This window comes from Amphiprion ocellaris, chromosome 3 (assembly GCF_022539595.1).
Source record: "Amphiprion ocellaris isolate individual 3 ecotype Okinawa chromosome 3, ASM2253959v1, whole genome shotgun sequence".
Lineage (NCBI taxonomy): Eukaryota > Metazoa > Chordata > Actinopteri > Pomacentridae > Amphiprion > Amphiprion ocellaris.
The window spans coordinates 13,053,950-13,125,578 of record NC_072768.1 but is presented as its reverse complement, the minus strand read 5'-3'; the positions used below and the strand labels follow the sequence as shown (position 1 = coordinate 13,125,578).

The 71,629-nt window shown below is 41.5% G+C and overlaps 3 protein-coding genes across 6 annotated transcripts; all 3 read right to left on the bottom strand.

Moving 5' to 3' along the window:
* Positions 1-39,983: 39,983 nt before the first annotated feature.
* On the bottom strand, positions 39,984-46,211 carry morf4l1 (mortality factor 4 like 1). Its single transcript, XM_023277221.3, has 12 exons — positions 46,064-46,211; positions 45,213-45,259; positions 45,045-45,112; positions 44,868-44,954; positions 43,845-43,922; positions 43,730-43,755; positions 43,479-43,570; positions 43,186-43,287; positions 42,963-43,051; positions 42,664-42,836; positions 40,543-40,627; positions 39,984-40,463 (listed from the first exon to the last, which is right to left on the bottom strand). Exons 1-12 carry the CDS (start codon positions 46,101-46,103, stop codon positions 40,379-40,381), a joined length of 972 nt encoding a protein of 323 aa, XP_023132989.1. The 5' UTR covers positions 46,104-46,211; the 3' UTR covers positions 39,984-40,378.
* Positions 46,212-47,881: 1,670 nt separating this feature from the next.
* pias1b (protein inhibitor of activated STAT, 1b) lies at positions 47,882-58,463 on the bottom strand. 3 transcript variants are annotated; one of them, XM_023277220.3, is made up of 14 exons: positions 58,343-58,463; positions 55,991-56,423; positions 55,717-55,801; positions 55,472-55,519; positions 54,564-54,654; positions 54,341-54,475; positions 54,117-54,222; positions 53,516-53,589; positions 52,800-52,960; positions 52,281-52,414; positions 52,018-52,195; positions 51,750-51,889; positions 50,680-50,717; positions 47,882-49,900 (listed from the first exon to the last, which is right to left on the bottom strand). In XM_023277220.3, the coding sequence occupies exons 1-14, from the start codon at positions 58,385-58,387 to the stop codon at positions 49,571-49,573; spliced, it is 1,998 nt and encodes a 665-aa protein (XP_023132988.1). In that variant the 5' UTR covers positions 58,388-58,463; the 3' UTR covers positions 47,882-49,570. The 3 variants fall into 3 exon arrangements, with proteins under 3 accessions (XP_023132988.1, XP_035807314.1, XP_035807316.1); XM_035951421.2 differs by having other exon boundaries at positions 55,991-56,309; positions 58,343-58,378; XM_035951423.2 differs by lacking the exons at positions 47,882-49,900; positions 50,680-50,717 and adding an exon at positions 50,731-51,012.
* A 233-nt stretch (positions 58,464-58,696) lies between these two features.
* Positions 58,697-67,102, bottom strand: skor1b (SKI family transcriptional corepressor 1b). 2 transcript variants are annotated; one of them, XM_023277225.3, is made up of 8 exons: positions 66,033-67,102; positions 63,998-65,739; positions 63,580-63,673; positions 63,364-63,468; positions 63,187-63,246; positions 62,462-62,536; positions 60,524-60,598; positions 58,697-59,925 (listed from the first exon to the last, which is right to left on the bottom strand). In XM_023277225.3, the coding sequence occupies exons 2-8, from the start codon at positions 65,720-65,722 to the stop codon at positions 59,831-59,833; spliced, it is 2,229 nt and encodes a 742-aa protein (XP_023132993.1). In that variant the 5' UTR covers positions 65,723-65,739; positions 66,033-67,102; the 3' UTR covers positions 58,697-59,830. The 2 variants fall into 2 exon arrangements, with proteins under 2 accessions (XP_023132993.1, XP_023132992.1); XM_023277224.3 differs by having other exon boundaries at positions 58,697-59,928; positions 66,033-67,101.
* Positions 67,103-71,629: the final 4,527 nt, after the last annotated feature.

The following is a 71,629-nucleotide window of genomic DNA, read 5'->3' as shown; positions in this document are numbered from 1 at the left end:
ACCACTTTAACTAGCTCCATAATGACAATGTGAGCTCTCAGAAAATCTCCTTATGAGACCACAAGCTTCTGTCATCATAGACTGCATTTCACCACTTCTGCCTCACTGAGGAGCATTTCATATTCCCTGGCACACAGTAATATAGCTCTACTCCTCCATGCCAAATTGACTCCACAAGTGCTCCTATACCTGCTGACTGACACATGCTCGCTGAAAATGATTCCTTCACCAGCAGCTGGCATTGCTGCTTGCTCTGGAGGGGTGCTTGATTCCATTATTAAGTTGAAAAAGTAAGACAGAGTGAGGGGATAGGGATAGGGAGCGGGGGGGGGGGGGGGGGGGGGAAGAAGCTTGACTGGGTGTAAGAATAATAGAGAGCTGAGGAAGTTATCAGGGCAGGGGCGAGTAAGGCTGCTGTCTGACAGCAGATCAGAGCGCTCCTCCAGCTGGAACCTCTGCTCATGAGCCCGGCAGCGTAGCGCCCAGCAGTCGACTGGGATGATGAGCTCTGCTGTCTGTGCAGGACGGGTCAGAGCAGTAGCACCTATGCAGCATATATCATCTCCACACGGACACATTACACTGCCGTCCGTGCTGGAAGAACATTTGAAATCCTTTACTTAAGCAGAAGTGAAAATGATTTACTGTACTCTATATATTTTTTCATTAACAATTCACTGCTATTTTACATGTTTTCCCTGTTTTGTTAAATTACAGATAATAACTAGTAAATTCACAAAAAAAAGTATTAACTTATAAGCTAACCATAACAAAACAAACATAACAATTTATTTAGTATTTTTTCATGGCACCACTGCTTCCAAAATATAATTCAATTAAAACATTTTAATAGTATATTTAAATAAAGTTTTGAAGTACTTGCTGTAGGTGCATTGTGACTGTACACAAAAATAAGCTGGGGTGCCTCTAACACTGCAGGAGTCTCCCTTGTTCCTCTGTATTCTGGTGCTATCATATTTTAAAAACACTGTATGAATATACTTTACCAGTATATTTAGTGAAGACTAGTATCATATAAGACTAGTGGTACAAGCAGTCCTGATTATATTTGATTCTTTTTCATAGAATCATGTCATAATCATTGAGGTGATTTTTTTTATCATTTATTTATTTCTTGTAATTCATTATTAAAAAAAAAAAAAAACAAACTTTAGTTCTGTAGTTTTTGACTCTGAATACACTGCTATGAAACAACTAGTAATATTTTGCATATTCTGGGATTTTTACTCCCCAACAGAGGGGAGTGAATAAAATAATATTTGCTGTTAAAATGCAGTAGCAAACTCTAGAAGTATTCCAATTCAAATGCGTACTGCACTATACTGTCCACCACTGTTTATCATTCCGCAGTCTTCATATCAGTAAGTAGTCAGTAGTAGCAGAATCCTTGATTATATGTTCTGTTCCCAGAATATTGCTGTCACTCTATTTGTTCCTGACTTGTCCCCTAAACAAGGACACAAATGGGTTAAAGAATTATGGAGAGAGAAGCCCGGAGAGAGAAAGCGAGACCAAATCAACAAATTAATGCCTGTCCTATGAGAGGCTAAGCCTCTTATTTTTATTTCAAATGAGGATAGAAATTGACTTCCTTATTAAATCTAATTATTAGCCGGTGCCCTCCAAAAGTCTTCTGAAATCGCCTGGAGCAGCCAGGCTATTAGCATAAACACCACCACTGGCAAGCTTAAAACAAATGGTATATTTAGTCAGTGTTAATGGGATTAAAGTGTGCTGGATTCAGGAGCAGTTCTACTAACAGTGAGCATCACATCTTCATTATGGATGCCCTGACTTCTCCATTTCCACTCTCTTTGTTTGCATTTCATTTCAGTCTGCTGCCTCCTGCTCCTCACAGTCATTCAATAGATTGTGTTCAATCTTGATCCAAAAATCCCAGACAATCATAAATAATAAAGGATTACACCAATCTGAAAAGCTGGTGGCTCGCCAGCGGCTATGCGCACACAGAGAAATAATTGTTGGCCATCTGTGCACCAGATTGGTAAGAGAAAGGGTAAACAAAGAGCACAGTGTACCTGCTAAAGCTCTCTCCTCTACCTTCTCCCTCCCTTTAGCCAGACAACATGAAAGGCTTTGATGACACTCACCCCTGCAGAATCCACTGGCTCACTCCAAGAGATTTTTTGATTAGGGAGGTTTCAGAACCACAGACTGACAAGCTGCGCCTGTCAGGAATCTAACAAGGCTTGGGGTTATCTCTCTATCAGCCTCCAAACAGTGCTGAAATGCTGCGCAGTGCCAGCCAAACAGAGCAAGGATGGAGGATAATTGGCCAGGCAAATGATCACATTTACATGTCGTACACACAGCTCTCCAGAAAAGAAAGTGAAGTCATGAAAGCTTACCCTCTGAAGTCTCATAAATCATTCCTCTGTGGGCTGAGACTGGATTTACTGGCACAGTGTTACATGTACACTGCCAGAACCACTGTTAGGGATGCATAAACCTCCACGGAGCACCACAGATCTTTATTTGAGAAAATTGATCTCGTTGCTAAAGATTGCACAGGGGTCAATCAATGCATTTTCAGGTGGGAAAGGGTAACAGTGATATGCTTTAGATTTATGGTTCAGAGAATAAATCAATATGAGATGGATTTCACATGGATTCCACTATACATGCGATGACCTGATTGACTTCAATTAGCTGTCTCATGATTAAGAGTCACTCGGTATTAACTATTGCATACTGTTTGGGTAATTACTGCCAAATATTTTCTACATGAAACACACATCACATCACAGCTGTTTCTAGCTTGTAATGGGGAGCTTACACAAAAGCCTGGCTTTGTCTCATGGCCTCCGTCTGAACAGGGAGTGAAAAATGAGGGTTAGGGTTACGACTTCTCATCCATTCCGACTGGAGCACCCTCATTATGGTGTGAGATTTATATATGCATATATAGCGAGAGATACATCGAGATAAATACTATGAGATTCTGGAGCAGGGAGGAGACAAAAGATAGAGCAGAGTCATAATGAGCTGTGTTTATGTGCAGTGTCGCTTGGCCTGTTGACAACTGGTAATGAAGTTACACTTAGTGGGGGGATCTGCTGGCCCTAATTAAACTTGATGTCATTAGCAGTGTTGGAAAAAGGAGGCGCTGCAGCAGAAGTGGGTGGAGCAAACACTGGTAGATCCATCACAGCAGCAGCAGCATAAACACAACACACAAACACAAAGAGGAGCTATAGGTGATGCAGGAGACTGGATAGAACTTTGCTGCACACAGGGAACTCCTGACTTGGCATTTAAGTTTTATATGATGACACAAATCCTTTTTAAAGTTTCTTTATTTGAAAGCCAAATATTAGCATATATCTGCTCCTACAGGAAAAGACTGTGAAATGAGGATATGTGGTATAGAATAAAAACATAATATACAGCAGTCTATCAAGTGTCTGTAGAAATAAAGTCAGCACAGTTTATATGAAACAGCAGATGCAGGAAATATTTTACACCTAAGTGAACCTCTCGTGTGGATTGGCTGATGTAGAAGCCACAGCTCTGACATCTGGAAATGTTGCAGTCACCACTGAGCTGTTAGAAAGTGGGAGAGAGCTCGATTGACTGTCACAGAGTCGGAGCGGAGCTCAGTGTGTGCCATCTTAACCACAGCTCCATCGTAGCCTGTAATCCAGCTCACCACCAAAGCCACCGCTGCTGGCTGCCTGTGCAGACCAAGCCTCACTGTTTGTTTATGCAGCACGTAGACCCGGCCATTAAAAGTGGGAAGCCTGTCAAAAATAAAAAGAGACTTTTCATGTTTGAGGGCTGCAATTGTGGCTCTTGTGTGATGTTTTTCCTCCACACTGACCCCTTGCTTTGAGGTCGGGAAGCCGCTTAACCCTGGCCTGTGGAGCCAGCCGATTGGCTGGGCCAAACACAGTATTTTTGAATGTGGTGGTGTAGTGGGTGCCTCCGGCGGAGGGACTATGGTTGCGTGCAGTGACTATGGCTGTGTAACCAAGACAGGCAACACATCATTATAATAGCTCCTCAGGCAAAGAAGCCAAAGATTCTTCATAAATGTGCACATCATTTCCCTCATTATGTCCTAGTTACCTTTGCTCATGTTCCCCAGACCTCACTACCACTACAAGGCAAAGCTGACTACACAACACGCTGAGTAAAGGTTATGAATCACACTGATTGAGAAATGAAGGTGCAGCAACATTGTTACACTGGAACGCTTAAACAACTTTAAATACCTCTCCACAACCCCTCTATATACAGAAGCAGCTTACAAATGGTACAAGCTGTTTAAGACAGCTATTCCCAGCTCGCAGCCATTCAAATAATAAAGCAGCACAGGGAGAATGTGGAAATTTGCTATGTAGTTAACTTGCGACAGCCACCAATTAGGTTTATGATTCGGGCGCCTTTGGGCCACTGTCGCCAGGCCTCAGTCTCCCTCTGATGTCATTACACAAATCTGCTGCAGTCTGACAGAGCAGCAGGGCTGCAGGACACAGGGAGAGAAGGAGAAGGAAAGTTGGCTCGGCTCCTCTCCTCTGATAGCAGCAGATAAGCCGGCCTTGGGGCCTCTTATCTCATCTGTGCATCCTGTGTAAATGTAAGTTTTAGTCTTTCAGATTACATCAGCACAGCCTGCTGGGGACAGAGGCCGGCCGCCGGGGGACCATGATGACTCCCCTCATGCGACAAATGCATCCCCTCCACCCTTCATGGACTAACAAAGCAGGACCAGGGTGTACTGTGGGAGACGGCTCCTCTCAGCCAGTTAAAGTAAGTCCCCAGAGGAATCGGAATTAAAACTGTCAACTTCTATTTAGTCCAAGAGTTCACCCCATAGCATTTGTTTTCACTGTCAGCTGCACACTGTGCGCAGTGATAGTGATATTAGTGGACAGCACGCCTCACTTTTGATAAACGTCTGCACTACAGCTGTGTGGAGGTGTGTGTCCTGACGGCGGAGGAGCAGACCAGCTGACGTAGGACAAGCTCTCTGTGGTCCAGAGGCCACAAAGGTGCCATGTGACTATGAGAGGTTCATTTTAGGATACATAAACACACCCTCCCTGTTTGTCCAAAAACCACTCTATCTGTATACTGTATGTACAGCACATTCCAGACAGACAGACAGACAGACAGGCCACATCTGGGCAGCGGCCAATCGAAGGCCATCCCCCTTCCTTCTTCTCTCCCTGCTCCCTGCGACTGTCATCCCACCCAGAGAGGGGAAGTGGTGAGGTTGGAGTGGTTGGCCAGACGGGGCCAGCTGTGTGACCACAGACCTCTGAGGGAGGGAGGGAGGGAGGGAGGGATCCACAGGCCTTATTACAGACCCAGCTACACACTGGGCCTCACAAACAACTGCTTCACAGCCAGTGGCAGCCGCCGAGAAGCAACAGCAACACTGCAGGATTTGTACTGTGGAATGAGTGCTTGTGTGGTGCGATTGCTTACAAATGAGCATATCTGCTATCTGATGTTTAAAAGCACACTTAGCTGTATGCCTGGTTCAGAAAAATAAACTGAACTGTGCTGGTTTATAGACAAATTAAACAGATTAAGTCACTGAAATGACAAACTTACAACAGCGATACAGATGCTGAGTATCCCTGGCAGTTTTGGGTGGAGTGTGTTGTACCACAGTCTGCTGCCAACTCATATCAGCTGAGAGCGACTGTTGCTGGACTGCACCGTCAGCAAGATCACAGGACAGAAGTCTCAGAGTGATGAAGTCACTGTTTTGCCATGGTCCCCAGGGCAGCGATTTGTGAGCTAATCTGGGTCTGTCTCCCCAGATTCCAGGTCTTTCTCTCCCCGAGGAGCCGCTAATGGGACACTGGGATGGAGCCACCATGCAGCAGAAGTCCTCTCGGCTCACAGCGCTGACATCCATCTCCGTAATCACACACCGAAAGAAGTAGAACAATGTTGACTTCTTTTTGCAGCACACCCAGACATACGCACACAGACCAACACACTCGCACAGAAACAAAGCCAGAATAAATTAAGTATTGCATATATAACCTTGACTATTTGCAATTTGTCATGCAGCCCAAGAAAGATAATTGAGGCAACCTCACGGTATGCAAATAGAATGATAATCAGCCCCACTACTCTAGCAAACACATGCACAGAAAAAAAAACAGTTACATTGTTAGCAATTTCTAATAGAGGACACCTATTGACCCATTTTCTCTTGGAAAGCAATTTGTCCCTCCAAAATAAAACTAATAGGTGGCAAGATGAATGGATTAGAGTGGGCTAGACTGGGTGCACTGTGCCACGAGGCACTAAATCACCAGATTATTAGTTTTATGAGGCAAGCCCATGAGAGAATGATTGCTAATGTTCCCAGAGTAACCAAGGGAAATAAAGGTAATGGAGCAATTTATAAATTCTGATTGGTATACATAGAGAACTTCCAGCCCATCTCCTTTGTTATTTTACTGCTCTCGATAAAATACGCCCCAAGCCACACAAACACAATGGCCGGCTATCAAAATCAATACAATCACAGAACCGCGAGTGCTGCTTCTGCTCCTTTGTTATTTTTAGTGCAATGCAGTCTGACTTGCAGTTATAAATCAAAATAATGTGGAAAGAGGAAAAAAAAAAAGCATCAACATCAGCTTTCATTTCTTAACTTCATTTAGCCCGTCTGGGAGACATACAGATGATGATTCAGCCCCCCAAACATACACTCTGCATAGGGGTGTGCTATTGACAATGTTGATGGGCTCTGTCTGAAATCATACATCACAATTTGTCTTTCATAGCTGTTGAGATTGTTGGCTGTGACAGACAGACAGAAAGACAGTCAGACAGACAGACAGACAGAGGAAAGACAGGCTGCTGAGAGAGACAGGTGCTCTGTTTAATCCGCCCAGCTCAGATGAATAACCATCTTTCACTCATCCTGTTTTTGTAACCGCACGACTTTCCATCATATAAACCCAAATCCCTAATTTCCACCTCTTCACAGCTCTCTGATGTTTAAATTGTAAGTTGCACTAAGTCCAAATGTAGTCTGAAATGTTCTGCAGATGTAGACCCCTCTCATGTGGTTCATGAAAGCAGAGATTTATCTGGTTAGAGAGGGCTCGTTGCTTTGCGGCCGCAGCCTGCCTGCTTCATATTCAGGCCGAGGTGGGTGGTCCCATGTCCATTTCTGAGGAGGATAAACAGCACATATCCCTGCAAAAATCTGCTCTTATTGTTTTGTTTTATACAAACCGCCCAATTATAATTTCATTAAAATCAAAACAAGACGGCTCGCTGTTTAAACTAGACATGTGCAGCTATGGTCTCTAATGTAACTCGATCCACTGCAGCGTTGAATTTCATATTGAAGTCGAGGTGAGAGGAGGTGAAACAGTTTACGTGTAGAGAACAATGTGGCAAGATGGAGGCAGGGTGAGAGTGTCATGTCATCTCTCAGCCCTCAGCAGCTTGTCTGTTGGCGCATCTGTGATAGATTTGTTCTGCTGGAGTGTTTGGAGCAGAGCGGAGCTGATATCTTACCATATGCAGACACAGCGCACACACACACACACACACACACACACACACACACACACACACACACACACACACACACACACACACACACACACACACACACACACACACACACACACACACACACACACACACTACTTGACCTTTCAACAGCAGCGCTGACAGCTCACAAACTCCTCTTGTAAGTGAAAATCTCATACTTTCCACCCACTTCTTGTCTTTCTGTGGTGAAACTGCGTTGCTCACTTGTGTTTTCACTTCCTTGTTTCATAGGTATGAAGCAACACTATGGCTACAGCAGCAGTATCTGTTGAGACTTGTTGAGTTAAGGTAAGTATCACTTTTGTGAATTTAATATTCATTCCAAAGTGGGTGATTCAGCTAGGACAATTCACCGCTATCCTCAGGCCAATATGTTTAAATTTTTCAAATGCAGACTCCCACCAATCTGCACTTTGTCATTCCATCTGTGCTCCTATAGTCCCACAGAGAGGGTGTTTTTTGGGTCAGACAGTTGGTTCATCATCGCCTCACATTTCCTGTTGTGAAATAGCATGACACTCGACACAAGAGTAAAACAGATCTTAACAAACCATGAGAGCGGAAACTATGTAGGATGAAAGTTTATCTCAGAGTGTGAGGATTCAGTTCTGGCGCTTTTTTCAGCTTCATATGCTGATGAGGTATGTTATTCTGGTTTTGTAGTATCATCTAAATCGAAGCAGGTTTTAAAGCAATTCACTATCAACCGAGAATGTCAATTTAATTCCACACACAGCTTTCAAGAACCACTGACAGCAGGATGCAAGCTCAGACATGGAAATTGATTTTCCAGTGGATTGATTCCACCCCGGATCTTGTGCTGATCTACAGAGAAAGAAGCAGTAATGACACATTCTGTGATCCCACAGTTTCTATACGATGTGGTTAGGTTTTATCCAAATGCGACAAGGCCTGTAATAAATCTTGTCTTACTTCCATCAGCTTGCCAGCAGCTGGGAGCCGTCAAGGGAAGCCACCCCAAGCAAAATGTTATTCCAGCTTGTTAGTGTTTGAAGTCACAGCAAGCTGGGCTGCAGAAGCTGCTGCCTGTGGTTTATGGCTTGTGGGGTTGCTCAAGATATGGAGTCTCACTTTCCAAGTCAGGATGTCTCACCGCCATTGAAGCCACAACTGTAGCTGTGCGATAACACAGGCACGTTGAGAAGAAAGGACTTCAGAGCAGACATGTGGTCTTGACTCAGTGAGTGACAACACTACAGTCTGTGTGTGTGTGTGTGTATGTGTGTGTGTGTGCGCCTCACTTCATGTTGTTTTTCCATATCCACCTACTGATGCAGCCCTGCAACCACTTGCTCAAACACTATTACTTCCTCTTCTTTCTACTTTCAAATTCTTGCTTTTATCTTAAAGAGGCAGATTTTTACGAGTTTCTACACTTGGCAGGTTCCTCTATGACAAAACATTTCTATGCTCCTTTTCACTTTGACAATAATTCATTAGACATTCTAGTAAAATGGATAGAAGCTGATGACTGATGAATCAATATGTAGAGTAAAAAGGAGAGTTCAAAAACATACAAAAACTGTACTTTTGAGCACATTACATTTAATTAGCATTTAGCAATGACAACACAATTGTTAGCTATTAATAGTTCACCTTAATATAATCGTGAGTGCTTATACAAATGATACCCAATAATGAGTTTTTGCAGATATCTGATATGCTTATGTTGGTAACTCATTTTGGCCAATTATCATATTGTTATGCTTACTCTTAAAATTCAGATATAAGAATGCATTTCCTTTGCATATATTGTGTAACTTTCTCCTTCCTTTCCACTGTTTGTTTGTTACCATTTTCAAAATCCCCTTTACTATACTGGAAACAGCAATCATAATCTCTTAGCATCAAGCTACATGTGGAAAATCTCAGGTTTTATCGAGGATTTGTATCGGGTCGTAGGACAGACCTGCCATTTTAATGTCAGTGCTCACCTCCCTGAGTACAAATGTTTGACCAAAACAATTCCGTTGCTGCATCCTGATTTTAGCATCACCAAATACGAGTCTGATTCATTCTGTGGAGAATGGTCTGGCTATGCAAAACAAACTCTTATGATGACAGCCCACTGGCCGGTGTAGATATACAAATGCATCCATCCATCCATTATCTATACACCACTTAATCCTCACTAGGGTCGCAGGGGGTGCTGGAGCCTATCCCAGCTGACTGGGGCGAAGGCAGGGGACACCCTAGACAGGTCGCCAGTCTGTCGCAGGGCTACATACAAAGACAAACAATCACTCTCACATTCACACCTACGGGCAATTTAGAATAATCAATTAACCTCAGCATATTTTTGGACTGTGGGAGGAAGCCGGAGTACCCGGAGAAAACCCACGCATGCACAGGGAGAACATGCAAACTCCATGCAGAAAGATCCCGGGAAAGCCGGGACGCGAACAGGGGATTTTTCTAGCTGCAAGGTGAAAGTGCTAACCACCACGCCACTGCGCAGCCCTATGCAAATACACTGTTTCTCAAATAGAAAAGTACTTTGATTTACATGCATATATTCCGAAGCAACATTCTCAAGAAAAACTGTAAACTTTCAGCCCAATAGTTGTTATCTGCATGTCAATAATCATTCTGTGTTGATGCAAAGATTTCATTTTGAAGTCTTTATCAGCCAATGTCATGTTTTCGCCCTTTGTATTTAGCAATTATTCCATTATCAATTTATTTTAAGATATTTCTGTCAATAAAATGTCAAAAATACACATTATTTTTTCCCAGAGCCCAAACTGGCATCTTCAACTGTTGTGTTTTACCCAACAGTCCAAATCCCCAATTATTTACAGCTACAGAAGACAGTATAAAGCATCAAAATCTCATATTTGAGAGGCTGTAACCAGAGAATGTTCTGCATTTAAATTAGTTTTGAAGATTAATTGTTTTACGACCAATTACTCAATTGTTCGACTTTTCAGTTCAGATCTAATAGATAAAAGTAACAATTTCCTGTCCGCACAGTCTCTTTAGGATGAATGCTCCAAAGGGAGGAGCAGTGCAGGACAGAGGCAGGTGGAACAAAGTACTCTGTGTGAGAACGACAGAGGAGGATGTGAAAATGTCTCCTATGTACTACTATGAATAAACCATTAGAGTTTAAGTGAAGGACATGCAGATACTAATTGGATATGCTTGGTTGATTCTATTACACTATGAAGATAAGGTTAGGCAGAGAGGTCAAGAGGGCATTGTGACGCTCCATCTGATTCAGTGATAGTTTTCTCCATTCAATGTCCTAAACCTCCCTTGTGCAGACACACAGGCACACACTCAGACACATGACCTGAGGGTCAGCTGTCATGGCTGCTGCTCCTGCTTGTCCCTTAGGGAGGGCGGGCGGACAGGCTATTGATCAGCTGGAGTATTATCAGAGCTGAAGCTGTTTATCATGCTGTCTGCCCTCAGCAGGGAGGCTCTGTCTCTAATGGACCATGGTAGGGCGCTCCCCTGCACCTGTCCTTGTCACCCCCACACCTTAAGCATCATCGATCCCCGTGTCACCGTCCTTGTCCCACCGGTGCCCTACTCTCTGGAGGAGAGTGGCTCCTCCTGTGCTGTACTGTCTGTACTGTCTCATCACTGCTGCCCTGCTGATGACTCTCTACTTGGTCCTTGTAGAAACTGCTGTCACCCTGGTAACTGCAGTTTGGAAATAATAATGAGCATATCATCACGATGTGACCTATGATATGTTTGGACTGTTCATACTCTGGTATGAGACATAAACCAACAAGAAAGAGTCCTAATTTCCCTCTTTATAGCTCAGTAGCTAAAGGGCTACTCCAGCTACTCCATTAAATCCATCACTTTTATAAAGCTGGAGGGTTTCAGAGAGAGATGTCATCCTGACATCATCCACACAATCATTTTCTGATCTGACAACTCTATGATAAGGGTTTAGCCTCGCTACAGAAACAACTTGGGAAAGGTTTAGATTGAAATGACTGCTTTGTTAGGGTTAGCAGACGTTCGCCATCTTGGTTACAATAATAAACGCACAGGACTGCAGTGTGGGAATAATTGTGGTTATGGTTAAAAGAAACTACTGTTGACTGTCCAACTTGTTCTCATTCCCAGGATGTCAAAGATGTTTGTGTCTGACAGATAGGCACAAGGTGTCCTTTGGTGTCAGTGTCACCCACGTCAATATTCAGCGCAATGGGTGGTAGACATACAGGACTTTTTCCAGTTTAAAATAGCCTTATAGAATGTTACTAGGGGTGGATGAGATGTAAGTTGCATTGCTTTCTTCACGGAGATGTGTCCCGGGTTGTACCATTACTTTCTACTTATTTTTGTTTTATTTTGGAAATTGTTTTTGTTTTCATCCACTGTTTGAATAAGTTTAGGCACCAAAACTACTCGGTTAAGTTAAAGCTCAAAAGCTACTTGGTTAGGTTGAGGAAGAGATCATGGTTTTGGTTAAATTACACACTTTCACAACATTACCCACATGTTACACACTTCTTGTGCCTCAAAAAGATCAATGGTGACAACATCAGAGGACATTAGACTTTGGACTGATGGGATCTGTTTCTGATGTTCAGTGGTTTTGATATGTGTATGGTGTCTTTAATAATTACGCTGAAGGGTACAGATTGTATTACAACATGACAACAAGTAGTCCCAATAAAGTGAAACAATGTAACCAGATGTAAAATCGAGCTCGACTCACGGTAGAAAACAAATCTCCCGTGTTAAACTCTGTTCATTCATGCTGGACACGTCAACAGGCTGTATTTGCTTTGAACCAGAAGTGATACTGCTGATTTTCTTGGAAGGACAGTTCCAAGCCACAGAAGACATTAGTCAACCCTGTGTACATTTACCTAAAAGTCTGTAGCATGTGTGATCTAGTTTCAAAAAGCTTCTGTCCTATTTTCAACATTTACTTTGATGACTAAGGTACAGATAACGCTTGTTTGCAGACAAAGCTAGAGTGTGTTTTCTGTTGACAGTAGGTGACCCAGTATATGTGCTCACTTGATGAGATAAAACTGTGTCCAGTCACACACTTTGAGGCAGTGGTCAATATCAGTTCTGTGTACAGCAAAGCTGTTACACTGGCCTATTAAAAAAGAGGCAGTAAATGTCAGGCACCAGAGGCCGAGGCCATAAACAAGCCAGTGGACAGTGGTTATTCAGAGGTCACGCAGGGAGCTCAGTCATCTGTGGCGGCTGGCTGGGGGAAACAAAGTGATGAGGATTTAATGATATCCAGCTTTGTGGCTATTGATAGCAGAGTCAATGGGCTGCACTGTGGGTGTCTCTCTGATACACAGCAGATTAGCAGCTCTGTGCCAGATGAAAACGTCAGAGATCAATAGGACACAGGGGAGAATCAATAATCATCCCACTGCTCTGTGGCTTTCATTTGGTGGATTGCTCTGGTCCTTTATGGCCTGCCGTGCTGTCAGCGTGCCATTAACTGCATTCATAAAACATGCATCACAGATCTGTCACGGGCATCATATGTTAATGTCTGCTGCTAATGAATATGAATGCTCTGTTCATAAGCCAAGTCTCTCTCTCATTACATTGCTTTACACCTGACTGAGCCGGGTGAGCTCGCCTTGGATGAAATGTAAATCACTGCTTTATTGGGATAAAATGCATGACTATCATACTAAAAAGCCATGCAGGTGAGAAGAAAATATACTCAGTTTGCAGTAGACGAACACTTTGAAGCCAATAGTCCTGTAAAAGTGTAAAATGAGTGGCTAATTGCAACATCATCACTGAGCCTGGGATGAGGGAATAACAGAGAATATTCAGTCATGTCCTTAAAACTATAATCAGCATTACCTGGCTGTCACGCTTCATTATAGTCCAGAGATCTTAGATTAATTAGCATTATTGTGCACAGTGAGTGAGAGAATTGGACAGTAATTACATTAACCTTCTGGATCACACCTTGTCTTTTTACAAGACGTGTCTGAGCTATAAAAGATTGCTACTGCATAGATGATTACTCTTATCCTTGACAGTGTCTGCCTTCCAAATTGATCCAATTAGCCATTCAGGGCTAATTTAATTACTTGGGGCTGCTATAGCCTCTCTATGATTCTGTCCTTGCCACCAGGATAATCATAACTTTTAGCTCCGGAACAGATTATCTTTAGCACATGCATGAAGAAAGCAAATTTAATCTGATATGGGAAAATATGAATTAACAGTCCCTGTTGCAGCAACCGAAAGCAAGCAAAAATACCTCTCTGTCCTGATTCCTCATGTATTAATGTGCTCTACACTGAGCTTATTCTTCGGCGCTGACAGAACTGAGAAGGAGGAGAGAGTGAGTCTAGCTTTGTCACAGTTATCAGTCTCAGAAGTCTCTCACTTTCCCAGAATATCAATCATGTGAAAAAGTATGTTTCGTTTTATACACTAATGAAGGTGAGAGCTAGTTCATATGAAAGAACATATCCGTATGATTAGTATGCGTGGGGCAGGCTCACAGTTGATATTGGGTGAAACCGTCTTCATGCACACAGAGTAATCTCATCTGCTTCATTTTGAGCACAGCGGTGGGACGTCGGGCACGTACCAATCTTCTCTGCTCCAGGGACAATATGGGTTTGAGAAATGAGAGGTGGAAGCCACCGTGTTGCCAGCCACATCCATAATTGGCAAACTGAACAAGATGAGAATGAACTCTGGGCTTGGCTCGACTTTGTTGTAATTAAGATGGAATTCACCAATCATTTGAACTCACAAATGGAGGTTTGACAGCAGGCCAAGAGCCTATTGAAATACCATTGGCTTGCAGTTTAGGTATTTATCTGTCTTTGCAGAAGGGAGGAGGCAGTATTTAAGTTTCTTCAATCAGCATTCAGGAATGGATTTCCAGTAAAACTATGAGTAGAGGTCAAATGGTAATATATCAGAGAAAGAAGGAAACATGTACACTGTAATGAATCTGAAATTAGATGCAGGCAAAGATTTCCCAAATTAACCTGGTTTGTGCAAGATGAGAGCTTGTCTTCTCGCACTGTACGTGAAGGAGAAACTAATTTACTGAATACATCTTGTGTCCGTTAAACAGTTTGTATACTGTGTGTGGGGGAAACACAGCAATAAGATCCACAGGAAACAAATCTGTTGAGTAGCCTGATGAAAGTGCCTCTCTGTTTGTATTTCTCTTTTATCTGCTCATATCTCGGTGGATTCGATTCATAAGCATGACATGTTAGATTCAGGCCAAGTTTGGGAGCGAATGAGCTGAAACCGATGCAGAGACTTGGTGTTCACAGCATCCAGTGGGAGCCACATTAAAGACGGCGTGTTTGCAGCTCTGCTCATCCTGCAGCCGTCTTTCTTCAGCGCCTGTGTGCGAATCTCACTTGGTCATGAACACGGCGTATAAACAGGGAATTGTTTGGGGAGAGTTCTTTTAATCTGTGATTATAACACCAGATCAATGAGGATTCCTGCTCGGAGCCGTGTCAGCGATAAAAAGGAGAATTTACATCAAATATTCATAGCCAGCTTCCCCAGAGGATTCACAACCACAGACAACTTTTATTCTATACAGAGCAAACAGAATAAAACCACCAAGTGCATTCTCTGTACAGACCGAGCTGCTCCAGATTGGGTCTTATGTAAGGAAAGTTGCAAACTGCGGTAATTATCTACAAAGTGCTGCTTTATGTTTTGAGAGAATACACTTTAAATAGAAAAATGAAGGCTTTCTTGCCATCTCCAACCAGTGTTAAGAACAACATGTTAAACATGGTTACCCAGCAGTATCACACAGTCAAGGAAAATAGCCTCCTGAGACAAACTCAGCCTTCTCATCAGAACATGTTGGTCTTTGCATCATGATTCCATCTAAAGAACTGAGGCGAGACTGAAGAATGGACAAGGTTTCTTAAGTGCAAGAGCACAATGAATAATGAATGATTGCTGTGTTACGAAAGTGAAACAATGAAAAGTTTTAGGGATTAGAGTGGTATTTGTCTCCTGCTGGTCCTTCATGTGCTACCAGATAAAGGCAGTTATCTTTCAGGCTAAAATGAAAGTCATTATGGTGATTTTGCATTGAAAATTATTCAACAGTTATGCAACCTGTTTCATTTATTGGTTATATTCAGTAATTTATTCTGTATTTACCATTGATTTATAGATTAAATTGCACCTAGTTACTAAACAATGGCCTGCAATTCTCCTTATTCCTGCACAAAAATCAAGACCATACAGTGTTACTGTAGAGACACAAATTAGCTGTGATTTTATGCTGCAAAATAGAACTTAGAGAACCAACACACAGCAATGCAAGCAAGTTTAATCTTTTTAAATGTATGATGGTATTTGCTTGAAAGTGAAAGCAACAAGTACATAATTATCTGTCTAATTAAGCTGCCAAAACACAAGCACAGTGCTGGAGCACCTCTGAAACAGTGAGTGCACCATTCATTAGCATGTGCTATAAGCTTATTAATCATCTAACAGCCAATTAGCACACTGTTACCATTTGCAGTGGGTGTGTAAATAAATTCCTGGGTTAATTTCTTCCTCTGATAATAAAAGGAACATTATGAAAATTAGCTCTGTGACTATGTAAATGATCTATGTCGTTAATTGCATAGCAGCGATAGATGTTTGCCATGAACAGGGCTGGTGATGCAACAAATATTTCCCGGGCTGTTAGAGAAATTAAACGGGTAGCTGCTGATTCCCTGGAGGAATCCACAAGCTACAATAATGACATTTACCCAGCCCTCTGGCACACTGATAATGACAATGTCGCTGCTTGGCAGCAGGCCAGTGGGAGGTGAGGGCGATGGTGTGGGGCTGGCAATCATCTCTGAGAAAGACAGCATGGACACACACACACAAACACACACACACTGGCCACACTGTCAGGAAAACAGTGGGCTTTAAGGACTAAATCAGCTCTTGTATCACCCACTGGTAATTAATAATAATTGCTTTCTAATAAGGGCCATGCCATTAGCAAATTACCTCTCTACTGAAATGCAACCGCAGCAGAACATGCTGTTATTGGAAATGGAATCTAATGGGATTCACTTGACCAAAATAAAAACATGCACACACACACATGCACACACCCACACACACACACACACACACACACACACACATAATCCACTGAAAACAACTGATGACCACTCACTGCTAATGGAATTAGATGCATAATGCATTATGGCTGTCAAAATAATGTCATCAGTTCCACAGACATCAAACTGGTGCTGAATCACTGCGCAGCCCTGACAGCTGAACTGAAGAGGGGATTTCACTGCTGACGTTTTCCTGACAAGTGAGTGTAGTGAGAGATGTTTGGATGTGAGAGAGACAAAAAAGCAAGGTGGGTTCTGTTTCTTTTTGCTTGAATTCCACCACCTCCCCCCATGTTCAGACCTTGTGATAAATGCTTCAAGCTGGTCTTAACCATGCGTGTGACAGAGGAGGAAATGGAGGCCGGTGTAGACAGACAGGATGAATGGAGCATTTACTTCGGGTGGCTTCCATAAAACAACCTTCTATGCAGTAGTACCCGTGTACTGCTGACACTGTCTAGCTACTGACTGTGCACCTCAGACGCTTTAGCAAATACATGGGCTTCCGGATAAGGTTAGACTTCACTAATGCCAACAAAATTGAAAGTATGGATGGATCTGCCCTTAGATCTGGACTATGCAACCTGTATACTTCAAATAATGGACAGTCATGTTTTTATCTTACGTTTGATGTTTAGAAAAAGATGGAATCATAAAAGGACTATGCTTAGCTGTTTGGGCTGCAGCTATCTTGTCATGTTATGTAAGTGAATGTCCTGATTTAGTGTTTATTTATCAGCTGCTCATCCTTGAATTCTCAGTGCAGCCAATTCTTCCCTCCTTCTGGCTGCCCAATCAATTAACACACGCGTAATACCAGGCCTATTAGAGCCAGCCAAAACTTTCTCAGCCCTGTCATCTGCTGTTGGAACAATTGCTTAATATAACACCAGACTCAAAGGAGCACTTACCAGGGTCCAATCTTCTGGAATCAATAACAACAGGCAGGCTATATTGTTTCAAACAAGGAAACAGCGGGGGATGAGAGAGAGAGAGAGAGAGATGGGAGGTGGGTCAATACAAGTGCTTGGGTTTAAGAGATGCTGGCTCAGCCATAAAAAAAACACATTGTGCCCTAAAGTGCTGCTGTTCTCTGACATGGATATAAGCAGAGGGGAGGGCAGAGATGCTGTGTGTTGCTGAGGTCTGAGGAAGGACGTGGCCTATCACCACGACTATGAGAAAAGTCGTGAGGCTTAACCTCTGCACACTAACACAACAGCTAAAGGGCAGCGTCCTGAAGGGAGACACTGTGTGACTGCCTACAGCTTTTGTCACCAGCACTGTGGGACAGCATCAGGGAGTGGCTGCAGCCGTGGCATTTAGGCTCAGGAAAGATCTCATTTTCTTGATGATAATTCTTCAGGAGCTGTCCATCAAAGTTGATGAAAATTCAAATTGTGCTGCAAGCAGATGATTAGAAAGGCATTTGCCGTCCACATAACACAAATGTCACAGTCTTGCTAGCATAACAATGGCAGGGCAGAGCCACCCAGCCGAGCTAATGGAGAGCATTTTTCTAGTAAGTGAAGCTGTTGCCTCCCTGGGGCCTGTCAATGTCAGAGCTGCATGGATCGCATCATTTCCTGTGCCAGCAGGGCGAGCTGGCTGGAGACACCACAAAGTATCGATCTGTCTGTAATCACACAAGCAGTTTTGGCTTCAGAAAAACTTTATCCTGAAGTGCTTAGCTTTAAGGACAGGATCCAATTTCTTTGCACAGTGCAGCAGGACAGGACCGAAGGAAGGAGGGAGACAGATTTGGTGTCAGTGATCTTTACTACATGCCTGAAAGAGAAGAGCAGCCGGTATGGACAGCATGCTGTCTGTCATCAGCTACGGAGGCCTAAATCTGCCCCTGTATGACCCAGTGGAAACACGTGTGAAACCACACCACCACTGAATCTTTTAACACACAGTCTAATAACCAATCCTCACAGCTTTCTCCTACCAAATCAATAAGTGAAGCACTGGTGCTGGTGCCAAAATATGAGTATTAGCCAAGGGCTTATAAGAGAAGGAGTGTCGATGACTATGAAAACCAAATGAGGAAGGACAAACCACATTCCTGAAATTCTGGGTCTCGTGTGTTCGAAGACAGAGAGAATGCTTCTTTGTGCATTTCTATTAAAAACTGATCATGTAACTGAAAGGCATTTGGCAAATGTGAAAAATGAAGAAAAAAATGACAGGCTTTCTTGATGATGGAAATTTGAATAACTGTCTATTTTGGGAGCAGAGGAGGTGGTTTTGACTAACCACGAATGGGTGAATGATCACACCTGCATCTTTGGATGAAGACAGTGAACCTCAACAGGCAGAAAAAGGATCGGATGAGAGAGCAAGGAAGCAGGTGAAGAGGAGGTGTGAACTACAGCGTCCTCCCAGGAGGAGTGTGATTATTTCTGCCTCTCATCTCACTTCTCTTTGATGTATTTACATGAAAGCGTCACCCAGTCAGTCTCAGAATGTCCAAATTAAGGTCTAAATGTGTGAAAACCAATTAGTTTCACATCGCTTAATGTTCAGTATCCTGTCAATAGATAAGTATATAAGAAGAAATATCCTCATGAAGAATTACTTTGGTAAAGAATTTCAAAAGATAAGAAAGAACAGGGAAATTAAACGTTTTATATCATATTGGGTTTGCTTAAATCCAAGAATAATAATATGTTTCTTGCAAAAATCCTTAGATGATAAATCATAAATGGCGACTATTTGCTTTTCTGCCTCAACATATTGGTGCAGGAAGCAGATGTGTAGAGCACCAGCTGCCTGCAGACAGACAGAGAGAGAGCTGTCTGCTGCTCTATGGCTGCTATCAAACAGCACACCATGACTTCTTCCAGCTTACAGCATGCTACCTGCATACGTCCCCCCAGTTGCCATGGTAATAGAGACTGGCGTAAGTAGTGACGGGCCAACCACAGACATCAGAGCAGCTGTTAAGCAGCAACATCAGACGAAAGCTGGCGGTGTGATTTATTAAGCCCGTGTTCAAAGTCTATCTGAACCATAACAAGCCTATAAGCATGCAACGGATCAAATACATTAAACTCGCTGAGGAAGCTCTGTCCCTCTTCATTACAGTGTTCATATTACATTCCACCATGCATGCAAGACTGAATGAAAGGACAAACAATAAACCGAATAAAAAGATACTGGAGTGTGCTCAAAAGCAGGCTCGCCAGCTTATTTGGAGCGCACCATGTTTATGCACAGAGTGAGCCATAATTTGCTCCTAAATAATTGACTTCTCCAGTGTTAAAATCTCAGGGGAGCCTTTCTGTTTATTCACCGAATGGCCTTTGCAGCATGTGCAGCATATTAGCCTTTCAGAAATGTCTTGTCAGGCCTGCCACCGGGCTGTACGTGGAGACTCTATTCCGTAACACCTTTCCCTGAATAATAACCTTCAACTAACCTTTAAACCACAGTGAATAATTTCAATCCTATTTTCATATCAATGGCTGAGTCAAGCCAGGCAATTATCTTTTATCCGTATACTTTGCTGTCAGCCGAGAGAATAATAAAGTTTTCCCTTGTGAGGGGCTGGAGGAGGAGGAAGAAAAGAGAGGGAGCCAAAAAAGCCGAGCAAGATGCTGGAGATGCTATCTAAAGACATTAATGCAGCAATGAATTATTCAGTAATGACTACAAGATCTGTCATAAAAAAAAGAGCTCTGCTAACATCTGCACTGTGTTCTGAGGGGGCTGAGCAGAGCAGGGCATTGACGCCAGAACGCCTCTGAAGATAAACATGACAAATTGGCAGATCATCTGTTCAATTAGGATAGCGGAGCAGGTGTGCCGGTGAGGTGCCTGTGCCACAGGATGACACAGTTACCAAGCCAAACCAGAGGCATGATGGGAAATACCTTGTTTGTGTGACAGTGATTTAGAGCGATGCACCAGAAGGATACCCGAAGAAAAAAAAAAGAGGATATTCCCCTTGGTACTCATTAAAATTCGACTGCAGACGGCACCCTGCCCCTTTCCCCCACCGCTTCATCGCTTCATCCTTCTGCTTTTGGCTCTTCAGCTGCCTGACTGGACCTTCCAGGATCATTTCTTATTAATTCATAAAACATACTGCACTGGTGATTGGATTGAAGAGAGCAGTGGAGCAGCAAAACACGAGATATGGAAAAATATCACACATTTTGGCGAGCAAGCAGGCAGGCGAGCAGGTTGTGGGGGTTGAGGGAGGGGTGAGAGTGGAGAGGAGAATAAGTGGCGAACAGGGAATGGGCTGCATGTACGAGAGATGATGCTGGGGGGGAGGAAGGGGAGGAGGAGGAGGAGGAGGAGGAGAATCGTGGGGGTAAAGGAGGGAGAGGAGGTAAAGAGGGAGGAGGGGAGACGGTGGAGGGGGTGCAAGCGAGAAACATGTTTTGAAATATTAATCCGTGGTTCTGGCCGTGGGCTGGTGCACAGAGATGAAAAAACGCAGGGGAACCTTTGAAGCGAGGGAATGTTCCCTGAATTTGTGAGGCGGGCGCTGCGCAGACGGCCATGTTGGTGGAGAACAACTGGGGCAGGTGCAATGTTTCTGAGAGCCCTCATCTCCACTCTGTCCCATACGGCTTATTGGTGCAGCGTGTCTTTAGAGTGCTCCCTTTTCCCAGCCCTGACACAAATGAGATGAGCGTGGTACAGTCTCTTAATCCCCCAGTGCCTTGTAAAGCCTTTGAAAGGAATACTTACTGCGGCATAAACTATCTTTCACAGTCTTAAAGCAAGCGCTGGCCTCGTGCTCTGAGCGAAAGACAACTTCCTACATGCAGCATTCACCGGCTGTAGCATCATCAGATTTAGGTGAAGTGGAAAAGTGCTTAACAGGATATCACAGGATCTTATTGAACCTTAATGACCTGCTGGAATCCTGCTGAGGGACTAATAGATTCAGCACTCTGTTGTGACTGCCCCGTGTGCCTGTTATAACCACAGCCCACTTATTCACAGCTCTGTGTAGCTGAGCGGCTAGCCACATCACCTCTCAGCCATGTCTCAGTGGTATCACACATGACCTCGCTACACGCACAACACTTCCCCAGTCTCTACGCAGAGCCGTACAGGAGCCACAACCACAATGCGCACAAAGCAGCATGAAGACGTCTGCAAAAAGTGGCAAAAAGTGAAGGCTCATTAAACATGAAAGAGAAAACTCATTTAGGTGGATAACTTAATATGCAGTCCTCGAAATTTACCACAGCAAACATATCCGCTATGAAGACAATACATTAAAACACTTTGAAAAATCACATTGGGAAAAGTCATCATCATTAAAGCATACTCAGGCTAAGTATCTTAGATGAATTATGCTCCCTGCATCAAAAGACAGCAGGAATAACATTGAGAGTGTGTCCTTTTCTCTTCTGTTCTCTGGCAGCACCCTGCTGGGAAACTTGAAATTACCCTCTGTCTGGCTATTCTCCACTAATAATAATGATAAAGTTTTTTCTCCCTAATTATGCAAAGAACTCTCAATTAGCATAACTCGTCCTCTGTGTCAGTACAAACAGTAGAACACCCCGCGGGCCCATGATGGTTTCATTCTCAGCCTGTTTTTTCTTTTTTTCCCCCTTCCTTATTTCTTTTTTTTCCTGACTTCCTCTAGTGAGCTAATGAAGATGTACGTTAATAAAGATAGCTGCGGTGGTGGTGGTGGTAGTGGTGGCGATGGTATCGGTGGTGTTGGTGTAAAGGTGTAAAGGAGCTACTGGAGGAGATGATGCTGGGTTTAGTATGCCGCCCTCTGCAGGCCTCCCACCGGGGCTGCAGTGCTGTGAGAGCAGGCAGTGACACACTCCCTCTCACACAGCCCGCAGCAAAGATTAAAGATGTATGTTTAGGGCAGATCAAATAGAATGCAGAATCCACAGGCCTACAGAGAGAAAACAACACATTAAAAAAGATTTTAAATAAAACCATACACACTGTATGCCCGGGGCTTTGTCTGAGCCTGGAGTCACGGCGGCTGATAACGTCCATCAAGCTCGCTATCATCAAAAGAAACAGGCGTCCTGAAAAGCAGAGCCACTGGTTGTGATTTGCACGTTTTAAGGACAGCACCGTCCTGAGGGGGAAACCATGAAAGAAAGCTGCAAACAAACGACGGCTGGTGTAGGATGCTCTTCATGTAAATGCATAATGGGAGTGTGCTGCTGCTAGGAGATGGCAATCAGGCCTCACAGACACACACACGAGTGACTCCTGGGACTCCAAGGTGTCATATGTAGTTTGTAAAAAAAGCACAGGAGTGTGAGAGGAAAATAAGACGTTAAAAGCTGAGCGAACGCAGGCAGGGGAGTGTGTATTATGTACTACTGAGTGCTGATGAAAGTGCCTGTAAGTCCTTAAGGGTTTGGCAGTAAACACTACAAACAGACAATCCCCAGAGAGCTCCATCACCTCCCTCCTCTGCCTGCCTGCCTTCTTCTGCCTCTGACGAAGTGCTTTCTGAGAGGGAACACCATTAAGACCACAGCGAGGGTGGAGACACAGCATTTCCTTAAAGAAAAAAAAAGTCAAACCAGATGCAGGTTACCCTTGAATAGACCCACTGCTTCTGCTGACTTGTGGTCTATCAAGTGTCGTCAACACTGAAAAAAGTCACAGCTGAAGGTGTGAAGTGGACACCCAGCCACCACATGACACGGTGATATCCAATCAGCGGACAACATTTTGACACATCAGCAGCACTCCAGAGGGCCTGTGTCGACTCAAGTGTCCACATTTCTGCTCAGTGGGCGCTCGGCTCGGCTCGGCCCGGCCACACACACACACACACACACACACACACACACACACACACACACACACACACACACACACACACACACACACACACACACACACACACACACACAGAGGCGTGTACAATGCACAGGGTGGTGCAGCAGTGTTTCCTGTGAGAAGTGGAGATGAAAGGTCACGTTATGGTGTCAGATTAGACATGGCTTTAGCTCCGGCGCTCTCTGAGATCGGTCAGACACATTAGAGGGACATGTTTTCCCATCGCCTCATTTGAGGTGTGCTTGTGTGCCTCATGAAATCCTCTCCCCTCCTTACACTTCCACCGCCTCAGGCACTCACAGAAAGAGAGAGAGAGAGAGGCGAGAGTGTGTGTGTGTGTGTGTGTGTGTGTGTGTGTGTGTGTGTGCGTGTGCGTGTGCGTGTGTGTGTGTGTGTGTCTGTGAAAGAGAGAGAGAGGATTTCACAAATGCCTTCATCATTTAAACGGCTGTGCTGTCGCTGGAGCGCAGCATGAATAATTCAGCGAGACTGCTCCTTCTTCAAACAGACAAATAGAACAGGATTACGCCTCCACAAAACAAACGGTAAACACCACAATCAAAACAACAGAATTAATTAGGTAATTAGGGAGACAAAATAAATGTGAAATAATGATAAACTCTTCTGAGACCACAGCTGCAACTCTGTTACAGTATGCAAATATGCAGATTCAAGAGTTCAGAATACATTACGGGCTCAGAGGATTGTTTGGAATGAATGGCACTCGCAACCAGTTTTAAAATGATGAGATTCAACACATAATCCACATCCAAGCACGCTGCTGAGGAGGAATTTTCAAAAGTGTATTTGCAAGGCAGACTTGCACAAATCTATATGAAGCCAATCAATCAGCAGTGATGAATATTCAAAGCCTTTTGCAGGAGATCATCAACAGCCAATGTATTGCTTACTTAATGTTTGCATTGCTTTAAGAACTCTGGGTAAAATTGCCTCATACGCTTATTAATGCTTGTACTTGAAAGTTGAAAGAGATTATAAGTCTTGTCTGTCAAGAATATATTTGTATATTCACAGTGACACCATTGAGTAGGGAAAAAAAAACAGATGTGGGGCTTACATAATTGAAGAATGAACAGCAATCCAGCTCAAGGATTTGTAGTTCATTTGCAGTCTAGAGTTAAGAAGGCCTTTATCTGCTTCTCATTCCAGCTGGAGTATTTCAGTGCTCTATAGCCGATTAAAAGTGTAAGCAAAGAGAATCCTCCTCATCTCTGAGAAATCCAACCATGAAGAAGACGTGACAAAAGCATGTGGAGGGAGCAGGCCTACAGAGAATTTTGTTTTGCGTGTGATCTGGAAAAGGTCAGGGCTAAACTTTGTGCACGCAGCAATTAACGTCTACAACTCAGGCGCAGGAAGTACAGTCGACATCCTCGGATTTCATCGCATGACAGAGTCGGGCACGGGGGGCTTAGGTAAATATGAGCTATCCATTTCAAGCAGTATTTAAATCACATTTCCAAATTGCAGCCCTTGAACAGCAGTTTAGAGCGGGATGAGGAGGTTGAGGAATAATGACAGCTTCTCTGGGGTTTATTGAAAGTGATGAATGCTCAGAAGAGGGGATTGCTCGATGTGAATTCATGAATTTGAAAGAGATTATTTAAGCAGAGATCAATTTGAAAGTCCTACAGTTCAGCACTGATGCAATGTTTCAAGGGCAAAAAAATACTGAGCACCACCAAGTGAAAAAAGAAAAAAAAAAAGGCATCCCCTCAACAGCTTGAAAAGCCCCTTTGCCGCTGGAACAAATTAGCTCTCTAAATCTGATAATGCTTCCATCCGAACCAGTTTCATCAGCAATATCAGGGCGAGGGGGGACACTACATGACACACTAGAGTGGAGAGACACTGTGCAGATACTGTGCAGCCTAATCCATATGTGTAGCAGCAGCATGTAATGGTGGGTAACTAAGAGGATGAAAAACAAGCCTTGATGTGGACTAAAGCAGCAGGGGTCACAAAAATAAAGAACTATCAGTCGCTGTTATGCCTTACAGTGAGTGTAAATTTGCAGCCGAAAAGCAGCTAAACTGCTGGGACTAACTATATTAGCCACTGCTGAATACAACCCCCTGAAGACAGCATTAAAGGCTCGACAAGACAGACTGGAATACAGTGGAGCTATCAAAGGACCACAGAAACAGATCCCCCGTGTCACAGGAGAGAAAAGAAAAATACATCACTAATAAATGAACATGAGATACAAAGAAAAATGGAAAAAATCTGGGACAAAAAGAATGTGGTGCACATATTTCGTGCGAGTCAAATGGAATAGCGAATGAGGAGCCGCTGCTGTCCTGCAGGGGCAGGGCGGCTGTTTTTCTACGGCAGCACATCCCTATCTATGCCAGCACTCATTTACTGATCTCATTAATATCCCTACTCCGAGGAGGAGAGAGACAGCAGCCGTGAAACAGCCTCCCCCATCTCCTCCTCCTCCCCTCCTCCCTGCATCCTCCCTGCATCCTCCATGTGGCTGTTCCACTGGGTCCCCCTCCCTCTCCTCTCATCTCCGCCTCTCTGTAGTTCAGTAATTGGGCTCAGCTCATTGTTATTCAAAACCCTGTAGAACCAATTAGCTGCAGACCTCCTGACCCTGGGTTGCTATGTAATGGTGCAAGCTAAAGACTCTAAGTGAGGAAGCCAAGAGCAAAGGTTTTAAATTCCTTTAGTTCCTGATTAATAATCCTGTCAGGGCGATCAGAGACATTAAAGAGAAACTCTGGTTCAGCTCCTGCTTTTATGGCTTCTCCCTCATTTCTAGGCTGTCCATTAAAGCTTAATGATGCCGGGGGTCGCTCTCTCTCCTCTGTCTTGTCAGATAAATGTACAGTTAACAGGATAATGAGGAATCCTGATCCTCCAGCAATCTGGGACAAAGCAGCCCTGTGACCCCACTGGGAAAGATGTAGGGCAGCAGGGGAGGATGAGCAGGACGGCGGAGGCAGTGGTGGCTTGGATGGTGGACCGAGATGTCCGGCTGCCCTGGAGGAGAGAGATGAAAGAGCCAGGGCGGATAAAACCTGGGGTGGAAGGCAGAGATGAGAGGGATGCAGATAACACCCTCATGCAACATTGATGAGGAGAGTGAAGGTAAAGGAAAAGTAGTGAGTCTGCCTGGATAGCCTGCTGCTACAAGTGATTTGTTCAGCTGGGATACCAGGGTGCAGTTGTTTGAGTGTGTCAGAGGAAATCATAACCAATCAGCTACCCGGGAAGATTGTTTGTTTACACCTGTTTACGTAAGCCTGGTTTTATGGGAACAAAATTGATTATTCTTTGCATAACAAATCAACATATCACACGCTGAGGCTACATTTATATACTATACAGCTCTACACTGCTTAAAGAGGTTTTAATGGAAGACACTTCTTCCTGTAAGTGAAAGGTGTCGCGAGTAGTGAAGAGAAAATTATCACCCAGTTCCCTAAAGATCTCAGGATTTAGCATCTTTTTATTGTGATTTACAGTCTACAACAGGGTTCAGAGTCACTGCGTTCATTAGCTCATTAAAAAGACTCACTGTGTGCGACCTGCTCAACACCAAGCATCTCATACATAAAGGTAGCAACAAGCTGGTAAGCACAGCAGAACAGTTAGCAGCTAAGCTGGTGGAGACCAAAAACAGAACTTACAGGAGAGATAATATTAGCGCTAATGAATACTGTATCAATTAACTGTTTGGTCTATATGTCTAGATTTGGTCTATTAGTGTTTCAAATGATGACAAATGTCTTGTTTTGACCACAAACCAAATGATATCAGTTTACTGTCATAGAGGTGAAAGATTCTACAACAGACCATCTATAAAAGATAACAGACTTTTTACTCTTAGAAAATTAGTCAAACAGTTAATAGTTGGTGATTAATTTAACCACAAATGATCAATTCATTGCTCAGTCACTGCAGCTCTAGTTAATAGGATTGGATTTATATTTGCCAGGTAACCACGAACAAAACTCCACATGAATGCTAACGTTGCTAAATGTGAGCAACTGTTTGCTAACAGGTTTAGCATATAAATTTGAGAGGTGATGATGGTGTCAGTGCTGTATTTGTTTAAATGGCTTCTTGAGCAAGTTTCAAGTGGCCACTTAAGAAACTGCAATCCCCATAGAACAGAATTAAACATAGGGACAGTTGGTAGAATCAACAGTTTTAGTCTTCATTGCTAATTTCATCAAATTTTTATGTAACTCATCTATTTAAGTTTTATTAAGGTTGTGCGTAATTAAGGGAGTGGCCACTCTGGATGACAGTTAGGTGTCCATGGACCACCTCTGCTCCACCTCTTTGCTCATTTCTGTATTAGCTGGTAGTTAGGATGAATCAGGCAGTACCAAGATGTTGGCAGTCGGAGCCAACATACTGAGCTTTAAAAAAAGTGGTTTTCAGGAAACCTTTGGGTTTTACTGTCACAGAGTGTTAGTCCATCTTTTTATATAGTCTTTGGGTAAAATTCACAGACAGATGGCAAGAAAACAAGCGTACATATGAAATCAAACTACTCTTTTAAAATACATTTCTGAGCTGTCTTTAAGGGAAATCAGATTCAGATCTATTCTAAACCCCAGACGTATCTATTACAAGCTTGTCGACAGTCTTTCCAGCTGTTGGTCTCAGTTTTATGGAGCAAATAATTGTATGAAATCCCCACAAGGCACCGAACCAATATTTCCAAATCGGTCCATATAAGGCCACTGACCGGACTTGTTTGTGAATCGTCTCTGCAGGTCATTACGATTTCTGAACAGAGAGGACGCCGAGCTCACACCTGTTTTCTGAAGCCTATTTGGAGAGGTTGTGGTGTTTGCATTCCTAGAGCTGAAGTGCTTATTTGGTTCAGTTCTTCAGGCTTGGCCGAGAGTTTTGGGAGGATTCACATGCGATGCTGTAAACATTGGCTGCCTCGAGCCCTCTGATACTGATGCATCGCCTCCCAGGCTGTTATAAATCCTTTTACAACAAACTCCATAAAGCTCTTTGGTGCCTAAATATTTATGGTTGCCTGAGTTTCCCTTGAGGGTTGTTTTCTGTCAAAGTACCAACAGGACTAAGTCATGTGGAGCGACTCCAGACATCTTATCTGGGAGTTGGGCTAAAGGGCCGGTGGTCTGGCCGTCACCACCAGAGGAGGAACACACAGAGAGGAAGGGCCACTAATGAGCGCTTCTCCCTCCATCACTTCTCCTCACCAGCCTCCTCTGTTAGTGGACTCAATTGACCCGGCAAACAAACACACCGCTGCGTGACCTCTGCTCGCCAGACAGACAAACAAACAAACTTTTCCGTGTCAAAACCGCCGAGCACGCTTCTGTCAGGGACCACAAGGCAGTCAATGTAGGACAAACATGCTGGAAATATCAATGAACAGAAGACAATAACGGACATGACAGGCTGTAACCCGACCTGCCCGCTGCGTGACTCATGGATCGGGGGGTCAAACGGTGTTATTGCAGCACACACTGTCAGCGTTGTGAGGATGTGGTGTAAATACAGGTGTGCTGACGGTGAATCACATAGGTAGCTGCCTTCCTGAAAAGTGTAATTTTGCCCATCTTGGTGTTGCTGTCAGCTGCTAACAGTGGCTCCTTGAAACAAGTGTCTCTAAAAAAGCAGCAGTGGGCCTGATGAGTCCTCAAGCATCCTCCCAGTGCTGTGATTACTGACGTTTACCCTCTTTAATATGTGTAATTCCCATTTTCTCTGATTCATGAGTAAGGGCCCTCAGGGGGACCACACTAAGTGGCAGTCTGCCAAAGCCCTCCTGTTGGAAAGGCTCTAAGTCACTTCTCCCTCCGCAGTTAGATGCAGCGTGACAGTTACAGGTTGTCTCATCTACCTTTATTATAGTTATTTACATCTTGGAGCACTGATGATAGCTTGATTATACAATGTCTAATGTTATGTGCTTCACATGCAGGTGGAACACGATTTTAGTTCATGACAACATTCCTATAAAAGGCAGAGAAAAATAGGAACAAACACTGTCTGTACATGTGTCACAGAAGCTACTTTTGTCTAAATGCACATTAGTGTCCATGTAATGACCACTGATTAGTATGACCAGAATAACTGACCACAGAAGACACTACAGCATGTATTTTCCTAATCTTTTTTCCAATACAGTCATATGTAGAGACTTTATGTCATAAACACATGTGTACTCAAATGCAATCGCAACAGCCCTGAACAAACATTACATTTGTGAGGCTCATAATGCTAAATGATGTGTCACAGAAACAAAAAAAAAACATTAACTACATTTGTTGTAGCAGAGAGCATTATATTATCAGGTGTTCATGTTATTTTGTCAACACCCCTCCTGTATATTAAAATTCAGCAACAACCTGAACTGCTTTCCACAGCAGAACATCAGGGTGCCTGCAAAGAGCAACTTAAAGCCAAAGAAAGGCTGTTGTCAAAACAATATTTCCAACTTCAGTTAAACAACTAGCAGAAATCCATTGACCGATTCATATAGCATTGAATTTCTCCGGCTTCCTGGCAGGAGGTACTCTTCATCTTCACTGACAGAGAGAATGTGAGAGGTAGTGGTTTCATTTAATGTCTAGTTAGTGTATTCTTTTCATCTCTGGGTTATAGAGTGTGCTACAGGCCAAACACAGACGGCTCACTGTTGGAGAACAGCTACATGATGACAGACCCACCAAGAATGTTACCCTGACCGCCATATGTAATACAGCACCAGAGTTCCCTTATTAAGGAGTGAAATAATTTCCACCAAAGTGGTTGGTGGTGCTGACAGCTCAGATTAATGCTCTCTGTAAAACAGCCAGAATAACAACTGCTCCTGCACGCATCGTGAAAACCAGTACGTTTGGCTGAGGGAAGCCTGCCAGCTCTACAAATTCATGCATATTTGGGTCTGTGAACATCTGCCAGCGCAAATAATTTATGCTGTTCTCTCAGCTAAGGGGCAATGAATCCCCTCTGAAAAGTTTTCTCCAACTTCTACAGTAAGCCTGTGTCTCCCCCCCCCACCCACCCATCTCCCTGGTGTGAAGTGGTGCAGACACACACTCCAACCACAGACCAGGCTGAATGAGGAGCATCCTGAGGCGTGTGGGAAAGTCCCAGGCAACACTTCAGTCGACCGACAGCCAACTGTTTCCTGTCCCTCTTCGGGCCTCCGGGTTAGAAGGTGCTGTCAAGGCCACATCCACAACGTCACCAGGCTGCAGCATGAATGGAGCCTTGCCTTGGGTGGGATCTCTACAGCAGACACGGCTGATATCTGCATGCACGCCTCGCTGCTGGGGGGCCCTGTAGACGTGTTTCTCCACTGGAGCGATGAATATCTTATGATATCGTGGAGGTGGATCAAAACATTTGAGCTCGCTGACACTACGCCACTTCCAACAGCTCTGTTGTTGTGTTCCAACACAATGGTATCAGGTGATTGAACATCCGAGGGGAGCCGTATTGATATTCAAAACGCCACCACCAACAGATGGCATATGAATCATTAACTGATTCTCTGCCATTTCTGTTTGATGTACAGCACAAAATTCTGGGCTAATTTAGCTCAACTGCGTGCTGCTCCGTGATGATAGCTAGACTATTCATGAGCATAGAGGAAACCTAACATTTTGTCATAAAATTATAATAACACACTGCTCTCTGTTCCTACAGTCAACAAACCCAGTTGGACAAGAAGCTAACTAAAACTCTATTATATCAACTTGTAAATGAAATAACAACCGTGAAAATATTTTTGTCATTATACACCTAACAACTAATTATAATGTATAAAAAGTAGCTGGAAGTAGAAGGAAAGTAGTAATTTAATAAATTAACACGTTGGCCTTTGACTCACACAGTGGAAATATGTGGGAGGGAAGCCTAGAAAAACCTCAGACAACTATGCCAAATGTGTGTGTATAGTTTGTGTACGTGTGTGTGATCAGGCGCTCCCTTCCTCCTCGTTACTCGTCCTCGTCTTCGCCCTCTCCTCGCAGTCCAAAACGGTCTCCTACCCTCCTCCAGCAGACTGGCAGGAGGTCAGCATCAGGCCAGTCCTCAGCAGCCCCAGAAGGGAGCTGCTGTCAACAAGCAACATGGATAGTTTGAGCAGTGAGGGCAAAGCTGTGGCACGCCGAGGTCAGGAGAAATCACTCAGCCTGCAACTGACCAACAGCACAGTCGGAGGAGATGTAACTGTCATGGTTTAGGCCTCCTAATGAGATCTCACCATCACATTCGTACAAATCTGAAGCACGCTGCTGCCTGTTCTGCTGAGAAATGCATTCAGAAAACGCTATTACACCGTGTTACTCGTGTTCACATGCATTTTCATTCTATTTACTGAATATAAATTCCGATTCTTGCTATCTGATTGGCAATGCAGCAAGAATTGCATCATAAAAGCTGAAACCTGAGTAATCTCATATAATATTTCTGTAGCTAAGTCAACCTTCATGAATCTTGTAATGTCTATCTCTGCTGCAAATGTGTTACAAATACACCATTTTAACTTTGTGGTCATTTTGGAGGCTTTAGTTCGTAATGTGCTGTGTAATATTTTCAATATTCAGTTTTGACCTAATACTAATACAGTATCATCAAAAATTAAATGCTGCAACAAAATAACAACAGAAGAAGGTACCAAGAAAGTAGCATTTATTGCAGGACTGGTGCACTGCATTGAAAGATTTTAGCTTGGTGTACCTAATAAACCGGCTGCTGAGTGTTTACTTCCTCTGTGCTCAACTCCACAGCTTATTTCTCAGCCAAGTCTGCCCTCTGCAGGTTAAAAAATGAAAACTTAGTGTCCTGGTTTTGAACCTAGTGTGACAACAGCACAGTTTAATATGTCGCCATTGAAGTTGAAAGAAGAAAAAAAACACTGATCCAAAGACAAGCAAAGTTCTGGCTTTGTCCAGCTGTCAAAAACTTGTGGTTAAAGGTCATGCTGGCTTATATCAGTCATTTAGTGGCTGATGTCGATATTTAGACAGCTTCAGCTGATATATAATGCGGTTGTATGCTACTGTGTTTATGTTTTGTTTTTTTTTTGTATCTGATATGATGCAATTAAATAATAGTAACAAATGAGACACATCTGCATCATCTTTGTTTGCTAAAGTAGATCTGCAGTCTGTACACGCATTTTTTTCTTTTTAAAATCAATTAAATAAATGTTCACATGTATTCAATAAACATATGAGCGAATGAAAAATAAAGTTTTAGTGCTATAAACGAGAGCATTTACAGCAGACAGCAGCATCTCCTGCTGGTCTGGTTAACGTAATAATGTGTGATGGTAAGTGGATTATCTTGTCAGCGTACTGTGCTGTTGTTTACAGATTTATCTTAGTTCATGTGTACCATGCACCAATAGATCCATTAGCTGGTCAGGCACCAGCAGCAGGTGCAGACCAACCCAACGCTATCCTGTTAGCTGCCTCCCCTAGTAATCTGCTGAGCTGATTATCAGCCAATATTGATTGTGTTAAAATGGCAATCAACCAGCCCAATTAATCGGTCTACTGCTAGTGTCAATTACACGACATTTTCCACTCAGATTTCCAAGGAACAAAAGGGTGACTACTACTACTACCACCATTGTGTTGCTCTGATAAAGACACAGTCGTGTTTCAATTAATTAGTGTGCCTCAGTCTGACCTTTAGTGCACAAAGAACCTTGATTTTTACTGATTTTCCACTTAAATGTTCTCCTTTCGCCCCACTGTTATACTGCTCCGAGACATTTCCGTAAATCCAGTTCCTCTAAGTGACAGCTCCTGTTAGAAAAAAGGTCTTGTTTGCCTTTTGTTCAACTATCCCACTGATAACACACAGTACCACATCTACACAGTAAAACTACCAGTCGTGCCATTAGTTGTCACAATGTGCGGTGTTTGGTCTCATCCAGTTCTGTCTAGCTATGATTTGTTCTGTTTTATCTTCACCTGTAAAATCAATAATGCAATATGCTGGAAAAATGTGGGTTTAAAAAAAAAAAAAAAACGGGGAAAAAATGAAAGGAGTCTCCTGATAGATTTCCTGAATAAACAAGATGCTTTTGTGCAGGACCCCGGTGAAGGACGTGCATCTTGGTTTAGAGAGGTGCCAAAGGTTAAATGAGACCTCTGCCCTGCATTTACACTGTGAATATTTTTTAGCTTGTTTGTTTTTCTCAGAAACGGCATATCAGAAAATCGAAATTAACATAGAAACAAGTCTACAGTGAAGAGGTGCAATCGTGCACAGACACTCAGGCGTGGATCAAAGCTGCAGGGAGACACAGGGGAATAGCAGATGAAAGAGGTGCACATTAAGCTGTTTACTAAGGTGACATGAAAAGGTGTTTTAGCTCAGTATTCAGCCTAATGAGGGAGAGAGACACAGGGTTATCTTTTAAGATATTCAGAGCTGCCAGTTCGCAGCCTTTTACGTCCCCACTCGACATCAAAAGAAAGCTCAATTTTCTGTCAAGGTGATGTCTGTAGCGAGGCCCCTGTAGGTTAAATTAACAGTTTAATTCAAGGACTCATTTGTGTTTGGACCCCCAATTAGCTGAGGTGAATTCTCAACACTTTTAATGTGTAGTGTGTAGCATGACTCCAGGACAGTGAAGGTAAAGGCCCCTGCAGGGAGTCATGGAATAAATCTGAAGGCTCTAAGAGTGATTTAAAATAGAGGAATACGGAAACAAAGACATGATTCTGCCACACAAACTTCCCTTTAATCTTTGCTCTACAATTATTGGACAGATTACCGTGAAGTAAAGCTCGTTTTTGTCGGTGTTTATGACATTGTGAGAAGGTTAGCACTGATAACAGCCTCACAGAACTGCTTGGGCGGCTGCAGACTTTTCTTGAGTCTGGAATTACAGGATATTTTACCAGAATAAGAAGTAAAATTAACCAGTAATTTTGTCTGGAAGAATCTTGGGAGAAATGGTCAAATAAAGCAAGAAGAAATAGTTATTATTAATTAGATAACCAGTGAAGAGAGGCTGCAAGTAGGCATGTCTTTGTTTTAAGGGGCCACAAGCCAACAAATCTGGGAAGTGCTGCACCAGGAGATGAATTTTGATCTCAGTGACTGGAAATAGAAAAGTTGTGGGCTCCTTGCATGAAAAAGTACCAAATGTCAGAAACAGAAGAAGCAAAAAAGTTGTAAGTTAGACTCAGATCAGAACCCTCTGGGTTAAAGATACGGCTTAATCGAATAAAATTCTGACATAATTATTTAAAAACTCAAATGTGCAAAATGACTAAAGGCTCCAACTCGCTCTGAAACCTTGACTGTTGCTTGAATTAAAATATGAATCTCAGTGATGGAGAATTTAAAATGAGAGTGAAAGAAACCTTCTCCGTATCCAACAGCACTGAAAATATTATGAAGGTTATTGATTCTCTTATGGTTTATAAATTCACTCCTTGGCCAGATAATCAAAGATAAAGTCTTCTGTGTGGCACTGGAAGAAGTATTCCTCACTTCAGTATAAATACCACAGTTTGAAAATACTTAAGTAAATGTACTCAGTAACTTTCCAGCAGAGCACTGGGGTGGGTTCATGTTTCAGATGAGAGGTCGGATCATCACACATGTAAAAAGCCCAGACTGCAAATTGAGCAAAGGCCCCAACATGCTCTGAAGCCTCCACAGTGTCTTAGACTCCCACTGAGTGGAGATGCTGAGCACAAAACCACTACTACGCCGCATTGAAAACAGATGGATCAAATACTCCTTCCCCTTTATTTGGACTGCTCTCTGTTATTGGAAAGAATCTCAGTTAGAATTACCGAAATCTGGCTGCCTTTCAGGAAAACAAATGGACACAGATGTAGTTTTCCATTTTACAGGCTGTTTATGTCTTGCAAATTCCTTCTCCAGAAGAGCGGGATACGCTCTTTCATGTTTTAATGGCTCCGAGTGACCGCAGCCCTTTGTGGCAAACACTCTTTTCCAATACTAATGACATACAGTCACACAAGACTCTGGCAGCAGTGTGCTACTGAGGCTGCATGCCCATTGTGTAATTAGTCTACCACTAAGTCCTAGTCTGGGGAAACATTCACAACCACATTAAACACCGACAGTCTTTCACCTCGGAGAGCTCGGAGCAGATGGATATGCTCTGGAGGAAAAATACAGAGAACAATTGGCCTTCATCCGTCAATTAAAGTGGTAACATTTGTTGTCTAATAGGAGGGGGGTCCTCTGCTGTCCCTGCAGGAGTTTGTTTTGAGTTTATGGTCTGGAGGACAGACAAGGATTAGATGACAAACTTTTTTTATTGGCATTACATCGCCACAGTAACCTCATCTGTCTCTGAAAGGACTGTCCTATATATGAGATGAAAAATTACTGAAAAAATTATGAAAGGAGCCAGCAGTGTTGGTACCAACGCCCCACAAAAACACCACAGTACACTGCAAGCCCAGACAGCCGTTACAGCTGTCATGTGCAAATCCTGCCATCTGGTGGCTCCCAAACAGCATTACACTAAATCAAACTTGCTATATTGGTGAAAGTTATCATTTCTCTGAGATTTTTTAGAATATTATTGCTTCAAATGACAATGTTAAAACTTTGTGGAATAAAGTCTCAAAGTAATGAACCTAAAAACACTTATCACCTCTCCAGCCAAAGACCCATAAAAACAATTTTTTGCAAATTAAAAGTACATATTTATTTATTTATTTATTTTAATCATGAAAACACTCCGTTTTTGATTTAAAAATACTAAGATGTAATTTACACTGTTGCCTCCTCTAGAACATGCAGATTTATGAATTCCTACATCTTACTCCACTCAGCCCTCAGCTGTACTCTGAATCTATTTCAAACACTGTAAAACTACTCTATGCTACTGGAGTAATTCAGCCAAACATGTGTGAACCAGAAACCAACTCTGAAGAAGAATAATGATGCAAAAAGTCCTTCTCTGCAGGCTGATTGGATTGGTTCCTTAGATTTTTGTTACATATGAAACCCTGCAAGTCTGAATCTATGTTTCTGACGCAGTCATCAGTGCACTGCAGTTTCAGGGTGGAAATGCTCATTGTGTTGACTACAGATTTCAGCTGTTTTCAGTGATAAAGCTCAGTAAAGCTGGTAGACACAGTGGAGCATTTAGCAGCTAAATGTTTCCCTCAGGAGGTGGTGGGGACCAAAAACTGAGCTCATAGTGTGAATGTTTGACTTACATGCGTTGTGTCACCAGAAATGAACAGAACTAAAAGTACAGATTCACAATTTTCTAAGTCAGACTTAAAACAAAATTATGGGACCTACAGATGCATTGAAACTTAATTCTATTTTTTTTCTGCTATAATCATCCTTTCTGCTCATCCTGGGCAACAACAGATCCAGAACAAGAAAAATCTACTAAAAATTTGTTGTGTAACACATCAGTTTAACTGAACTGCATCATCCCTAGCTAATAAAATAAAATATGTAGCGGGGTTTGTCAAATAATGACAAGTCAAGCAACCAAATTAAGCATGATGGAGCACAAGGGAAATTAAAAAAAAAATCCAAAAACTAAAGCACCTTAACATCGTAGTCAAGTAGTATTTGAGTGAACTTTCAAGCTGATTTTTAACCTCACCACAAGAGCAAAGGCTAATTTGCTCTAATATATAAAACACAACCACACATACATGGTAAAATATTCTGTTAAATCCTGCTTATGATCACCCCCAAAGGCCAGTGATCTCCGGACATATCTGATCCAAGCAGTTTCTGCAGACCTGTCTGAAGTGTGTCTTTGAGTTGGCAGAGACACGTGGAGGGAAACCTGCTGAAATCATCACTCAGACTTGAAGCAGGCTCATTAGTGGTGACCGTATCCTGCATATGTCTCTCTCATCTGTCAGGTAATGACAGCACTAAAGCTCCTTGTTACCTGGGTCACATGAAAGCCCTCACACCAGAGAGAAAACCTCTTGGTGACTCGACCTCTAGGGTGGGGTATCGTGTGTAAATGGAGTAATAAATGAAGCTGAGCAAGGAGCTCTGAGGTGTCTCCCTGAACGGATCTGCAGAAAAGTGCTGTGTGCGTGTCAGTCTTTGTGATGGGCTGTTAAAGGCCATTGGGGCGCTGTGATGGGAGAGCACACTCCAGCAAAAACACATCTGGTCCTGGTTAAGATTGGGGGAAATTGGATTAAAGAAATTCCTCTTGAAACACTCTGTATTGTTCTTGCCATAACAAGTGCTAGCAGCTGACAGATGAAACCACAAATCAGCCTGAAACTAATATTTAGCTTCGCTTTTTCATGTCAAATAAGTCACAACAGTGGAAAAGAAACCGGCTGGAAGGGATTGTGCAGAAACACATTTTAGTGCAAAAGGAAGGCACTCTGGCCTCGGCTCAACGGACTATTGCATTTCTCTCCTCAACAAAACACCCTGACTGCAGCACATGCTTTCCATCACCAGGATGTTATTCCACCACTGGCGGCAGGAGAAACGAGTTAGGAGAGCTCACCTTGTTGAAACCACCAGAGCAGGAAAAGCATCTCAGCCAATGAGAGAGGAAAAAGACAGGTGTCTGTGTTAGCCCACTTTGTTTGAAATGATTTGTTCAGTGAATATTTAAAGCTTGAAGGCAGAGCTGTGGCCTCCGGCCAAGACTGCTGCTTTAAGTGTTTAAATTAAGACCATCTGTCCAATTCATGCTCAGTAAGTCATAAGTTACATTTAACTTCTTCAAGATATATAGAAGCTTGGCAGCAGTCGGCAACCCACAATTAGCTGAAATAAAGCAGTGTGTGTATTGAATACTCAAACATCCGTGGTTAACTAAACAAACCAGACAGAGGCAGGACTTGAGCAGATCATTGGGGGAATAATCAAATGCAAGCAGTGCTGTGGTGTTGTACGATAATGTAAGTATCTACAGGGCCTGACTGTGTGCAAACCTTCTCTCAGTGTTTTGCAGCAGAGCGATGCTATCTAACCTGACATAACACTGGTGTCAAAAGAAATTATTACATTTTTTAAAAAACATAACCTTAGACTTGGAGCTACACAGTGGATGAGTGGTTAGCACTGTCGCCTTGCAGCTAGAAGATCCCTGGTTTGTGTCCCTGCCTGGGATCTTTCTGCATGTTCTCTCTGTGCATACGTGGGTTTTCTCCAGGTACTCCAGCTTCTTCCCACAGTCCAAAAACATGCTGAGGTTAATTGGTAATTCTAAATTGTCCATAGGTGTAAATGTGAGTGTGATTGTTTGTCTCTATGTGTAGTCCTGTGATGGACTGGTGACCTGTCCAGGGTGTCCCCTGCCTTCACCCTAAATCAGCTGGGATAGACTCCAGCCCCTAATGAGGATTAAGAGGTGTATAGATAATCTTAGACTTACTGAGGTTCAGGTAAAAAGAGCATTGGCACAGAAAAGGTCATGTCATATTTTGTGGATACGGTGATTGCATAAAACATCATTAAATAATTACACTGTTCGCTCTGTACATGTATTTTGTAGTCATCAAATAAAGCAGCACATAAGACTGTCGGGGAAAAGAAAATTGATTTTTCCTAAGGAGAGTATTTTGACCTGGCACAGTAGGAAAAGGATAGGTGTTGGAAATGACTTTAATGCCTTCTGAATTCAACCATAATAAATCTTGCATTTTGAAAGTGTGATTTTTCTGCTGACAGGTCAGAGCATGTCCTGTCTTCCAGCACAGCTGTGTAACTCTATCATTACCTGTGACGTAAGTGGGCAGAAACCAAATTACCTGCAATCATCTCTAACAATAGCAAGACAGCAACACGCTTAGCATGACTCTTCTGATTCACTTTAGAGTTCTTACTTTACTGCTGCATAGTTCTGAGTTTAAATGACACGAATCACATGGATGACAGCATAAAGCAGAAAAAAGTGTCAAGTTCACAGAATAATGTGTAAATCACACGGCAAAATTTGAATGTTTTAATTTAAAAAATTGCTAAGAATATCAAATGAGGTCTCTAAATTGTGAAAAGTAAAGCAGTACATGCCTCCTCACAACTTCTTTTTCCATTTAGTCATTTTTAAGAAATGAACACTGAGCTGTTCTGTAAATTCTGGCATTCAGGGAGATTGCATTTGCTGAATTAAGCCAACATAGTTACCACTAGTCAATTATCATAAATGAATAGAATAAATGTAAGATATTACAATAGTAATGGTTCAAAAAGCATCAACTCAAGTGACATAAAGATACAAAGACAGAAATGCACATGTTTGCATTCCAGTTTAAATCATGAGTTTTAAGGTTTAGAAAAAGTTCAAATGAAGTGCTACAAAACACAACTTGTATTTTGCGCAAAATATACTTTTGATTAAATCCATTGCATTTTCCATTAAGAATTTAGAAAAATAGAAACTTAAAATTGTTTAAGCATATCGGCAATAACAGCAAAGAGCAACTTCATCTCCTGCAGATGAATAATTGGATAATACGGTCTACGGTGGTTTTAAAACAGAAACAAACCAACAGCTAAAGAATGAAAGACTTTTATTAGAAAATGATGACAGCCTACAAGACAAATTTAGCCAGCATCTGAATCAGAACAGGAAACAAAAAAATAACCATGATTAAATCCTTTTTTTTCAGATGATGTTGGTAAACATCAAACAAAAAAAATATAGAAACTAAAAAGTGGTACTCAAAAACATACCAATACAGGAAGAGCGTACTCAGCAGCTTTCCACATGAAAGAAAACGAATTTGTCCAGGGATTAGTGTGACATCTTGCTTGGATTCTTCCTTAATAAATCAACAGATCTCGCACAATCCATTTTCCAAAGGCGTTTCTGTGAAATCACATCCTCTCAAAGAAAGTCATCTCCAAACCTCAACACACAAGGGCTTCAGATCCTAGAATGGGAAACCTTAAACTGCCTTGCGGTGGTACTCTGGAGGGGCAACTTCATAGTCGCTGGCATTGAAGAGCGATGCAGAGTTCTTTACAAGGTACCTGGAATGAAGCAGCATTGTGTTCACTTCTGCTGTGGATTAATCGCGATGAGACCGTTTAAAAGTTCATGAATACTCACTTGAGGAAGTCTTGTAGATAACTGAGCAGCAGTGCAAGGCTCTTCTCATCCAGAGGAGTGTATGCCAGCATGGCTCCGATTCTCACTTTTAAAACCAAACAATGATAGAATTTTATGCACCATGTGAACTCTTTTTCCTTAACCCTTTGATGCGTAGCATGGGTCAGGAGATACCCATTTTCCATTGGATTTGGGTCACTTTTGACCCATGTTGTGCATCAAAGGGTTAACTAAAGCTTTTTACAGACTCATATTGTAATATATAGGGATGGTACGGTATTACTACCCTTACAGATACTGCTTATTGTCCCAACAGCAAAATAAAATAAAATTCAGGACAGATTTGCTTTCTTTTCTCATATGTACTGTATATAAATTTACATTCTTGAGCAGCACTCTGCAACAATATTGTTTTGAACAAATCACTATAATTTACTATAATATGATAACTGAAATGTAAAATAGAGAGAATAATTATTCACAGTAAAAGAAAGCAGTCTTCTGAGCAAATCATTTCAAAACACTAAAATGTATCCTAGAATAATGTCTTATGGTGGTAGATGAGGTGATGATAGAATGTGCGAGATGAAGTTCTTCAGATTTAAAGTACCGATAGCACAACTGTTAACATATTTGATTGGTCCTCTAGTATTTAAAAATGTAGCTCCATCCATAGTAATACGTTGTCAAAACGTGGGCATCCAAGTTTAGTTCCACCAAATCAGCATCCAGTCAAACATGAAATATGCTCACAATGTCCACTTCTGTTCTTGAGTTATGAAAAATTAACAGAAATATGTTTTCCAGAACATAACGTCATCACAATAAAGTTGACCTTTTAATATTAAATGCCATCACTTCATTTTATCCCATTAGACACTTGTGTGAAACTTTCACATAATTAGTTCATTGGGTTGTGGCCAAAAATGTGTTTTGTAGTGTCATACTGGCCTGTGACCACTAAATTCTAATCCGTTCATTGTTGAGTCTAAGTGGACGTTTGTCAAATTTAAAGAAATTCCTTTCATGCAGGGGTATCAAAAATACAGCCTGCGGGCCAAAACCGGCCCGCCAGATGGTCCATTTCAGCCCGCAAGACGACTTTGCAAAGGGTAGAAATTTCAGAGAAGACATTAACCGTAAATTTATAAAACTGTAAATTTTAAATAACTTCTAGATCTTGACAATGTTGTTTTGATCACAAAGTTAAATATGAGATTGTTCAGTTCCAGATACCTGTGACCAAATGTTTTGTGCCTTTGTAGACACCCTGTGATCTGTCAGTTGCAATGTACGTGTCCATGATCAACTGAGGCATAATATTGTTGAAATTGAACTTGTTTTTCTTAAGAAATTTCAGGATGACCATGTTTTGTAAAAAGATAATTCATTAAATGTGACCATTTTCAGAACGTACTTTTTTAAATCAAAACAAAGGGGAAAAGTAGAAGTTGTCGTAATTTACAGGCTATTTTAAGGCATTCCTGAGACAATTGGGCCCATTTGGGCACAAAGATGCACAGACAACTCTCTAACATAACGCCTCTGAACACCACTAGTATAAGCGTGAAGGCAAGAAGAGAAATTATTGGTCTTTGTCTCAAGAGTCAGAAGTCTGTTCCCAAAACTGGAGTTTCACACTAAAACTGTTCCGTGTTAACGTTCAGTTTTTCTGACTGAACGTGTATGTTTTACAACATACACATTTTGGTCTGGATTTCATCTTCTCAAAGAGCCCTGCACACTTTTGAGGCCGACTTTTCAAAAAGCTACTATATATTATTTTCATATGAATGATCAATCTAATGAATTAGCTTTTTAAGAAATGCAATAGGATGGAGCTTTCCTGACAAAAAATTATACTAATAATAATTCCTGAAGAATGTCACACAATCTTGACTAACACAAAATCTAATATTAATACCCCAACCTCACCATATATCAAAATACAAAAATGTGTCACAGAAATTAAGTGCAATTTTATTTTTACAAGTTTTAATACCAAGTCTGAGATTAGGTCATATTTGCCACCCTATGTTTTGGCATCTACAGACGCTTCATCAGCCACCACTAATTTGTATACAACACTGAAACAGCGTGATGCTGTGTAACTGTTCTTACCAAAGAGTCTGAGTAGGTGAGGGGCGCCGTAGATTTGAGACATAGATGTATCCGGATGGTTGGCCAGGATGTCTGCGTACTGAGGCCTCTCAAATTTGTAGAGAAGTTGTGTCCCCAGCATAACATTGAAATATTCCCGGATACCAGCAACCACCTCGTTTACAGCAAACTCCCTGATCAGAGAAGAGAGAAAGTCAACACATGCTGGGAACAGATATTCATAACAAATTTGTCATTTGTTTAGTTTTTTTGCTTTTCTTTTGTAAACAAGTGACATGATAACAAATAACAGTTTTTACTTGCTGTCAGAGTTTCCTCTTGATTTCTTGTAGTTTGCATAATCTTCAAGGACTGCATCAACATTCTTTTTGGCAGGTAGGTGGAAAAGCTGAAGACAGACAGAAAACCAACAAAGAGAAACACACGAATGAATAACTGTGGCAATGTTATAGTATAAATAGATGTGGCAATAATAAGGACACGAAGGCTGTGAACAATAAGTGAAATTCATGGACAACTAACCTGTTTTTGCCGTGTAATCAGGTCCCAGTCATCAACAAGCCATGGTTTCAGCTCCTCAGGGATTTTCACTTTAACCTCCACTCGATTTATGAAGGTTTCCTCCTAATCAAACAGGAACACATTTGAGAAAAATAGTCACGATAATTTTTTTTTTTGCCATAATGTTTATGCAGTTAACCGAGGCTCAGAAACATTTCAGAAACCTGTGAGTTAGCTGTAGTTTCTCAGCAGCTTAGAAATATTTCACACTAAGGTCCTTTGCTAAAAGCAGCTCAGTTGATTTACAAACTTACACTTTCCACAGTTGGGTCAACACGTGCTCTCTTTTTACGTGGCGGGTGAGTTGGGTCTCCCCCTGAACTAGTTCCTTCTCCTGCTCCAGGAGCTGTATGAAGACAAAAACCCTTGACTGTGTTTCTTAACAACTTCCAGCTTCTATCATACTAATTATAGAGACACAAAAAATGCAGTGATAATTAAAAAGAATTAAATTCATCAATTTTAATATGTTATATTGTGTAAAAACACAGCATAATATACTCACTCTTCTGTTTGTTCTTTTTGGTTTTCCTACAAAAGAAAAAAATATAAGCGTTTAAGTAACTTTAAATGACAGAATGCATCACAGCAGATGACTGAGAAAGAAGACATGTACTCACACATCGTTCTTCTGCGATGCAGCAGGTAACTTCTTATTCGGTGCAGCTCCCCTCATTCTTCCTTCTACATAATGGTCTCTAAATTAAGAAAACAAAACAGTTCATCATTTATACTGAAGTCAGTCGGGCGGTTTTTAGAAGGTTTCAGAACACAAGCTACGGTGAGTTTAATAAACTGGAGGGTTTTGGAAAAGTAGCATCTGTACTTTGGTCTTGTGGCATTCTCAATACATGTCTAAAGAGTTTAAATACTAAAACACGTTTACTGTGTAGTACAATATGTTCTACTGACATTAGATGACGATGGGCGACCAGATAGCAAAGTGGTTAGGGCACTGTTTGGTCATATGTGTCCTAAACAGAGGACCTTCTGTTCAATTAATGGCTAGCTGGCTGGACATACTTTCCTTTCTGAATTACTCCTCTCTCTATACTGTCTCTCCTATCAATAAAAGGTGAAATACCCCAAAAAAATAACTTTATAAAAACTACAGAAATGGGTGTCCGTATAGGTCAACGGGTTAAGTGGGTGACCCATGTACAGGGGCTGGTCCCCGACGCAGCGGCCCGAGTTCGATTCCCTGTTTGCGGCCCTTTGCTGCATGTCTCCGCCCCCCACTCTTCTCCCTGCTTCCTGTCTGTCTTCACTGCCGTAAAAAGGCAAAAAAAAATAACTTTAAAAAGTACAGAAATTAGACTGTGATGATGATGATGAATGTGTCTCTGGATCTTTCTAATAAGGAACACGTAGAGGAAGTTAAAAAAAAAAACAGTCAGGTCAGCATCATTGTCAGTATTACTTATCACTTTTCCATTCTAGTTTTATTTTAGCTTACTTATTTTTATCTTTACTAATGTACTGTACTTCCATCTCATTGCTATTCTATTCCACACTGCATTTACTCTTGTTTTGTCTTGTGTTTTTTTTCCCAGACGAATATCTTGCACAAAAATTTCCCTCAGTATTACTAGTTACAGCTTCTCATCTCTTAGTAAAAAGTACTATAAAAAATATAGACTTACTGATTGGCCCTCTGAAGCTCTTTCTGTTTCTGCAGATTACTGTCCACATACTTAAGCACTCTGCTTTCAGGAACCCATTCGTCCCAACTGGAAGACAGAAAACGGGAAGAGTTCAAGCACTTGTAAAATCTTAACTGTACAAATCTTGATCATGACTGACCAGAGTCAAAAACTTACTTCTTATTCCAGCCGCTGTAATGAATAAAGTATTTGATTTGTTTGTCCTTTATGTTTATCTTAACACACTGCAAAAAGAGGCAAGATTCATTGTCAAAAAAACAACAACACACCAGATACAGAAGAGGAACACATGATCAGAGAGAGAGGCTAACTAAGGCGGCCTACCTTAGCTTCGTAGAGCAATGGCCCATGAAAACACAGCACTCTTTCACCTGAACAGAGTGTCGGTCAATTAAAATCAGCATGCCAGTAGTTCATGTACAACAAAGCAAAACTTTGAAGCTAGCTAAACTGCTTGCACACAAGTGCATGTCTGGGCTTATAATCACACATACTCAACAAGAACTAATCTTATGAATGGTTTAAATACACTTTAAAGGGCACTAAATTTACTATTTTCTTCTGTTTAATACTCCTACTCAACAATATTTTACAAGAAAACGTTGTTTTTTACTTAATTTAATAAATGTCAGAATTAAAAGTTGCATACTGATTAAGTGATAATTACAAAAAGTGACCATACTTGACTATAGAGCAAAATTGATTTAGTCCTGCCATCTACCTTCAATACAGAGTGAACACACCGTAAAGAAAGTTGCAGAAACATCTGATGTGACAATGGCAGGCAGTGACAAAACGGTACGTTAGCCTCACTAGCTAACGGTTAGCTCAGAGAGAACAGAGGTGGGCGGTGAATTCATCCGGAGCTAACGCTGCATGAATGAAGCTGCTGGTTTCACTTGGCTGGAAAATGCCTAAAACTAAAGTCTTATGCTTTCTAGTTACCAACACTTTATTGTGAAACAAAGACAAACCCGAATACACAACTAAAGCGACGAATAAAATCGACGAAGACCTGTTTTGTGCTCAGAGGTACAACAATGAAAGCTAACGACGCTAGCTTTTCGGCGGCAGCAGTGTTTATTTCGAGCAGCGAACATTTTGGAGCTTTCCAGCGGCTCCGGCAGTCCCAGCAGCCACACATTTAGAGGGAAATGAAACGGGCGACTTGTTACCTTCTTGAAATTTAGGTTTCGGGTCCTGTTTCGGCGCCATTCACGGATTAAACTATCAAAATATGGGAAAAATCGCCAGCTCCCATTACAGTGTGCAACGGCGCCGCTCTCTAATAACGTCATGACCAACGCGGTGACGCAAGGATCCCGCGACAAAAGATACAGCCACAGAGTCAAATCCGGTCAAACATCCTGTGAATATCACGATAAAATTAAAAATAACAACGTTTTCCCATGCGTGGCTCGTTTACCTTACACCGCGCTGTCTTCTGGTGGAGTTTTTCTTAATGGTATGCATTAGAAAAATAGTTTCCTGGCTAAACATGAAGCAGTGAAGCAATTTTAAAATTAAAAACAACCAGTTTTGCTAATCTCCTCTGAACTGGATTTCGTTTCTTTGTTTTGGACACAAGTGTGTTGATGACGGTCATCTGTTGAACAGATGTCCTAAAGACTGAGTAATTTAGAAATGCCGGGTTTTTCTAAGTCTCCCAGCCCCACCCCTCTACACACACTAAAAAAGGTAAATCATTTTTCAAATTAAAAGTACCGCATTTCCGTATGCAGAATTGCCACTTCTACTTGCTTATGTTTCAAAACCTCCATTCACTGCCAATATTATTGTGTAGACATATTTCAACTCTTGATTTTACTTAATTGCCTAAATGCTTTATATTCAATGTAATGTACAGCCCCCGTGCAGCGTCAACTACATGCAAAATTATTCAAAATTGCATTACCTTGCAGTAATTGCATTATTTCTAGGTTAAACTGTGGTCTTTTTTTCCTCTTTTGTAAAATTACAAACAGTAAAGTTTTTAGTTTTCTTATTTTGTTCAGGTCCCACAGCAGGAACTCAGTCAAACAAAAGTCAGTAGATCTTTAATTAGTTAAGATAAGATAAGATAAAGTTCTTTATTTCTCCCCACTCCAGGGGAAATTTACATTGTTACAGCAGTTCCATTTACAATATATACAAGGGTGGCAAAATTTTTTAACAGAAAAAATAAAAATAAGGTTCAATATTGATCAGGCTTTTTTTTTCATGTAAATTAGTAAAGTTTAATGTTGTAGTTTGGTGCTGAAGAGCAAACAGGGGCTGATTTCTTGGATGCTGTTAATAGATGGCTGATGTTGTGTGACTGTCTGAGCTGTCGCCGAAACTCTGATATCCACTTAAAATCACAGGGTTGTCTGTTTTTCAGGGGTAAACTGTAAAAGTAAAAATAGTTTTAGGAGGACAGCCACTGCGGTTCTGATTACTGATGACAAGTATGTGATTGATTTTTAGCTGGTCATCAATCTTCCTTTGTCCTTCTCCATCTTTGTAAAGTCTTACAGTCAGATTTTTTAGTTTTCTTCACATGTGGAACCACAATCCAGACACAATCCATAGGTCCAAGACTGAGAAAGTTCTGCTATTCATAGGCCATTTTATAACTCTGTTCATGCAATTAGGTCAGTTGGAAATTACATCTAAATTTAGCCTCAATCCAGAGTTTCTACTTTGGAGCCTGTATTTCTATTTACTCTTTTTAAAGTGTTTGTTGTCTTATTTGTTCATAAGACAAAACACTCCACTCGTCATCTTAGAAATAATGCAGTTATTGAGACAAGACTCAACTTTGAATCAAAAGACGTGATATTGCTTAAGGGTTTACTCACTTCTGTAGTTTACTACAAAGCTGAGTCAAATTCTGATGTTTTATTTTGGTGAACATTCACAAACATAATCTGTTTAATTTTCTTTGCCGCATCTCGTAACAGAGTGACACATGGAGCCGAAACGGGACCGTCCTCAGACCAACTACAAAGATGAACTTTCTTGTATCGGTTTAATTCTTACAAATATCAAACAGCACAGTAGACCTTGTAGCCGTTCAAAATGATCAAAGCTTCTACTGAGTTATTGACATCATCTGATAGCAAAACGGGACAGAAACAGAAAATGTTACAATGCGTGTCAAGCAACAATGACGTCTTTAAATAGCATTAATTATATAATTACAAAAGAAATATCACATACAATGACAGCAATGCATATCCACAAATCAAACAAATGCTGAAAATATATATGATAATAAATAATCCTAATTGTAAGCACAAGTCAAAAAATAAAGGGAGGGGAGGCATCTATAATAACTTCAATGGTTTTCAACTTCTGGGCCAAAATGCGTGTTGTGATTCACTCAAAGACTAAGCTATCACAGTTATCTTAAAGGCTGTTGCAAATACACTAAACACCACAAAAAAGGCTTTGCGTCCTGTGGCTTCACTAAGGAACAGCATCGCATTCAAACAGGTGAGCTTTCATGTATTTTGCAGAGACATACAAAGCTGGAAACTACTAGGTGTGAACTGTGACGCTTCACTGCTCCACACAGACTTTATGTTAAAAGAAAAAAAGCAAGTGTGTGTTAAAATCAAACATAAAGACATAATGAAATGTAATTAATCCACTTGCACTCAGTGAATAGTTTTAAGCCTTTCAATCAAACAACTAACTTCAAGTAGACCAGAAACTAGCCTTGTCTTGCAAGTGGAGCAGAAATTTGTCATTGTCAACTGGCCACTTCTTTGTAGCTTCCCATGTACGTTTTTAAGAGTAATATGCAAAACAAAACAGCTATACTTTAAGAGAAAAACACACAATTGCAAATCTTAGATTTACGTTCAGGTCCAATTGTTGGTGCTTGTTGGACCAGCGCCCTTCATTCACACACCGAATGAAAGCCTGATCTTACAATACTGACTTACTCCCAATTTCTATGCATTCTAGGTACAATATTGTTCATATTTACGAGAAGGAAAGAGTGTAGTTATGACAACAGAAGGATCTAGCGTTTGCTTTTGCATTTCTAGTGGCAACTGTTCCTAGAGGCATAGGGAATGCTTCTTAAAAAACAAAAACAAAAAAACAGCACACATCCAACATAACTTACATCATAAATAATTCCTTGAAAACAATGACCACAGCATGAATTTCTTACAGAAAAAAAAACTACAGTGATGGCAAAAATGGCCAGATCTTTCTGCTGTCAAAACATTCTGACAGAAATGATACCATTTAGAAAATAAAGAAAGTGTTACACATTCTGTTTTGCTGTGACTTGCCTTTTGTACATTGATAGCAATGCCCATTTTCTTTATATTCTAAATTTCATGTTCCATAAGGTGTCACTTCATTGGGGTCTGTGCATGTATACTGAAATAATGCCATTGACATGAAATATTGAAACAAAACTGTAAAAACCAGGTACAAAAGGTACAATATAATCAAAGGACCACATGAAGAGGTGTGAAAAAGTCTTCAGTATTCACAGAAAAATATCAACTGAAGTAACTCACTGGACAAGAAGCGTCCTAAGTTTATATACATATGATAAGTAAAATTGAAAATAGATTTTCCTCTCTGTACATAGCACTTTATTCTTTCATCTTCCTCTTCCTTATTTACAAAGAACTCCTGTTCTCGAGGTCTCCCTTGCTTTCCAGTTCTGTGTGGATCTAGTCAAGAGAGATAACGTCAGATATGGAGCCATAAATGGCTGCTGCTGCAGCTTCCACTGAGGACCTGGACAATCCTGAAATGGCGTGGCTGTCCCTGTCTCTGTCTTTGTCGCGGTCCCGAAGACTGCTGGAAGACACCAAACTACTGGTGCTGCCGCTGTTGCTGCCTCCATTGGTTGCTGCCAGTGAGATGCTCCCAGGGGTGCCTGGCTGCTCCCGCAACATCTGAGAGGAGCCGTAGGGCAGGAAACGGTTGAGGAGCAGGTCGTGGTCCTCTGAGGCGGAAGCCGATGCAGCCGCTGCTGCAGCCATCACCATGTTGTAATGCTGACAGGACAGAGAAGTGTGACTGTTAGTCAACATCCAAACATACTGTACAGCAGCATGATGTAGCTCATTGGTGCTGCCTGCAAGTTTAGAGCTGTAGTCACCTAACATCAGACTAACAGTACAAGCAACTGGCTGAGTTTGGAGAATCTACGGTTCTACAATTTCATTTAGCAGACGCTTTTATCCAAAGCGATGAACGTCTTAAGAGTAGAAACAAAACAAGCAAGGATCACATCAGTCTCTTAAAAATAAGTCGTGAATCTTAATTGAAAGGCTTTGGCCAAATAATTCATATTCACAAAGCTCTTTAGCAAAGATCCTAGCTGAGAAAAAAAAAAAACTTTGTGAGAAGTTAGTGGTGCTGAATATCTGTAATAGCAGAAGTATTCATCAAAGCAAATGTGCACTGTTCAGACTGCACTTTGATGATTCATTAAATGTACATCAAAACAATTAAGTACCAATCACCTACAGCAAAAATGCAGAAATAAATGTAATTTTAGAGTCACGCAGCCATCACTGGATGACTTAGCAACATCAGTGCCATATGTAGATTCATCTCATCAAGGGCTGCAGTTGTAATGACATGCAGATGGTGCTTGTTGCGAGGCACAACCATGACGAGTAAAACTTTTTTTGGGGAAAATATTTTTCTACAGAAGCTCTGTTAGTAATTCTTTAAAGGAAACTCTTGCCAGAAACTCTACATAGGTGGAATCATAGTGGTAGGATAACATACTTGGAGAATAAGACTCAAGGCGTTGTCGTTACCATACCTGATTTTCACCTTGGAGGAAGGAGAAGAAATTTAGATCTGTAAGAAAAGGAAGAAGAGTCCAGTTACTTCTTTGTGAACATACAGAACATAACATATAGTTACAAACAGATTTAAAGGACCAGTGTGTTGGCTTTAGTGGCATCTAGTGTTGAGATTGCAGACTGCAGCCAAATGAATATCCTCCTGTCGCACATCCTTGAGAAGAACCTCATGTCACTTCTACATAAAAAATGTGCATTGCCCTCTCTAGCGTTTGGCTCGTCTTTTCTGGGCTACTGTCGAAACATGGTGGTGCAACTTGCCGGGCTCCTTAGAAGAGGACCTGCTCCCTCTGTAGATTTAAAAAAACTCATTTTAATGAAAACACAACGATTCATAGTGACAGAAAACACAATTATGAAATCCAGTGTTCCATTTCTGTTAATAGATCACCATCAATCCTACACACTGGTCCTTTGATATGCAATAAGCATCCATACTTACAGGTTGGTTTGTTTAGATTTTGTTAAGTCTGTCTTAATACAACACCTGCATGACTTAAGTCTTCTAAATGAAGGACAAATTGCTGTAATCATTCCTACTGTCCACACAAGCAGTAAAGTGATCCCCTCCTAATGTGACAGCCCTGTTTCAATGCCACATCTCTTCTTATGCTAAAATAAAGCTAAAGCATACAGGGAGTGATGGTAACCAGTGATACATGCTGGTGTTTTGTCCCAGCAAAAAACCCAAAATGTACAACTATCACAACACATCACTTCAGAGACACAAAGAGAGAATTTTGTGCTGCAAAGCGTGTACTTTGATACAGCACTAATTCATTTGTCTACTTCAGATTGGTGAAGCATCGGATTAGCTTTGGCTGAACTTTAGAATGTGTTTCTGCACAATAAGTATTATGTATTTCTTTCAGTGTAGTTGCCCTACTGATGTATTCACAGGTATGTGGGCAGAATGAAAGAATACTATGATGAATAGCATCTTTAACATGCATATGGCCAAACCATAGTTGTATTAAAGCAATTAAAAATACTAAACCCAATTTTTTAGGGTAAGTGACAGGTCTACCTGGCAGGTCACTAGTTGTGTGATAATAGTGGCGGTAGTCCTGGATAAGAGGTGGAGGGGGAGGAATGTAGCTGGTCTCCACAGGGGGCATGCTGGGAGCTCTGGACACAGGTGAGGCCTGGCTGTGCAGGTTCAGTACTCTGACAGGAAACAATGGTACATGAGATTAGGGACAAAAGAAGTAACTTGACAGATCTGAGCACAAACATCCCAAAAATACAACTGTTTATGGGTGTCTTGCTTCCAGATTCATGGTTTGGAGGCTTACCCCTTGTTTGCAGGTGGAGACACAGGTGACAGTGAGGGACAGGCTCTTTTAGGAGGTGGCTCATCATCTAGCTCGTCCTCTGAGGAGCTATCCAGTGTCAGATCAATCACATCGACGTTCTTGCTGTTGTCATTAGATGATCCCCGTTTATGCTCGTGTGTTTCTGTTCGAGACAAATCTACAAAGAAACGGTAAACTCACACTGTGCCCAAAGACGATACTGACCAGTAGACTTGAAAAACTGCAATCTGCAAGCTACATACCGCTGTCTACACCATTGTAGGAAGCAGACACCTCCTGCACCTCCTTCTTTGACCTCATAGGGGCCCAGCTTCCATCTTCTTTGAACTGGATCTCATCACAGTCAGAACAGCTATTTAGGATTTCCATAAACAACCTGTGAAAATGGCAAACCATTTCAACCTGCAGCACTGATGACTGTCTCACTACAAGGATTTGGAAAACCCAGGGTTTCATACATAACAAACTAATCCTGTTAGCTTGCGGGGTGGGACTTCCCAGTCATTCTTCGTCAGAATAGGTTACCAGATCGACCATGGATATCTGAATTATTACAATCGTATAACTTGGCCATGCGTGTAGAGGAGTATTACAGTGTTTGAGCAGAGTCCTAAGTGAGCTGTGTGCTTGAGCTACAGTAAGTAGTGGTGGTTCACTACTCATTTCACTTTATGGAAACATTACATATATCTACAGTGACATCTTGAACACACTAGACACATATATAAATATATGTAGATATAAATCAGTGTCATAATTACCCATCAATAATAAGGTGCTCATATGGTGCCTTCTTGTCACAGACTGGACACACCCAGGTTGGCTTTTTTTCATTCATTTGGATATAAAGTGTAGCATCGAAGCACTGAAGATGTGAGCATGTCATTGCTCTGCAAGGGATTGTCAGTCTCATCTTCCCCAGCTTTAACACAAAGGACACACAAGACATGTCACTTCTCAGGACTGCATAAAATTCCACTTATTTTTATGATAGACATGGCAGAACAAAGCAACAATGAATACAGTATGAACTAGACAGAGAAACCTTGGACCCACAGTCCCTTATCACCACATATCTTCTTCATATTGTTGTGCTTTTTGCCTCTATGCACAATAAAATACAATTCTTGGAATCTGCAGGGATGAGAATGACAAATGGAAAAAAACTCTGAAAATCTCCCCCCCGCGTTGCAAAGCACGTTGCCGAAAGATGTCGGCAGCGGGATGGCCATCACGGTGGGCGGCCATCACAAGTCTCGGCTCGCGACGCGTCGGCCGGCCGGCCGCTTGCCTACCCCCCTACAATTTTCTCAACGGATTTACACGATTCACAAAAACTATACTTTCGGCGGAAAAAAACTCGGAATTCCGCGGATCCGCGGAAAATTCTCATCCCTGAATCTGAAATTTTCACTAAAGGTAACCAACTTCTCACAAGTAAGTAAAATAATGCATAGTAATGGTGAATAATATTTACAGGACACAGGAGGGAGACCCGTAGACTGGTGGTAGCGATCTCACTCTCTGGATCAGCTGTCAGTTTCTCTTTGACTGTGAGAGGAAGCAAAACACAAAAGGTAAATACACATTACAACTTTCTTTTTCAAGTGTGCAGTATAGTGGGGGAGTCAGGACCCCCAAACTCCTTCAAATTTAGCTAACATTTATCTATAAACCGAGTATGAAACACACCAAGTGCAACTTATTCAAAGCAAACCATCGCTCTGGGATTATCTGAAGAACTCCACAAACAATAAACAATACAAACTTTGGATAGAGGTAAATTTAAGCTCTATGTGTGAACTGCAGTGGAACAACAAGCAGCCTTTTTAAAAGGAGGAAACGAAGGGATTTTTTCAAGAATATCCTAGGGACCTTGTCATAACTTAGTTCCTTTTTTATTTTCTAAGTTTAAATCCTTGCACTTCCATGTTGTTGTGTATGTGCAGTCAAACATGCCACAAAAATGAACATGAAATATTTTATGACATAATTTAATGTGACAATATTTTACATGTCCTGCTCAGCAATAGTAGCAAACCAAGTCCAATGTGTTTACTAATAAAGTTCCAACTTACTCAGAGCTCTTGAGTGGTCAGGGTTCCTAATTCCTTTGGCCCGTAGTCTTTGCAACAACACTGCAGACGACTGCTGTCTTACCAAATACACAGCCATGGAAAAACTCTGACAAAAGAAGAAATAATAAGCAAACCAAGTCACACTGATGGCTCACATTTTCAGATAACACTACATTACACGGGCTTTTACATCTTTTTCCAATATTCTGACCCAGTGCTCTTACCCTCCCAATTTCTGAAGTCCATGACACCACAATCGTGTTGGGGACTGTTGTGGACAGTCGGACAAGGGATGTTATGTTAATGGGGCGACTGGGCCTTTTTGGTTCAACTCCATTTTTGGTGGGAGGAAGATATCCCTGCAGACAAAACACCACATAAAATCAGTGACTTACACTACAGCAAAACTATGACAAAACAGGCAAACAACAAACAGTGTTGACTCACCGGGAGATTACACGGCTTGCCATTGACCTTCACACACAGATTAGGGGGGAAATGATCCTCTTGGGGACAGCTTGTTTCTGATAAACAAAATCTGAAAATGAAGGAAATAAATTACATAGAAGATAAGTGCAAATGTTAAAAGGAGCAAATGTCAAGGCAATGTTTCTCTAAAGTTACCGCTTTCACAAAAAGGTTGGGTTGCTTGTATATTTTACCATTTCAGATGTGTCAAGTACATCCATCTCCATCTATGATATAGGAGAGCACTTCTTTAAGGATGTCAATCATCACTCGTTAAGTCATTAGGTATTTTTTCTCAGCTGAAAAAAATGTGCTTATGTAAGGTGTGAGTAAGGCCTCACACTTTACCTTAGACAAAGCACACTATTGATTGAGTCTCTTATCAAGAGTCAATCAATAGCGTGCTTTGTCTGTATTGATCAGTTGGCTAACAATGTGTCCACATTTAAACATTTTTCCATGTTTTATTGCTTTTAAAAAAAAAGTTCAAGTTCAATGGGAATAAAAACTAGGAGGCTGAGCAAAAGAGACAAACAAGCCTTTGTTCTAAAAATTAGGACCAGTCCCAGTCGTAATTCACTGTTTCCATCATTTATCATCATGTCTAACTGTCAGCTAATAGATTTCAGATGATTAGGTTAAAACTTGCCTTTTTACTGTTCAAATATAAAAAAGAAAGACTAAAAAGACATTTATGAAATATGCAGATTAATTATAATTTTAAAAACAAACCAAAAAAAAAAAAAGGCAAGCATCATTCAAGTGATACTGCTACTTCTGGTTGCTTCAAAACTCAGGGAAGATAAAAACAGACACACTTTCCATCTAGCAGCTAATACACAGAGGGTTTAAAACAGTTGCTCTAAAGAAAACTAATTTAGACATACCTTAACTGGACTTGAACGGCAAAGTCACATTTGGTCCCAGATATGTCCCTGAAGAATACCAAGAGGAGGCAGGTCAGAACAGCTGAACACACTTTAATAACAGCTCATTTCACTTTCTGTGTCAGACAACATCCGCTTTTAGAGTCCTCTAATAAACTGTAAAGGGGTATTATAGTGTTAGTCCTTCCTCCCTGTCATCTCGCTGACAGCAGAAGACAGAATGTAAGGGGAGTGCCCTGACTTACATGGAGCTGCTGATCTGTTGAACTTGCTGTGGTGTTAATGCAAAAGCATAACATGCTTCCTGGAACCGCTGACTGTTGTCTGAAGCTGTGAAAAGAAACCAGAAGCAAACAGTCACTGAGGAAACCAACAGAAACTAATAAGCACTACTGTCAGCTCATACTGAACTTTCACTGAGCGTAGTTTAGATATCTGCGAACACAAAGCTGTTTCGGTATGGACACAAGAGAAGTGTTATCACTTCACCCACAGCTGAGAAGCGATGTGTGGACTCACCAAGGCTGGTGGGCTTAATTAGCTCATCCAGCACATCATAGAATGGCAATCTCTGGAGCTTGACATCAGGGTGTACAGGGTGCAGGGCAGAGGGGAGGTGAGGCAGACTCAGCTCATGCTTAGGCCCAAGTAAAGAAACAGGCAGCAGCGGTGACGGGGAACCGTGGCTGTCAAATCCCAGCTGGGCGAGTCCAGTCGGCAAGCTGGACGCTGAGTGAACACCGGGAAGAGCAAGGTCCACTGGTGAAACCATTTTGGTTGGGAAGCGCCGCCTGTAGAGCTCTTTGATCTTCATCTGCACTGCCGGACTGCAACCAGCCTTGAGTAGGTGGAGAGCTTTAGTCAAAAGTTCATGTTTGCGCCCGTGCTTATTTCGTCCTGCATACCCCAACAACACTTGGAGCTCAGAAACTCGAAGGCTCATTACCATTTGCTGGTGAAAAACAAAAAGTGGGAAAAACAGTCTATAACAACTGTAAAAACATAATTTCCTAAGCCCATATGAAGATAAAAGTTTCCTCATTTTGTCTTCAGGCTTTAAGAGATTTTTTTTTTTTTAAATCAAAGAATCTCTGCTTCATTTTTTAATTACTAAAACCCTTTTAATCTCTGACAAATGCTTGAAACAGCAAGAAGAATATTGTTTCCTTGCTCTTTGTCTGACTACAATTAAATCTCAATAAAGGACCAACCTTAAAAGCATCATCATACACAATATTAAACAAACACAGCCACTCAGATGGCTCTGGTCGAGAAAGCCTGTTGGCAAGAAGCAAAGTGCACATTTCTGCTTCAAGATATACTTTTGTTAAAGCCATAGTTGATAAAGCATCAGCACATGGTGCAAATGATAAGGTGTCCCCAAAATAGCACAATATAATATGCCAGAGACTGTATTTTGGGACAGCATCACAGAATTGTTGATTTAACACTGGCAACATTTGACAGAGCAGCTTATGATATTGTATCAGACTTGGTTATGCTTTAAGATGGACTTTTTTGTTCCAGGAGATTGTGAAAATAAAAACAACGTCCTATAACATGACATCATCGTGTTTGTTCTATATTCTCAATAAACTAACAAACATGGCACATTGTAACATTTTCAATTAAAAGCCTTATAACCACCACAGAATTGGACAAACACCTCTGTGATACAGGGGGAAAGAAAAATGAACACGTTCTGTTCACAAGGATAGCATCCTTATAAGGTATTATATTAGGTTCCATTACACCGTAAAGCTACTCATATTCTTATGTTAACTCTCTTTGTGCTAATCTCTTGACCTTACTTGTGGGCAACTGTGGTTAAATGCATTATACACAAATGTCAAAACTGAAAAGCCAACTTGCAGTGATGAAGCCCATGTCCATATGTTTTAGCAATAAAAAGATATCTTGAGATAACTGTAAACATCTTCAGGATTTTTTAAAAAATCTGGCCTGTAAGAATGTGTTAGTGTACCACAGAGATATACAGTACTTTTTGATGCAATTAATAGGTGGGCTGACCTCTTGAAAGAGTTAAAGTCAGATGTCTTTTAAGCTGTAGAACACGAAAATTGACTCTGTAATAACAACACAGTTGATCAGATTGACGACAGAAAAGGAGAAGTGGCAGTAATCCAGATATCAGTCTAGCAGGGGAGCAGAAGAAAAACGTTTCACAATTGTTTTTTGACAATTCATAAGTACAAACATTAAAACAGAAGAAGGTGAAAAGAGACGGCGCGGATTTAGTTAGCTAGCACCGCCAGTATGATGCTGGTATAACCCGACTGAAAGAAAACTTAATGTGGTATTTTTATTACTCTATCTGGTGTTTGAGAGCAAAAATCGCCAATATGGGCAACATTCCGACTAAAGGTGGTGAATAGGGACTATATTTCGAGGACTACCATCATATGTCAGAAGTAACGCCAATGAAAGTGAACCTGCGCTTCGATTCCAGGGAATAGACAGAGCCCAGTTTTTAAGAGACACTGCGGTCCGCACTGTGAGCTGCTGATAATGTCAGGTGGCTAAAGACACAGTGTAGCTAGATTTAAAACGCTGACAGGAATGTGGGTTTGTTTCTGAGTAAAAGCGATATATGGCCTTATGTGCAGGTGAGCCGCCGCACAGACAGCCTAACGGATCGTCGGCAAACAATAACAAAGCTAATGCTAGCGAGCTAGCCAGCCTGCTAACTGTTTGTCTGCTCCCTCCTGCTCTGCCGTTTTCTTACGATAAGCTCCGACGGCGTCACTCCTCGGGCGTCTACTGTCAAGTAACACCGGTGCTACGAGTGGAGATTCAAATCTCGGTGCGTGAAACGTCTATTTGTCAAGCTAATGTAGGGGCTCGCTTTACCTTCAGTTCCGCACTCTCCGCCATCTTGTTACTCTGGGTGCGCATGCGCAACAGCCATCCTCAAGGGACAGAGCAAATTCAAACTGGGCTCCTTCCTCCCGGCGCACAGCAGGGGGCGCTGCTGCAGCACAAAACAAACGTGGCGCTGCAAAAGCTCTCAGAACAGAAGCATTCAAATCCCGTTCCTTTTGTTTACAACATGTTTTTTCTGTGTTACGAAAGCACACAGCAATAAAGTACTGCTTGACTAGATTCAAGACGCAAAGTAGTGATTCTGCTTTTTATTTATATTTGTTGCTGAAACAACTCATTGAATATTTATTAATAAACTGGCTTAGAATGAATGACCAGCTATTTTAATTATTACAAAGTCATTTATTTACTCATTTAACATCTTTGCATTTTTGTCACTTCTATCTTATCACTGAATATTAAAAATATTTGAAGATAACTGATCATTTTAAGATGTCCCTTGGGCTGTACGAACTTGAGATTGGCTTTTCAAGACAATCAATTAACTAAAAAGAGAAAATTGTTTTCTAACGGATATCATATTCTTTTTTTGTGCCAATCTAAAATGAGCATGCATTGCTTCAGTCATTCAACACATAGAGGTGAAAGCTGAAAGAACAAATAGAGCAAATTCTCCAAAGATAAATGGCGAAAATAGGAGTTATATTAATACAGGCCACTAGTCATGGGATCATAGCCGTTAGATTGATTTATGAATCAAAAACAAACATATAAGAGGCGAGTTGTGTCTGTAGACCACACTGAGGGCAAGTAATCACATTTCTTTTAATAAAATGATTTATTAATCAGCGATGAAAACAAATATTACAAGGACAAATAGGCTACTCTTAATAGAATATGTCGCTACTTACAAGGTCGCAGATGCACTAATTTCGCCCACTAACTTATTCTGTTTTTCAAGTCTTCCAAAAAAAACCAAAAAAAAACAAAAGAAACAGGTGTGGTTTGACTGCTACAAATAAACAGATTGTAGGCCTATGTCGATGCAGGGTTTTTATGTTCGTCCCATCTCTCGTTTAAAGTGCATAACATCCAAAGTAAGCTACTGGCCTGCACAGAAGGAGAACACAGCAAAAGTCGTAGGCTTATTTACATCACTGGAAGGATATTATTGAATGAATTGGCTAATCAAAGCTGCTATTGCTGACAACAACAACAAAAATAAAAAGAACAACCCACCATTACAACATACATACATTGTCATTGCACTTTGCCACAAATAATAAATAGAATCAATGGTATAATTTCAGGAAAACAAATGTCACCGGATGCCAGATGGTTACATAAATGCTGAGGGGGGTGAAGATGCACACTCTTTAAAATATTACAGTTAATTACAGTTTATCTACTTCGAGCTGGATTCCTCAGAGTGTCCGCGGAGGCTTTCCTTTCCACAGGGCGTCGGACAGAAGCTGCGGATGTGTCCTTTGTTGCTCTGTCGTGCAAATATGTGGTTCATGGAGGAAGCAGAGGAGATTTGAAGGAGCAGGAGCCGCTGCAGTGGCGAGGAGTTAACATCTTACAGGAGAAATGGTGCAAAGCGTCGTGAGCTTCTGAGAAGAAGGAGATAAAACCATCAATAGTGTACGTGTGTGTGCGTAAAAAAAAGTCCTGTAGGAAAGGAAACAGTCCGCAAAATTTTTTTTACTGTACTTTGAGGCATCAGGGATGTTTGAGTGGCACAGGAAAATGATAAAATGATTCAAGTGTGCGAAAAAAATGGCGTTAAACACGTTTGGAGACGTTTTATTTTAACATATTGTCTCACGGTTAATGTGTCTGAGAGTCTCTGGGTGTAGAAATGTCGTTTGTACATCATCCTGCCTAAAAATTACCTTTATCTCACTTATTGCATGAAATGATTACATTAAGTTTCATGAAGTTGCATGAGAGGCAGGATCAGACGCGTACAATGCTGTATTCATAACGTTATATTTCTTTTTTTTCCAACCTATTTATCACATAACTCCCAAACAAAAATGCGGAGAACAAAAATCTGATTGTGACAAAATTACACCCTACAGATAATCCAAACAAACTGAGCACACAAGCCGTATTTATGCAGTAATATATGCGGAAAATATGTCATAAAAACAAAAGTGAAGTCATGTCAGAGCGATGCTGATTCCGCTGCTTTATTTTTCTCACCTCTGACGATGTGAAGCTGCTGAACCATCTCCTCCCTGTAGGACAGCTCCCTCTTCATCTGATCCTGAAAATTATCTGAGGAACAAGTGGAAGGTACAGATTTGGATCAGTGAAGAAGTGAGCCTTCGTTTTTGCCTACTTTATCCCCTAAGTTACTAACAAAAGTTACTATAATTTACTCTCTGATGAGGTTTGCAAATCTTTCCCATAAACTTTATCTTTCATGAACACTTCGATGTGAAAATGTTCAACGTTCATTTTAACCTGATTGGGCTTTAATCAGCCAATAGAGGGCGCTATTGTCAAGATAAAGCCACAAATCAAGGCTCCAATTTGCAGCAAAGCACAGTTTAACACCATTGAGTGAAAATATTTCTATTCATGTTGTATAATGCAGATTAGAAATAGTAATATATATATAAAAAATAACGGTTATTTAACTACATTTATAAAACTTAATATTATTGCTTTTGTTTTACCATATTTAGGATGAATTGGGCAATGGGAGGTTAAGCTAAGTGTAAATAAAAATATTTAGAAGAGTATCTCCTTTAATATCATATTAAAAAAATATAAATATATGTCTTATGTGGGCCTGTTGAGACATTTTGCTTGTTGCTGTATTCATGGTGCTTTTCCTAATATTTGAATACTCCTGTTAGCAGACAACACACGTCTTTGGCATCATAGGGTGCATTTACTGGGAATAAAAATGTGGAATAAGTGTTAACATTAATATTACAGAAAAACTGGTTTTCCTGTCTTGTCACCAAATAATACCATCCGCCTCTAAAATGATTACCAGTAAGTGCATAAAATATTATATTTGGTGTTTTAAGCGTCCAGAGCTTTACCACACAGCTTTACATTTCACAAAAACACGTCTCTATGAAATTAGATCACACTTGCAGACACTGTATTTGCTAGAAACAACATAAAAAGGTGAGGAAAGCATTGATAAAAAGCTACAAAGAAACCTAACAATATGCATATTTTATGTTAGTTTTTTAAAATTTGTTGTTCTGAATTTATTTATCAATTAAAATGTGTGATTTCGCACAAAATAAATGCAGCACTGTTTAAGGTTTATTAATACCCAAAACTGACGAAAACCAAACAGGATTATATGCACAGGAGCTAAACAATTTCACTTCACCACCTTCACACAAGTCCCTTATTTTTCCTACCTGGAGTTCTCAGATTTTGCACAATTAAATAAACATTTATTTACCTATTTTTAAAATATATTGAGGGCTGCTACTGCTATTCAAACAGCAGGAACAGTGCTGAACAAAGAGCCGAGTGAGTGAGAATTTTTTGATCATTCTGTAGAGAAGGTTAAAGGTATTTATTATCAGTTAAAAACAGTACATTAGTCAAAATGTGAGTGGTGTTTTATCTGTATTTCAGATGATATTCACCTGATTATGCACCTCATATTTCCAGCTGCTTCTGCTGGGCATGTTTCAATTTAAGAATTATGATCTTTACAGCATCAGTCTGGAGATTTTAGTGTCACATATGGTCTTAATGTATGCACTGCAGATGGGAATTCTGGCATTTTCTAAACAGCTTTATATCAATTTCGATATTTCAGTTGAATAAATTCTCAAAGTGACTTTTTTTAAAGAAAAAATCCTGTACATCCACATATATTTAAAACAAACTATGTGTTTGCACTGCATCAGTATTGCAAATAAACTGCAATAGATAAAAATACAGCTGATATTTTGGGATTCACTCCAGCACATACACAGCACTATTGAGTAGGATTTAGCCAAAGCGTGGGTCATGTTTTGGTCTGACTCTCAAACAGGAGGAGCACTTCACACACACCAGAAAGACTTTTGAGAGTCTTTTGTGAATAAAATCACTGCTGCTGTGATGAAAAGCCAAAATATTGAGGAGAAAAAAAGAGTTTGGCAGAATTGAGCTTACCTTTCAAGTTTTGAAATTCACGTTCCAGCTTTTTCCTCAGCTCAACTTGCTCTAACAGCTGCTTCTGCAGTTCCTCTAAAAGGCAGAAAAAATAGAGGATGTTGGAGGAGAAAAAGACACAGGCCTTTGGATCAGCCTCCATCTAGGACACTTTTCTATTTTTAATGACAGTGATGAGCACATCATCATCATTATCATGCACACTGACAATCAGAGCAGGTCTTCCTGGGCCTGCAGGTAAAAAAAGAAAATAAGAAAAAAGAAAAGAGGAACCGAATCCTCCCTCATGTTTAGGGAAAATACAGAAAATGGAGAAAAAATAGAGGTGTTGTTTCATTTAGTAAAGTTAGGTGAGAAAGTGTTTCAGCTTTTGCAAGTGACGGTTAATTAAAGGTCGCTGTGGCTCTGAAACACTGGTTTACAAGGGTTTGGCCTCAGGGCTTTAAAAAAAATGGCTGGAGATGAGAGACAGGACGCTGAAAATTCGTTTGGTTTGTAAAATTAAAAGTCAGTGCAAGAAAACCATCTAATACCTAATAGTAATTTTAAAAAAAAATAAATAAAAACGGTTGGTTTTATTATGTTAAATAGGACAACGTGCGTAAAACTATATTGAACTGTATATAATAATAATAATAATAATAATAATAATAATAATAATAATAATAATAATAATAATAATAATAATAATAATAATAATCTGCCCATCATTTTGTCTGTCTTACCTTTTGCCAGACTTTGTATCTCTCTTTGTGATGGCAAAGCTCTGGCTGGTGCGTCCTCGCCTGAATACATACAAAATAAATGAAATAAGCTATTTGTATATGCAAAAACAATAAACCTGTATCTCTCAATACAGAGGCAAAAACACAGAAAAATCCTCTGTCTTCTCTCTGACTTACCCTCGTCCTGCTCTCGCTGGTTCTCCTCGCTGCTTTGTTCATTAAAAGATTTCGTTTCGATCTCCTCCACTGTGGAAGACGGCTCTTCTTTACTCGCACTCTCATCTTAAGAGAAAATAAATCGAAGTAATTGTTTTCTCCCCTTTTTCGACTTTATTTTATTTCATTTTTTGGCAGCTAAATGTTTAAAACAAAAGCAGAGGAAAAACATCTAACCATTTGTTGTTAGAGCTCCAGTCAGGTAATTGGCAGGTCTGAACTGATACGGACTGCTCCTTTGTTGCAGCTCACTCCTCTCCGCTGTGTAAACCTACAGGAGAAACAACCACCACTTCTTTGAGGCTTGGCAGAAAATAAAATTTAAAATCAGTAATAATAATTAAAAATATACTCTATGTTGGAATGTATTATTTTTATTTAAAGGAATGATATTTTTTTCTAAGGGATGTGGACAAGCTGTTTTGTTGTCGCTGTTACACTGTTTCAATGAAACACAAATTCCCCCACAAGGAAACATTTATCTGCGTAAAAAAGTACACACAGGCCAAGAAAAAAGAAGCGCACTTGCAGAAAACTCGAGGGGAATATTACAGCTCGTATTATGGCCAGTGTTTCTCTGTCAGAAGTCACTCACTTCAGTGAAAGACGCAGCTATGTGGGTCTCTGATAACTGCTTGTTCTGCAGTTCTCTGTCAGAAGACTGGGCCACGTGGAGGCTCATTTTCTGGGAATCCACGGCCACGCTCTCCTGCATGCCTTTGGAGTCGGAGTCGTTTGGTGAAACGCTGTGCGCCAAACCGGGAGGAGTCCGAGGACACACCGAGGACAGAGGCCGGGAGTCCTCCTCCTCCTCCTCCGGTGTTTTGTTTGTCTCCACGTCCACGTCCGGCTCGCCCTCGCTGTCCACGCACGGGGACATGGACCGGTAGCTCGAGCTCTCGCTTAAAAAATCGGGCGATAAATAACCAGTGCGACACCCGTTGTACGCGCTCCTGTTGCCGTACAGTTTGGCGATGCAGTCTGCGTCTTTAATGACGGGTCTGAACGCGGAGACGTAGGTGATCTTCCGGGGCGGCAGGGTCATCCCCTCCAGCGGCCTCCCCTCGTCTCCGGACTTGTCGTCTTCGTTACGCATGGACTGGGTGCTGGAGCAGCGGTCGTTGTCAACCACGCTGTCTTTAGAGGTGTTGGTGCTCCGGTCGCTGTGCTCAGAAATGTCCATGTCAGTCTGTCTTGGGGGACACAGCAGCTCTGGAGGGGGTTTGTGCGGAGTCTGCGGGTACGGAGGCATCGGCAGCGCGCCCGCCGCGGGCCAGAACATGGGGAAGGAGTGGTAGGCGCTGTCCTTGGTACCGGGCCACAGGACACCCGGCAGGGCGGCTTTGCTCTGCTCGCCCATCATACCGTCGTCTTTCTTCTGGCACAGGCCGAACGCTGGGAACCCGTACGGATGAGGGAAGAGCGGCGGAGGGATCTTCTGCAGCATCCCAAAGCCTTTACTGGGCACCGGGATCACCGGGTAACTGCGGGTGCTCGCCATCCCGCCCCGGCTGTCCTCGCAGCTGAGAATCTTTGCAGGTACCTCGGGTGATTCTCGGGGTCGGCTGGGTCCATGTGATTTTAAGGGAGAGCTGGATTCTGACCCACTGCCGGGCAGCGTCCTCTTGCGACTGCCTCCGTTGAACATGGCCTTCACATCTTCCCACGCGTGTAGTATATCTGTCTGACCGCCTTTATCTGTTAATTTCAGATGTCGCCTCCAAGAATTAAAGTTAGCCGCATCTGGCTGCGTGTACTTGGACTCTGGCGTGCGATGTGAGTGAAATATGAATTTATTGGGGGAAAAATACATGTTGCAGTAGGAGCACTTGATGCACTTGGCTCTGGAGCTGTTGTATCTGGCCGGGATGAAGTTGCCTCGACTCCCCCAGGCGCACTCGTGGGACACGTCAAAAGCAAAATTCTCGGGAAGTTTAGGAGGCGAATGAGCTCCTAGAAACGACTTACAGAGTCTCTCGGCCTCGCGTTTAGTGATCATCCCGCAGCGCCTGGAGGAGATGGGCATCGCACCGGCTCTGCGCAGGATCTCCAGCTGGACAGGAGTGCACTGGACGCAGGTGATCCCCAGCGCAACACGCCGGTTGTGGATCTCGTTATAGCTGTAATTCTTCAACAAGGTGTTAGATATCTGTGCAAGGCAAAGTCTCTCCTGGCCATCTATCACCAAAGACACGATGGGTATTCCGTACAGCACCGTCTCCCCGACCTGGTTGGGCTTCAAGTTGGTGGTCGGGTAGGAAAGTTCTTGTTTGGAGCTTGGCGAGGAGCTGGAGTCTCGCCCCGCAGGTATGGAGTCCATCCTTGGAGGCCTGGAAGCTGCAGAGATGACGTTTGATATGAGTCAAATGAAGAAGAGCCCAAAATAGAGCCTCATAATAAAGCTTTACTATAGCTCTTAGTTGGAGGACAAGTCTCCTGCAGGCCTGCGTTTTAATAAAGTTAAATGACTTTTACATACCTATAGATAAATCCTTACATAATGGATAATAAATATCATGCACAAACTTCACCTTAAATGAATTACATTTCCCTAAACCTTCAGCATGTTCTATCATGTTTTAATTCCAAGCTGTATGCGCACGAATCGTTTAAAAAACACACAAACTCACCTTTAACGTCCGCGCAGCTCTCCTCGACAAAGCTGTGATCAAGTGAACGTCGGAGCGATGGAAGAAAGTGGAGGAGATGTTGGCTTTAGGACGCAGTTTTGCGCGCGCGGCACCGCCTCCCTCCTGTTTCTCTGCTCCTGTCCTCCTCTGCTGCCGCCTCTCTGCTCCGCTCCCGGTGTGAGTGCGGACGGTTTGTGTTGCGCCACCAGCAGCAGCAGCGTCCACATGGCAGGCAGACTGTAGTACAGCCCCCTTCACGACAACGACAGCAATCAAGTGACGGCAAAACTTATGGCAAGGCACTCCCACTCACACAGGCAGTCTGCATTAACTATGGATTCATGAGCAGTGAAGATGCTTGGATCAGACCGTTTTGGTCTTCTAGCAGCCCGGAAGTCTGGATGGATAAAGGGATGCAATTTTTAAAATTCAAACATTTTATCCAAAGTAAACAGTGAGCCTATGTGTTTAAATAAATTACACCTTAATATGCCATTATTCTGTAGGATGCTGTGTTGCCATATTGCCCTTAATTAATTCTTTTGCACTTCTTTCCTGTTGCAAAACGCAGCGTTATTGGCATTATGCATGGATGGGGCTGCAGTGGGATTTGGCATTCCGCTAAAACAGCAGGGACCCACCGACACATTGTTGTGTTCATGGAGCCTGAATGCGGCGCGCAGGCCTCCATCATGTGCTGGGTTCCCACGGATTGATTCACCGTTTTACAAGCTCTCCGGCCTGCACGCGTTGTGACAATAAGCAGCTGCTCTGAAAGGGCACTCTGTGATCTGCGCTTAGTTTTTATTTTTCCTCACTCAGGCTGAGAGAAAAAGGACCAGACAGAAAGAAAAAACGTGGATCTTTGCGCCATGATCGGCGGATATTTCACTTTTAGAAGTCAATTAAAGGTGTGGGTTCATCATTTTCACGGGACACACGCGCAGCGACAGACACTGATGTAATATTGATGAAGGAAACAGGACACGGTGCTGTTGGTCCTTCAGTGGGACAGAGCTGAGCAGCAATAGTGGCAATAAGTCCGGAATTATCCTCTCATTGTATGAAAATCAGATGCACCTTATATGGGAGGCATTCAATAATAATAATAATAATAATAATAATAATAATAATAATAATAATAATAATAATAATAAGAAGAAGAAGAAGAAGAAGAAGAAGAAGATCGAATTTATTATTGTTTTTGTCGCATCACATTTAAAATTGGAAGAGGAAAACCTAATATCAGGGCGAAATAATGACTTTAATTAATTCATTTTTTGTATATTAAATTAAGTACACAGGGTGCATAGGTTCTAATTGAGTTCAATTTTAAAATATTACATGAATCTTTAATGGAAATAAATTTTGAACGCCACAAACAAAAGAGCAACTGAATTTGGTGGAAATATGTTTAATAATAGATCACTTAAAGTCTGTGAAACGCATCAAGATAAACCTCTTAATTGTCGTGGCTATCACGTAAATTCCAGTTTTTGATTTTGTGAAGGAATCCAAACGCAGCGAAATGAGCTCTAAATTCGTGCTCAAATCACTGCAAAAATCCGTAAATTTCTTCACCACAACCCATCAATACTACAGATTTATTTGGAGCCCATATTTTCCAACAGTCACACAAAGTGTAACATTCACTGCAGCAAGTGGTGTGTAACAAGTGCGTTTCCAAACAAACCTGCGCACAGTACAGGCGAGGAAATGAGAAAAGTAACCAAACAAGTCAGTGAGGTCATTATCAGGCTCCTGCTTATTCTACCTTTTTTTGTGTGCAGGAGAGAACAGCTCATTTAAAAGTGTGTCTGCATTAATCACAGTGCTGCATCAAAGTATGATAATCACCTGAACACTCTATTAAAATAAAAGTGCCAGCCCAGGGGAAATCTTACCTTACTCTTTAATTGTTTTGAGGCTTTGATAGGCTTTTTAATCTAAGATTAATTTATGCATTCTTAAATAACTCTACATATGATTAATAAGCTTGAAAATTAAAAGGAGACTGAAGCAATTATAAGAAGTGGTTGGTCATCACCTCATTAGATGGTATTAGAAAGATGCAGTTTGTGAGTGTGTGTGTGAGTGTGTGTTTTCCTGATCACAAAAATTAACAGTGGAAGAGGAAAATGTGGAGAGACTGTTCAATGACAATCACTGGAAGGAAAAAAAGTGCTGCAGGCTAATTATTCTGGATCTCTCCAGTTTGCTCTCTATGAGTGGGTGAGTCATTTCTTAAAAAGAGAAACGTGAGGCACAGATTTATCAGTTGGAGCTGCGCAGATTCTAGTCGAGATCAAGTTTAGACTGCTGAGGTGATTTGAACTGGAAGGACAACAAAAGAGAAAGATCAGCTGTTTGAGAGGCCACCGGAGAGACGCGGTGAAAACAGTGAGACTTGCTAAATGGTTGCTAATGTGTAAACAAGACATCACCCCTCTCCTGCTCTGATGTTTATTTGTCTCCTAAAAGCCCACCCCTGGGTCCTGACCCCCACATCCTCCATCGCTAAACGGAACATTTCTTCTCACAGGAGGTGGTGTGCAGTGTGTGTGTGTGTGTGTGTGTGTGTGTGTGTGTGTGTGTGTGTGTGTGTGTGTGTGTGAGAGAGAGAGAGAGAGAGAGAGAGGAGTGTGAGTGAAGGGGGGGAGTTCATCACTGCATCAAATGAGGCTGAGCACAGGGACCCTTTTGTCACAGACAGGGACTCATCTGCCAATGGTGAGCTGTGAGGTCCTGGGGGAAGGAAGGAACAAAGGTGCTAAAAGGCTGTGTGACAATGAGGGTGCTCCGAGGAGAGCCTTCAAGTGTGGGACACAGGCTGCACGGGACAAGCTGTGCCAATCACTTCGCAATTACTTTTTTGTGCAATCCAGAGGCCTTGTGTGGGCATTCATGGAGAGAAGCAAGGACACGAGCTGCCATGTCTCCCTGAGCTTTGCTTGTAATGTAGAGCTGACCTGATGCTCATCGTGGAAGAAATGTATAGAAAATCACCTGCTCTTCTGTTGTTGGAAAAAAAAACAACAACTAGAAAACCTTCATTTTCAGAATGGACTCATCAGAGAAGAATTTTTACATTGTGGGGATTCAAAGGTTTATTTATAGCACAGTAACAGGACTAAGTGTAGCACAACTCCATGTAACATATTACTAAAGCTTACACTGAAGACAATGTGTTACATGACTGAAGATATAGAGAGGTCAGAAAACAGAATACCTGATCCTGATGGCAGAGAAAAAAGCATTTCCTTCATTTTTCTGGTCTGGGCAAAAAAAAAAAAAATCTCCCTCAAAACAAAAACAAACGTGAAATAAATGAATAAAATTGCGTCTGCAGTATTTTAGTATAGCGAATATGTGCTAAAATACACAGGAAATATGCTTAGTTTGTCCATAATGCATTAAAATGCATTTCATATCTTGCCACTTTAAAGAAAACTCTTCATCTATGTAGAATACTAATTGAAATAACTCATCTTATTAAAACTTTATGTTTAATCACCATTCTTGGAAACAACCCTAACAAAGAAAATATCTACATAAAATCCAATGTTAACTAATTTTGCTAGTTTTTATTTACAACTTGATTAAAAAAACACAATGTGATCAAACTGACATTATCCAATTGCAGGGAAAGTCAGTATAAAATCACCTTATTTCATTATTCATCCTCATCTACAGCCAAATTCAAATGAGCACTAATATTGCTGCACACAGATCTCTCGACTGTTCCTAAACAGCAACAACTCTTGAACTTAATTGTCATTATACTGACTGCTTGTAAATTTAGGGATTTTAAGTTTTGTGTACTATCACTGTATGCTACAGCGTAATAAAGGAAGATGCAGGAATTTGTCAGTATCCAACCCCGAGCAGTTTCAATAGTGTAATGAGGAGTCAAGTGAGAATGGGAATTATCGTAATGATAACAAAGGTCTATGCACCATAGCTTGGGGCTGTATTGTAGGGCATTACCATAAAGATGCGATGTGCTTGTATTGCAGGGTTTTTGTGAGGGAGCAGGCCAAAGCGATAATAACTATTAGTAGATGACAGTGCTTTGTGGGATTCCAGCTGTGGAGCCCAAATTTCCATACAGATAGAATGGCTCTGGGTGGATGATATGCGTATGTGGGGGAAGGGCTGGGTGACTCCGTGGACTCATCTGTGCGCGCGCGCACACACACACACACACACACACACACACACACACACACACACACACACACACACACACACACACACACACACACACACACACACACACACACACACACACACACACACACACACACACACACACACACACACACACACACACACACACACACGGTCTGGATGTGGCAAATCTCAGTACCGGACTCAGTCTTGGTGTCCCCAGTCAGACTTGGGGGAGGTGAGAGCATGGAACACCCTGCAGGTCTCTGTGGAGGAACTGTCCAGAGTCCTGAAACAGCCGCTGTTGCTCTGCTGACAGCTCTCAAAGTCGGGAAGTGCAAAGTGTATATGTGTGTGTGCGTCTGTTTGTGTGTGAACAGAGAACCAGAGATTTCCATCAAGATCCCATGCAGGCGAGAGGGTGTGCAACATACTTGTCAGCACCATGTCTAACAAAGAATAAAAGCACCCCTTCCTAAAAAACCTTTTCAAGGTTAGAAACTTTCAAATGCACACACACACCCTGGAAATACAAGGTGTATCCAACATATATGGAAGTATAGAGGCTCTATTTAAAGGAGCAGGCAGTTTGGATGTATAACTGGTCACTTTTTGGTCAAGAGTCACATGAGAAAACTGATATTACTCTAATATCTGCACAGTAAATATGAAGTTGCAGTCAGCAGCTGGTTAGCTTAACACAAAGACTGACTCTCTGTAGGCCACACGTGACCAAAAGGAGTAGCTGAGTAGCCACTATGGGTGGGGGGCTAATCTGCTAGTCAGTTTACTACATAGTTTGAACATATCAACACATAAAGTCATCATATAGCAATACTGACTATACTGCCATACTGGCTGTGGGTTTTACCATAATGTTTTGTGATCATTAAAAAAAAAAAAATCACAATCACTACATTTCAGTAGGAACAGATATTTTAAAATTAAGTTGTTCAATAGCACTGAGGTGTTCACTCTTTATTATCTAGACTTTGTAGAAGTCGTTTTCTGGGCAACAGACACAATTATGAAACATTCTGGGTGAACATTTTGTGACAATTTAACAATAGCACAGAAAAGCTGTCAAAACTTAATCTGCCAAATGTTGCTGTGTGCTTGTAGAAATATCCATGAAGAGTTTGTATTTTGGGCAGCTAGCTGCAAGCCTTCACTTGTATTAATTTTTAGACTTTTGAAATATACTGATAAGAGACTGTGTTGTCAGAAATAGATAGAAGTCACTGAATAAAGAATTGTTTTCCCGTTTGTTTTTATTATGCGTTTCCTCACTGATTAACTGTCAGGTGAAGACAAGTCAATATTTCGTGACACCTTCACCTTGTAGCTGCCCATTGAGAGTCTCCTGACTGGAAACACAGTGCTGAGAGTCATAGTTTCTGTTTTATGCTAAGCTAAATGATTCCTGG

Excerpts from the sequence above, each read along its gene's own strand:
- skor1b (XM_023277224.3), bottom strand. The coding sequence starts at position 65,722 with ATGGACTCCATACCTGCGGGGCGAGACTCCAGCTCCTCGCCAAGCTCC. Across the intron at positions 63,247-63,363 it reads CCAGCGAGAGCAGGACGAGG|GCGAGGACGCACCAGCCAGA; the intron begins GTAAGTCAGAGA and ends GTATGTATTCAG. Across the intron at positions 59,929-60,523 it reads GCAGCTTCACATCGTCAGAG|AAGCTCACGACGCTTTGCAC; the intron begins GTGAGAAAAATA and ends CCTTCTTCTCAG.
- morf4l1 (XM_023277221.3), bottom strand. The coding sequence starts at position 46,103 with ATGGCGCCGAAACAGGACCCGAAACCTAAATTTCAAGAAG. Across the intron at positions 43,571-43,729 it reads CAAAAAGAACAAACAGAAGA|CTCCTGGAGCAGGAGAAGGA; the intron begins GTGAGTATATTA and ends GTCTTCATACAG. Across the intron at positions 40,464-40,542 it reads TATCTACAAGACTTCCTCAA|GTACCTTGTAAAGAACTCTG; the intron begins GTGAGTATTCAT and ends GCTTCATTCCAG.
- pias1b (XM_023277220.3), bottom strand. The coding sequence starts at position 58,387 with ATGCGCACCCAGAGTAACAAGATGGCGGAGAGTGCGGAACTGAAG. Across the intron at positions 54,476-54,563 it reads GCAAGCCGTGTAATCTCCCG|GGATATCTTCCTCCCACCAA; the intron begins GTGAGTCAACAC and ends TTTTGTCTGCAG. Across the intron at positions 51,890-52,017 it reads TCTCCACCTGCAAACAAGGG|AGTACTGAACCTGCACAGCC; the intron begins GTAAGCCTCCAA and ends GTTTCCTGTCAG.